The following is a 72,089-nucleotide window of genomic DNA, read 5'->3' as shown; positions in this document are numbered from 1 at the left end:
TAGGTGGCAAAAGTTTGAAAAACAGGTTGACGTAAACAAACAGGATAACGTATGCGCACAGACCTCATACCAACTTCAAAACTTCAACTTTCCAACTCCATCAGTCACTTCGCAACCCAAAAATTGGTCACAAGCCTAACATCTGCAAACCCCCTTCGCGAGAATAAGAAGTCCCACAACTTCTCGTAACATTACACACTTACCGCTTCACATTTTCACATTCACGAACAGCATTCTAAAGAGACTAACGTTTCGCTTGCTACGCCTAAAGGTCATACGTGACTCTAAAGCAATCCTCAAGTTTATTCAGAAGGATTCAAGACCTGAGAAAAGAAGGAAAAATGACAAGGACAGTACTCGTAAGGACTTAAAAGAATGACTGAAATTGTAGGTAAATAAGGATGCACAAGCAATGAAGTTTGCCGGAAAGGAATCAATTGGCATCTTCGAGGATAACTCTTGAATCAAAGAAATTTAATAGGATCAATAAGAAGAATAGCGCATTAGTTTGAAACAGATTCAAGCTGAGTCGGGGAGTATGAAACTTATAGATGAAGAATAACTAAAGTCAATGGTGACGCTTACAAAGTTTAAAAGAATACTCGGAAGCACCTTCTAATACACTGTATATAAAGAATTAAAAATTTAAGGAAAATTATTTCACGTCCCAAAAAAGTGTGCAACAAACATTTTGCAAAAGAATGACAGAGTATACTGTGACATTACTTGATTATAAAATTCAAGTTGAAATTGATTATCCAAAAGTTTGAAGAATGAAAATTAGTTTGAAGAATGAAAATGTTTCCTCAATTATCTTGAAAGATGTTTAGGTGTATAATTAATTAAAACATGTACTAAAACTGCAATATGGTTGGAAAAAGATTAAGTTGCATTACGCCAAACACCTACCAAGTTAAAGATAGAATAGGTGAGGTTTTTTTTTAAATGAAAATGAATTGAGCTAAGGACGAAAAATAACATTCTCGAAATCTCAAAAGACATTTAGACACTTAATCAAATAAAAGATGCGGTAAAATCGTGGCAAGGTTGAAAGGGAATCAAATTTTTTTCAGAAAAGGAAACCTGAGGTAAGATCCCAAAACACGAGTTTTCAAGGTTCGTATAAAGAAGTGCATACAAAACTAAAACAATTCTATCAAAAAGTCAAATAGTTGTGGACATAGTTAGGCAAGATAAGAATTGAGTTGAAATTTCTTCAAAGATAATCCAATACAAGTATTTTAAAAGAAAATCACAAGGGATGATGTGTCGCACCAAAACAAATCCAAAACTTCTTTAAAAATGTTTAAAACAAAACTCAGAGAGGATGCTTGAAATCACAGCCCTATAAAATATCCTAAAGTAATGAGATATGCTAAAAAAGGAAATCAATTCACATCTTGAGAAAGAAACTCGAATTAAAAGAGTTCGTTCAGATAGAATTCATAAGGCATATCAAACCAAATAAATTATCTTATCCAAAAGAATACAAAGCTCATAAGAAAAGAGCAACTCAATCGATAGTGAATTATTAAAGGTTTCAATGATCACTTTGATGCATCAATCAAGTCAAAATTACATCAAAGAGTGCATTATTCAAGAAGAAGAGTTTATACAGATAAGACAGGTATCCCTAGTAACATAAGTAGACCTACGCAGTTAGGATGAAACGAAAATACATATAAATATAGAGATAGGGTTGGAGAATAATCAGAAAACTTTCCAATATAGAGATCTCGAACAGGAATCTCAAAGCAAACCATGAAAGAACAAGATAAGTAACTGAGTAACCTCGAGAATTAATTCCTAACGTTCCCAAAACTCGCGATTTGCATTACCTATAACTCATATATCGTCCATGGTAACCCATTAGTGCTTCCATATACATAATTCTTTAGTGTTAAGCCGGCCAAACTTAATACTAAGAATTATGCAATCCAAGACTGATTGCATTAATCAATAAACCGTCATTTGCATAAAGCTCTAATTCTCGTTATCCAAACAAGACCTACTACATGACAGACACTCAGAGTATGCAATTGAAACATAGTCGGTCCATTCCTCAGGCTCTACAAGAAAGACCGCTCTGATACCATAATGTAACACCCTAACTATCAAAATGTCACGCTTCCGCCTGCGCCACTCTGATAGCTCGGGTATTACGACGACTCTTAAAAATTTAATACTGAAAACCCTCTACTGAAAACCCTTTCGAGGATGATGTTCTCACTCCCTACAGATTCCCTTTTTCAGGATATGGACGCAGAAGTCATGAAGAGTTTACCTAGTTGTTGTTGTTGCGATGTTTTGTATTGCTTTAGTTATTATTTATTATTCCCTCACCTTTACCTTTCACAATTTGTAAGAGGGAGATGATTTGTTTTATGTAAAGCTTGTAAGTTAATACTATGTATATGGTTGTAAGTATGGATTTATGTTTTGTTTTAAATGGTCTTTTGAAAAAATACGGTTTAAGTTTTAAATAGGCTCATATTTTAGTATTAAATATTTTAAGAGTCGTCGTAATACCCGAGCTATCAGAGTGACACAGCCGGAAGCATGACATTTTGATAGTTAGGGTGTTACACTTCCAACGAAAATAATGGGGAAGAAGGGTTGGATTTGAGTTTATATAAGTGGGCTTTGGGCCCGATTTAGGTCCGGTTCAATCAGTTTAGTCCGTTGGCTCAATTTTGGGGCAAAATCTTTAAAATTAGTGTCAAAACTCATATTTTAATTATTTTTATTTCATTAAACTATAAAATTTAATTTTCTAAGTTTTTTAAATAATAATTAATTTATTAGTTAATTATTTATTAACTTCGTAGATTTTACAGCTCCCCGTTTCAGCAATGCACTTTTTTTTTTAATATTATAAAAGATTCTCTCCCTTTAATCTATGCATAATTTTCAGAATTTTATTTCGATGTGTTTGTGCTGATAATTTTTTTGCCCTACTCTATTTGATTTGGATTTTGTTACCTCCTTCACATTTTCTATGTTGTTAGAGTTCATGGCTTCCCATCTCTTTTTTTTTTGTTTAATAAAATGTGCTATCTTTTTTATATATTCTTAATATTAGATTTATCTGTGGTATTTTTTCTTTTATGTATTAATTTTTTTTGCATTATCATGTATGATTTGAGATTTTTAATATTAATGTAATTTAGATGTGTCAATACTTAATTTTGGATGTGTTTATATTTACTTAATTGTGGAAGTGTTTGTGTTTCTGTACATTTTCGTACAAGATTTGTGTGAACAAAGGATGGATTTTTGATGTGTTTTGAAAGCATCATATTTGTTATTTTAGATTTATTTTGAGCACATTTAAGATACTACATTAAATATCTACAACACATCTAAAATAGTATAATTACACATCCAAAACGAAACCATGTTTCAAAACACGTTTTAAATGATATTAGTGTCTCATTGAAAAATAAAAAATAACCTCTTTTTCGAAAACCAAAATGAACAAATGAAAATGAAGTTATTTTTGTGTTTTGGATATGTTTACATTGAGATTTTTTATTATTCTGTTAATTTGTGGTTTGTAATATTAATGTAATTTAAATTTGTTAATGTCTAATTTTAAATGTGTTTGTATTTTTGAATATTTTGGTACAAATTTTTAGATGTTAATTGTGTTCATATTATACCTATACCGCTATACGCAGTGGTGATGATGATAAAAAAACAAAAAAAAAAGAATAAAGATGTCGTAAATTAAAATAAAAAAACACTTTTTAAATAAAGTGAGAAAAATATAATAATTTCTATTACGGCCTAGCCCGGCTGAGCACAACTGTCTCCCCGGCCCACGAGCAAACCGATCTGTGCGATCGGGTCGACGCACATAACTCGCTCGGTCTGCGATCCGGACACGCACCCCCACTACCAGCTGCATGACAGCTGTGGGAAACGAAGCTTTCTGGAAGGAGGCCTTCTCCCGTGGGGCCCGCCCTACTGACAGGGTATATAAGGGGAGGGTCCTACCCCTCCCCCACAGTACGTCATCCTAACTTTTCCTCTTCACCACCTGCACACCTACTGACTTGAGCGTTGGAGTGTCATTGTAGGTGGCACCCCCCTCCACTCACAAGAGCCCGGGAGGTCAGCCACTCACACTCTTCATCCCCAGGATCCAGGTCAAGCCTGGGACCCACCTTCACATCTGACAAGCAACCTCAAACCATCCGGTAACCGACAAACCGTACAATTTCAATTGGTAGAAAAAAAAGTTACATAATGTGTTCCATTTTTCTATGAAGCACGGACACTTTGCTGAGTTGCCGTGTCTGCGTGTCGGACACATTTCGGACACGATACTCACTGACACTCGTCCGACACGCGTGTCTGCTGTGTCCAAACTGTCTCAATAAAAAATAAAAAATTCTTCTCTAGACACACTTGGACACACCTAAATACCATCACGTGTCAGCATGTCCAGTCTTATTCTTAATATATATTCTTAAAATAAATTTAGATATAGTATATATTATTATTTATTAAAACAAAAAATATTTTAAATAATTGATATACTTAAAATAAGACATTAAAAATAATTTAAAAAATTAATTTATATTTTAATATCAATAAAATATTAAAATATCATTACGGTTTATTTAAAAAATACTTTATATTTTATATGTATGTGTGTCCCCGTGTCATGTAAGATTTTAAAATTCGCGTGTCGGCGTGTCCCGTGTCGTGTCATGTCCCGTATCCGTGTCAGTGTCCGTGCATCATAGGTTCTCACAATGGGGAATCGATCTTTTGGGACCCTTCCCGGTCGGGCCAGGGCAGGTCAAGTACCTGATAGTGGCCATTGATTATTATACAAAGTGGATAGAGGCCGAGCCGTTGGCTAGCATATCCTTGGCAAAGTGTCAAAAATTCATATGGAGGCAGGTAATAGCAAGATTCGGTATCCTGGAAGCCGTCATCTCGGATAACGGGACACAGTTCGCTGACAAAAAATTCGGAGAATTCCTTGCCGGTTTGGGCATAAAGCAAAAGTTCTCGTTAGTTGAGCATCCCCAAACCAACGGGCAAGTTGAAGCTGCGAACAAGGTCATCTTGCAGGGCCTCAAGAAGCGACTTGACCAGAAGAAGGGAGCGTGGGCAGACGAACTAGCCTCGGTTCTCTGGTCCCACCGCACAACTCAACAGTCAGCCACTGGGGAAACGCCTTTCCGGCTCACCTATGGGGTAGATGCAATAATACCCGTGGAAATCGGTGAGCCGAGTCCGCGACTACTCTTAGGGGGAGTCAAAGAGGCCATGGAAAAGGACTTAGTGGATGAAGCCAGGGAGATGGCCCATTTATCAGAAACAGCGCTAAAACAAAGAATGGCCCTGTGCTACAATGCCAAGGTGCTCAAGAGAGAGTTCGAACGGGATGACCTGGTCCTAAGGCGCAATGATATCGGGCTCCCGATACCGAGGGAAGGAAAGCTGACGGCAAACTGGGAAGGCCCTTACAGGGTGAAAGAGGTGATTGTTAAGGGCGCCTACAGGTTGGAGCGGTTAGACGGCAAGGAAGTCCCGAGAACGTGGAACACGGGCAATCTGAGAAGATTCTATTCCTAGAATAAACCCACCGGCTTAGTAAGAACGCTTTATGATGGATTATTTGTCCTTGTCATATATTTGCTATCATTTTATGTTTGAACCATTTATTATTACCATTTACATACTACTTGTCATCTCTTTCTTTTTTCACATTCATTGTTATTAAGCCACCACGACGAGTAAACGGTCTCAGATCTATACGGTACCCCGGGACTGATCACCCCGGGCACCACGAAAATAACGAACGCCATAATACGCGGCCATTGAAACGATAAAAGCCACGGCCTGGCTTCGCTAATTACCAACAAGACGGTAAAACGTTCATGAACGAATAATTAATACCAACAAAACGGTAAAGAACATAAAGAAAAGTAAGCACCGACAAGGCAGGAAACAAGTGGTTTGTCACATACCGATTAGGCGGTAAACAAATTCAAACAGTTCAAAAATATTGTAAACATTACAAGTTACAAAAACACACAAGTTACAAGGACGTGAGTCACTTCTTCGGTATGTCGACGATCTTGCCGTCCTTGATAGTCTTGAAAACGCCAACGGCCGAGATGTCGAAGTTGGGAGACAGCAGCTTTACTTGAGCTTTGAGAGCTTCCTCGGTCGTTAGGATGGCATTCTTGCCCTGCTTTACGATCTCTTTATACTTCTTCTTAAATTCAGCAGTCTCAGCCTGAGCTGTCTTGACCGAGGAAAGCGCCTCATCACGCTCCTTCTTCAGTTCAGCCACCCGACCTTGAGAAGAGTTAAGTTGACCCTCCAAGGTAAGCTCCCGCTCAGAAAGGCAGGCCACGGCAGCATCAGAGGTCTTCACTTTCTCCTCCGTGGTCTTCAACTTCTCGTCAGCAACCTTAACCTTCTCTTCAGCTGACTTGGCCTTCTCCTCGGCAGCTGCAAGCTGCTCCCAGAGCAACTTCACCTCCTCTCTGTACCTGGCGTTAGCCTTGACCGAAGATTCAAGCTTCACCTCAAGAGATCGGGTCCCCGTTAAGGCAGATTCAGCCTTTCTAGCTATGGCGGCCCCCCTGAGCAGAGTGTGGTACATCCACCTCGCTTGAGAAGAGAGGTCCCCACCAAAGAAGAAGTCCTCCATGCCGGGAAGCAATTGGGAATCGATAAAGGTCCCGGCATCGAAGTTCTTCTCCATGACGGTAAGAACCCCCTCAGTACTGGAGGATGGCTTCCTCTTCCTTGGGTTGTCAACGACAACCACCTCTTCCTCTAGGTCCGCCTCTTCCCGAGGCTCCAGTTCAACTTCCACCTCAGGATGAGGAGCCGCTCTAGTACCAGTGCCGGCCACCTCCCCTTGGGAGGGCTGAGATTGAACCCCTGGGTTGATGGTATCCTCATGGGATTGAACCTTCGGGTTGACGGTATCCTCAGGAGGCACCTCCTGAGCGGGGGTAGCGGAGTCGTCATCACTACCAGCCAAGAAGGTGTTGAATAAACCCTCAAGTCCAGTCACCTCGGCAGACATTGACATGTAGCCTTTTTTAGACCTCCCCTCTTTGGAAGGATTTGTTAAAGTAAAAAGAAAAAGAAACACTTCGACGGAGACCGGCAACTCCGAATGCTCACACACCATCTCAAAACAGCGGATGGAAGCCCAGCTGTTCGGATGCAGTTGGGACGGCACTACATCACAACGATTAAGTAGCGCCATTTAAAAAGGGGAGAAGGGAAGGCGAACTCCCAGGCGAGTGAACATGGCCTTGTACAACCACATCCAATCGGGAACCTGGGGAGAGTGCAGATTTAATTCATATATTCGTTCGTTGTCGGCAGGAACGAAAGCCGCATAGTTAGACTCCTCATCGGTCCCTCCACAAAGATAATCGGCCCGATGGAACTCGTCAAGTTCCTCCAGGGACATTTGGTTTGGGGTCTCCTTTACATCTGAGGTCACCCATGCATATCGGTCGTATGCAGCTGGCATCACGACCCTCATGACAGGACGCTGAGCCATACCTACAGTGGGGCACCACTCAAAATCAGTCTAGAAGGTAGGGAGGTCGGCAGTACTACCAGAAAACTACAAAATCACTACCAGAAACTAGAATTTGCCTATCCAGTAACTATAATCATCAAAATGAGGCCAGAAAAGCAAAATCCTAGAATGGTAACCCCCTACAGTTTCTACCTAATACTAGAAACGCAAGCGAATACGCAGTTCATATCGAGCAGTTCACATCAACAGTGCAAACACACATGCAAAACCAGGAGAATAAACAAAGAAGATAAACAACACCGCATCAATACCAAGGAAAAAGAATAGGGAGCTTACCAGGATAAGGATGATAATGGAAGAGGATCGAAGAATTGATAAGAATCTGGATGAGGCAGGGGTTTACAGGGGAGATTTTTGAAAGAAAGAGGAGAAAGCAAAGAAGATACGGTGGCAATACAACTGAAGTGAAACCAAATGAAAACTGCAGGGGAAACCAACTCTGAGAAGCGCGAAGGACAGGGGTATAATGGTCTTTTCTCGCGGAGTTTTGAATTACCATTAAGAGCATTAAATGCTCGGCACGAGAAACGAGGCGACAAAGAGCGCACCCCAGCAGTGAATAGATCTACACACGCGTGGAAGGCGCGTCCTCATCACGAGCGACCGACGAAATAACGACTACGCGAAGGAGAAAAAGAACGCGCCATCACGGCGCTCACGGCCGCAGCTAGCACGTTGGGGGCACTGTTACTGCCCAACCCGGCTGAGCACAACTGCCGCCTCGGCCCACGAGCAAACCGATCCGTGCGGTCGGGTCGACGCGCATAACCCGCTTGGTCTGCGACCCGGACACGCACCCACTACCAGCTGCATGACACCTGTGAGAAACGAAGCTTCCTGGAAGGAGGCCTTCCCCCGTGGGGCCCGCCCTACTGACAGGATATATAAGGGGAGGGTCCTACCCGTCCCCCCCATGGTACGTCATCCTAACTTTTCCTCTTCACCACCTGCACACCTACTAACTTGAGCGTTGGAGTGTCATTGTAGGTGGCATCCCCCTCCACTCACGAAGAGCCCGAAAAGTCGGCCGCTCACACTCCTCATCCCCAGGATCCAGGTCAAGGCTGGGACCCACCTTCACATCTGACAAGCAACCCCAAACCGTCCGATAACCGACAAACCATACAATTTCAATTGGTAGAAAAAAAGTTACATAATGTGTTCTATTTTTCTACAAATTTAGAATATATATCTATTAAAATATATTATAATTGATAAACTAAATTTAATGACTAATTAATAGATAATTATTAAAGAATGAATAATATTTCTTTTTATTTTTTACTTAAACAGACTGAAAAACATGCTACTTTAAAGTAACTAACGTGTACCGAGATCTGTGCAGGCATGGAAAGAAATTCTTAGTACATGAATATAATCCAGTAACAAAAATAAAGAAATAACATCGAATAAACTATTAGAATGATACTTGAAAACTTATGTTGAATATTTATTCTAGAAAATAAAATTTATTTTAAATTTTTTATGTATCTTCTAAATATTTATTCAAATATTTATTTAAATATATAAAAATTTAAATTAAATGAATAAGTGATTTGTTAAATATAAAATTTTTTATAACTTAAAAAAAATATTTATCGATTATTTTTATTGTATTTTAAATTATTTAAAAAATATTTTGTCAATAATATATTTTAAAAATCTTTTTGTCAGAAATTAAATTTTTCAAGTACAATCCAATAACATATTATAATATTTGTGTCATGAATAATTAATTAAGTTGATGATGTATGAATAAAACTAAATAGCTACGTACTATTATTAGTTTTGCATAGAAATACAAAATCAATAATATATTAAGAGGATGGTTTATTAGTTGTATAAAAAAAATTAGTACTTCAATAAAAAAGATATTATATCTATAAAACACATAATATAAATTATGTTAATGTATAATCAAAATGAAAATAAAAATATAAAATCTCAAAAAAAATGTATAATAATTATTATATATATATATATATATATATATATATATCTTATTTTATTTAATATTTATTAATTATTATAATAATTAATAAATACTAAATAAAATAAATATAAACTATTTTTTTGTTTTTTTAACATTATGAATTTACAAAATCTATATATATATATATTATCTTATTTAATATTTATTAATTATTATGAATTTAAAAAATCTAATCGATAATTACATCGATTGTTTCATTCATATAGTTATGACCCATTTCTTATAAATAACTTTTATCAAAAGTGAGTCTTATTAAATTCATATATATATATATATATATATATATATATATATATATATATATATATATATATATATATATATATATATATATATATTATCTTATTTAAGATAAGTATTGCTTATTTTTTTTGTTTTTTAAACATTATGGATTGAAAAAATCTAATCGATAATTACATCGATTGTTTCATTCATATAGTTATGACCCATTTCTTATAAATAACTTTTATCAAAAGAGAGTCTTATGAAATTCATTTATATATATCGTTAGTCTTTCCCTTTATCATTTATGTTTTAAAAGATTCAAAGTTTATTATATATGTACTTTAATTAAGAGTTGTTTTTTTCATTGCTTTTCTTTGGAAATGAATTAATTTCAAGATTTAGTCAAAATATAAAAAGCAAAACAAAATCTCAAAGTATATATTTGACTTAAAAGTAATCCTATTGATTTTTTTTTTCATGAGTCCGTTAAAGCTTTTTGAGTAATTACTTAAATTAATGGACTTATTAAAATATATAAAATAGTCTCTAACATTTATTTTCGTTAGATAATATAATTTTTTTTGTTAGTCTCTAACGATAATTGCTAATGTAAAACGTTAACTCGTATATGTATGTTACCATTAAATTGGACAAATCAGTCTCCAAAGTAAAGTGCAAAATAATCTTCGAAAATTTTGAAAAATCTCAAAATAATTCCTAAAAAAATTTTAGAATTTCAAAACAGTCCTTCGAATACTTTTTATCTTTTTCGAAAGTCAATGTCTTATAATATTTTTATTAATCAAAGTAATAAAATATTATTAAAAATATATAAATTAAAAGATAATTTTATTCATTAATACTAAAATAATGTCATAGAAAATAATATTATTTAATCATTAACATACATATGATGCCTACATCAAAGTGATATAAAAACTATAATATAACAACTAAATCTAAGAGGTTATTGTATTATAAAAACCATTATTTATATATATAAATTCTTAAGATATTGGCACCAAATAAACTTAGAAAAATATTTATAAATAAAAAAATATTTTTCTTGATATAACTGTTAATTGTAGTAGTACAAATAACTTTAATTACAAGACTATTTTATGCAACATTACAATCAGTGAATTCCAAAACTTTTCAAAAAACATGAACAAAACACTTGAATTTACTGAGACATTTCTTTTTTAAGTGTCGCAAAGTAGTTTTCACATTGTATTGAAATTTTGTAATGGACTAAAATTTATAAATTTGATTTCATAGATGACTTAGTTCACATCGCATGTAAGTTTCAAAGTGTTACCTTCATAAGCATTTATATAAATATTGTCAATTATGTATGTAAAAAATTTTATGTTAAATAAAAATTCTCCATTAGCTCAACCTTCTTAATCGTTAAAGAATGATAATAGAATATGGTACTTATAAATTAAATTAATATTTTGTATGATAAAAAATAAGTTCATTTAATTATTTTAAATTATTTTTTTGAAAAACTTTAAAATTAATTTGTAATTTAGAATTTGAAAATGCATAAAATTTTCTTGGTATATATGAATAATCAAATTTGAGATAAGTAGATAAAAAATTTTAGAAACTAAATTTATCAATTTAAAAATAATTATACATAAGTCTTCGAAGAGATTATTTTGAATTTTTAAAAAATTTTTAGGGACTGTTTTGAGAATTTTTAAATTTTTGGAGACTGTTTTGTATTTTATTTTTGAAATTGATTTATCCATATCACATACGTAGACATTTAATGGTTATGTGTGTGAGTTAATGTTCTACGTCAGCAATTATCGTGAGTAACTAACGAAAAAAAATTATATTGTCTAACGAAAATAAATGTTCGAAGACTATTTTGTGTATTTTGAAACCTAAAAGATTAAAGTGTTTAGTTTTAAAAACTTTAAGAATATATTTAGGTAATTACTCAAACTTTTTTCTATATGTCAATTCTTTTTGAAGTAATAATTAAAAGTGAATTCCTTTTTTTTCCTTTTTTATATATAGTATATATTATTAACGTGTAAATGATAATTATTATGAAATTAGTCAAGATAACAAGTTTATAATGATTTCATTTCAAATTGTAGGAATGAAAAAGAAAACAATATATATTCAACATGTTTATAAATAGTTTTAGATTTTTTAATTGTTCTTCTAATTATAATTTTAAACATTATGTATTTTAGTTTGAGAAATACTATTTAGTCAATAACTCATTAGTCTTTAATCATTATTTAAATTAAAAATTAATATATTATTTTGAGTAAAATATCGTTTTTGTCCCTAACGTTTAGGATAAGTCCTAAAGTTGTTTCTAACATTTCAATCGTCTTATTTAAGTACCTAACGTTTCAAAAATGACTCAATGTTGTCTTATTATTATGAATCTGTTAACAGAATTGACGGCGGGACAAAATTAAGACGATTTTGAAACATTAGGAACTTAAATAGGACGAAAACGTTAGGGACAAAAATGATACATAAAAATAAATTTTAATTTAATTTTATCTTTCAATAATATTAATTTTTTACTGTACATAGTATTCAATTATTTTTTAATTACATCTAAATAAATTACACTTAATCACATTACTTTCATTTTAAATAAATTTATTTTTTATAATTTTAAATAATTTTGATACATTAGAGACAAAAGGTATAATTTATATTTTATTGTATATATATTATTTTTTTCTTTTCTGCAAGTTTATATACTAGTCATTTTACAAACATTTCATGATAACAAAAAAACTTTAAGAGTAAAATTATAAAAATATTTATTTATTTAAAATGAAAGTAATATGATTAAGTGTAATTTATTTAGATGTGATTAAAAAATAATTGAATACTATGTATAGTAAAAAATTGATATTATTAAAGGATAAAATTAAAATTTATTTCTATGTATCATTTTTGTCCCCAATGTTTTCGTCCTATTTAAGTCCCTAACGTTTTAAAATCGTGTCAAATTTGTCCCACCGTCAATTCTGTTAACGGATCCCTAACGGCAGGACAACATTGAGTCAGTTTTGAAACGATAGGGATTTAAATAGGACGATTAAAACGTTAGAGACAACTTTAGGACTTACCCCAAACGTTGAGGACAAAAATCATACTTTACTCTATTATTTTTTAACAATCATAATACATATACAAAAAAAATCAAATTAGTTTCGTATATAATATATATTAAAGTACAAAATATAGATTAAAAATAAATTAAATAATATATATTTGTATAAAAATATATATTGGTTTATTTTTAGTATGTACATACTATTTTTTATTTGTTTTCTAAATTGTATGGGAGTAACCTCCAGGCTCCAACTCATTCCTAAAATCTTGTTCACTCGCCAAATCACTTAAAATTATCGATATGAATTGTATTCATAATTAATATTTCATATTATCAATATTACTATTATCAATATTATTATTATTGTTATTATTGTTTAACCACGTAATATTTAAAAGTAAAATTTTAAAATAAAAAAATAAGTTCTGCTAGGTAGACAATAAGAGGTACGAACAAAGTGAATAATGAACTGCACTTCAGGCTCATAAAAACAAAAAATATTCCACGCTATTTATCCACCATAATTCTAGCCTCTTACCTTTCTCTCCTTTAACCGCAGCCGCTTCACTCCCCCTTCCCTGTCGCGCCATTACCAACGCACCTCACTGCTGCCACCATCGTCTGAAGAAGCAACGTGCGCACCGCCTGCACCTTCTTCTCCCATGCGTCGCGCCACTCCTATTTTCCCTGCAAACAATGTTGCCACTGTGTGTCTTCTTCTCCTTTCCGAGACGTTGCACTATCACCGAGCTAGAGGTCTTGTTCCACTACTGCTTCAACGCTGCACCTCTGTCCCTTGCTTCCATGCCGCTGCATCGTGTCTTCGCTACTTCCATCGCGTGCCACTTTATTTTGTTCATCCAAATAGTATGACCCAAATAAACATCCATATCTTATAAAAAAGAACCATCTGCTACATAGTAAAATGAACATCCTGCAGAGCATGTGCGTGCAGAATCAAGCAAATCAAGTAAAATACCAATAGTATACCCAAATAAACATCCACATTAGAATGAAAATAACCATCTGCATACATACTAAAATTAACATCCAACTTAATTGATAAGAAACAAGTAACGAGACAGCAGTTGCGAGGGACACTGGGGTCGCGATACAGCAGCGGCGACGACACAAGATTGTGAGAGAGCGGTTGCAGCAAAAATAAAGAAAAAGGATTTAAAATTATGATTAAACATAATTGATTCAAAATTTAACTTTTAAACAGAATTTTGGATTTATGATTTAGTATTTAGAGTTTAGAATTTAAGATTTGTTATTTTTATTCAAACTGTGTTTTGTTATTAATTTAAATATTTCAATTGTTAAGTTTTAGGATTTAATATTTATATTTTGGAATTTAGGGTTTATTATTTTTGTTTAGAGAGTAAAATATTATTTTAGTCGCTAACGTTTGTATTAAGTCTTAATTTTGTCTTTATGTTTGAAACGTTCTATTTTTTTATCTCAACTGTTTTATTTCGTCCTCTTTTAATCCTTTAGTCAAAATTAAAATTTTTCCTTTCAAAAATATCCTTCCTTTCATTATGATTTCTTTTTTTAATAAATAACGACAAAAATCATAATTGTATTGGTTATAGTAGCTATTATAGTGATCTAAGAGCAAAAATGATAGAACTATAAGAAAAAAAAGAGCTAAAAATAGAGATAAAAAGGGTATTTTTGGAAGAAAAAAATTTTAATTTTGACCAAAAGACTAAAATAAAACGAAATAAAATGTTTGAGGATAAAAATAAATGTTAGAGATAAAATTCGGTCTTAGCCCATACATTAGAAAGTAAAACAGTAATTTACTCTTGTTTGAATTATATTTTGTTTTAAATTTAAATACTGAGAGATTGGTTTTGTATTTTAAATGTAAGAGAGAGAAAATATGAGACACTAAATCTAAAGATATATTTTTTACATTTATTTAAATGAACTTTAAATTTTATTGGTTGAATAAAGACTGAATTTTATTGCTTACCTAATTGTATTGTTTCGGTTTTGTAAAGAAATCTCACTTTTTCTTATATTTTTGGTAAAATAAAAAATAAAAAATAACTAATCAAATATACTCCCTTTTTAGAGTGAATTCTTTAAATTTTTTTCTTAATTATTTAATAAAATGTCATTTAATTTTTATCATTTAATATTCTTTTTTAAACATTTTTTTTATTCCACTTAAAGAGTGTAAGATGACAAATTACACTTTATTAAATGATTAAAAGTAAAAGTTGAAAGAATCTATATTCTTTTTTTTTTCTATATAAGAGAAAGATTGAAAATTTAGAAATGTTAATATATTTTCTAAAAAATTATTTCTCACTTAAATTTTGTATTATAGAATTTTTAACCCTTGATTTTATCACCATATATTGGTATCTGGTATCTATGCGCATAATTTTTATTAGAAACTCAAAGATTAAACGATAATAAATTATCTGAGAGAAACAAATAATACAAAAAATAAAATAGAAATTAAATATCCTAAATATTTATTAGTCTATATAAACATAATGAAACATGTTCATCATTACACAATATACTCTATACTACTCACATCACATATACTAAGTCATTACTAATCTCTTGTTTTGAAAATGGAGAATGGTAGTGAAATGATAAAAAAAACTAAAGGGAGACAAAAGATAGAGATAAAGAGGATTGAGAATAAGAAAAATTGTCAAATCGCTTTTACAAAGAGAAAAGACGGCTTGCTGAAAAAGGCAAATGAATTAAAATCTTTATGTGATGCTGGTGTTGATTTGATCATATATTCTTCCAGTGGGAAAGCCTATTACTATGGCGATTCTTCGTTAAAGACAATGAACATGGCTCTCTCAAACGAACAACAACCTCAAGGTAGTAATCAGTTCCTTGGTTACATCATGGAGGGAATGTCTAGGATGGACATGCAAAATCTTATTAAAAAGAACGATTCACTTGTGGATCGATTAAATGCTGAGAAAGAACGAGCCAAAACTTTTTCTAGAATTTTAAAGACAATTAAAAATGACAACATCACCAATTGGTGGGATATGATTGGTCAAAGTTGTGAAAAAGATAAAGAGATAGAAGAAATTCTTGTAGTTCTTCAGCAGACTTTAAAAAATCAAATTTCACTCAAAATTGTTGCAAATCAGGTTGCAGTTACGACTGTAGCTGAGAGTGTGGCATCTATATTTTATGACGGTGGTAAGCTTTCTTTGTCTTTTTTAATTAATGTTCTATTAGCTTTAGATATTTTAAATAATTTGATTTTGGTTTCAACTATCATTTTGAAAAAAATATTTAGAAATAGATACTTGCATCGTATACATAAAGATCTCATGTTTTTTGCTCAAAATTTAAATTTTGGAGAATGATAAAAGGAATTTTTTTTTCTAAAATCTCCATATATTATTTTACACACAATTTTCTTTTAGCTATGAAATAATAGATATAGATTATATAGTAGAGATCTCTTATATTTTTTATTGAAATTTTAACTTTTAGAGTTATAATAATTTTTATTTTTTGTATAGATAAAGGACATAATCGAGTGACTTACACTAAAGAGATCTATATTATTCCTTTAAAATCTTAAATTATTAGTTAAAATATCAAACTTTTATCTTTCTATAAAAAAAAGTCTACATTTGTAGATTCTACAATTAAGCAAAATCTATTGTTAAATAAAGTACAAAAATAAATGAATTTGTATATTCAATAAATTTGATAAATTTTATTATTAAACAAAGTTATTGTTGCTGGCCAATTTAATTTTGTCTTAATAATAAATGTTTAATTTTTCAATGTGACTTGTTTTAATTATTTTTCAAATAGATCAAACCATGGATCAAGTTAATCCTGAAGTTATTGGATCATACCCTACTCATGGAAGTATGAGTACTTTTTCCAACATAGCATTTGCTACTGGTGTCAACCCTTTTGACGCTATGAGAGAATTGGATGACCAAAGTACCCCTTTGGTATCCATCATACCAACACCAACAAGGATATAATGGTCTATTTCTCTACGATGTAAATAACAGGAATGGTGTTGGGAGAAACAGCGGCGACGACGATATTGGAAATCATTTTTACCATTCAAATTCTAACCATAACAATGGTGGAGGCTTTTTTGATTTTCTATACCAAAATAATCCATTTAACAATGGTTATGGTCGTGGAGGATTCTTCTAATGGGATTTTTTGGCAATAATAATAATATAAATGCATTTATATGTTATAAATTTATATGACGTTCTAAATAAAGTTAATATCAATGTGATGATTTTTTATATTATTTGTATTGATCATGGGTTTATGTTATTGGCCTTTTGGTTTAATTAAATTCAATGTTTGTTTTTTAATTGTTGAACCTTGAAAAAATAGATATATATTATGATTTGCTATTATAAATATTTTCCTAAATTAGATATATTAAGTGGTGTCTTTTATATATTCTTACGATATCTTTTATTTTAGTAGGTCAAAAACGAATTTTTTGAAAAATTTAAATTTCTGACACTTGTACTACTAAAAAAATTATTTTTTACGGTAATTTATTTTATTTTTAGCGATAATAAAAATAATCGTTAATATATTTTTCAACCATTAGACATTAATCATCTTATATTTTATTGCTAAAAATTTAACAATAATTACATAATTGCTAATAAAGACCATTTTAATAGTCGTAAAAAATATATAATTGTCATTGTAACATATAGTAATAACGATAAATTTATAATTGTCGCAAAAATATAAATTAAATAAAATATATAGTGGTATTATGTTATATATTGGCACTAAAAATTTATCAACAAAAATAATTTTTATTGTAGCGATTGAATAAACCCAAACGAATCAACCAACCAATCAAAAATAAGAATTGTGTCCTATTATATATTATATGTATGTGATAAAGAGATTAATCCTACATAAAAAATCATGCACTATAATAAAGCCTTAACTTTATTTCATTAAATGGGTACGGTCAACTAGTTACAGTAGGCTATAGAGTTAATAATTAGAACCTGATTTTCAGGGAATCAAAGTAAAAAATTATTCAAAGACAACAATGAGACGTGAATTTAATATATTGTTGTTAAAGTATAATTTTGAATCTTCTAACTATTGTGAGATCTATAAATTTAATTTTTTAAACAAAATAAATAGTCAATTAAAATGTTAACGGGTATATATACTTTGATAATATTAATATTATTTATTTTTAAATTATTTAAATACTTTATCTCCGAAAATATTTATGTTTTTACACTATTATTACATTTTTTTAGTACAAAAAATAAAAGATAAATAAGCACAAAAATTAGGTACTCTACATCCCAAATGTGAAACACCTTAAAAAAACATATCCGAGATAAAACCAAAAAAAAAAATCACCTAGTGTACTTGAGATAAACATATCCATTTTATTTCATCTAATTTTATTCAAATAATTTAAAATATAAAATTTTAACTTTAAAATTTAGATAGATATAATTAAAATTAACGACTTCATTTAATTTAATACAAATAAACGTACTTGCATTATTATACTTGTATGGTCAATTAGAGGTATTGCATGCCTAATTAATTTTTAATTTTTTTAAATATAAATATAATAATACAAATACATTTATTTATATTGAATTAAATTAAATCGTTAATTTTTTTATATACATCTAAATTTTAAATTAAGAAGTTTATAATTTTGTGCTGAATTTCATTTTGGCTTTATCTCGCGTGCACAATAGGTACATATGTACATCTATACAGATGTAACATATTTCGAGTTATGAGTGTTTATGGATTGGATTTGATCGTATATCCAATTCACAAAAAAATATCATTTTTATGTTTTATTTCAACTAATAATTATTATATATGTTGTATTATTTTATTTTATTATTTAAAAAAAGTATGTTTAATAACATTTTAGGAGTAAACATGATTAAAAGAGTAGAAAATTAGATTTTATTGATATTTTTTTAATAAAAATACACCTTTTAAAAATATTTTTATATTTTGCGGATATATTCGATATCTGATTTGATCCGCAAATATCCAAATCAGATCCAAACTTAAAAAAGTGGATATTGGATCCAATCCAACCTGGTAATTTTTGTGTGAGTCGGATTGAGATTTCGGCTATATCTGATCCGTGTTCACTCCTATCACGGGTGCACCTAGATATATATTTTTAAGTTGTTACACATTTTATGTGTATAGTACTGGATCTGTATTTAGTAATGGACCTAAAACAATTTAGCTGTTGGGGCACAAATATATATATATATTGGCTTTCCATGATACCCAACAAGTTAAGGACTAATCTGTCGTGGATCTGAACTCCATTTAAGGATATACAATTAACCAATGAATTGCTTCACATACGAGACGAAATTCAAATTTTCGACATTTGCTTAAGTGGACGAGTAGGTTAATCACTCGACCAACCCAAATTGATTTAGATATATTTAAAATTTTAAATTAGAAGTTTAGAACTACGGACCTGATTTTCTTTATTATCTATTTATATTGAGCCTTTACGTCGATATCACATTTGAGTTTCTAGGAAAATTTCAGAAAATTGTTTTAGTAATTAAAACCACATATCAAAGATCTTCAAATAATAATAATAATCACATAATTATTAATAAATATAGAGGCTATACAGTTAAATTCAATATAAAACTCGAATACAATACCTATCCCTCTAACTAAAATAAAATCCTAATAAATAAAGGGGAGGAAACCTATGAAAACAACTTAACTTATAAATAATTTCAACTATTCGTCCGCGACTTTATACTGAGTCTTCGAATCTGTCACTGAAAGGGTGAAAGATTTTGTGGTGAGAACAAACCACATGTTCTCAATAGGAAATGGAAATGCCGTAAAAGTAATGAATTTAATGCAAATAATTAACTTACTTAGTAAAACTATTTTGTTAAACTTTTGGAAATACTTTTATTTCTTCTTTAGATAAATAATTACTTTTCTTTAAATTTCTAAACTCAAAACAGATTTTAATCACAAAATTAGTCATACTAACCATCTCTCAGCCACATAATCATTTTTCAACCACAACATCTCAACTCAATACATCTGTGAACTAACAGCACAAGTAAGGGATTCAAACCAACATACAAACAAGTCAAACAACACAATCACAGAGAAGTAATACAAGCAAACACAACCAAATACAAATGTGCAAACAACATGATGCATGTCTATTCCTAATGCAGGCCATGAGCTCATGTGTCGGTTGCCTACCCGCTGCCGACATTACCCGGGCACAAGTCCCAGATATGGCTTTCCAGATGCATACAGTGTGACTTTAAGTCGTACGGCTAGGCCGTATACAGTGTGACTTTCCAAATCAATAAGCGTACATCTGAAAAACAGTTCTCAGTGTGTGGGCGTCCCCACTTTACATTTGGCACTAAGGCCCAAACAATGTCACATCTGCTCTCATGTGGCAGACAATCTCTTTAAGTTAATATATCCTTTAAATCCTTGATCTCTGCTCTCCTGTGGCAGAGATTCCTTTTCTTAAAAAACCGAGCTCAAAACAACACTCAAAACAAAATCTCTCCTTACAAAATTGGATTTAAAACATTATGTTTTTCTTAATAAATCGAGTTTAAAAATAGAATACACCTTTTCTCAACTAAATAAATCTCAAATAATTTAATTTTCCAAAACCAAATCTTTTAAAATAACTTTTCAAATAAAACCTCAGATTTTATAAAATTTCGACAGCACTTCCCCTAAAACTCGGGCTTAGCTACCCTTTTCGGGTCCCAACCGAACCATTTTCAACCTCTTTTCAATCATTTCTAATAACTCAAACTAATTCCAATATCAGAAATCATTTTCAAATCTCATTTCAATACCAACAAATCGAACCAATTCCAATGTCAAAATCTTTACCGACCCTCAGAATCATTTTCGATAAATCAATAAAATTCATTCCCAATATCTCAAATTGATTCAAATGCGGATTTATTTTCAATATCAAATTAATCCCAAACAAAGAAAATTCATTTTACATAGTATTTAATCAAATCGAGTTATTGTATTTTTTTCTTTTTGGTTAATTTTTGAAAAAAGATGTTTAATCTTTGTTAAAATTGTGCTGAAAGTTTGCTAAAATTATGATTAGCTGAAAATCTTATTAATCTTTATTGAAATTATGTTGAAATTTTTGTTAAAAGTTTGTTAGAACTTCTATTTGTTCATTATGAGTAGAAGGAGGGGTTTAGAATAGTTCTTCTGTAAGGAGAAATGGATCATTATCTTTTTCTATTGATAACTTCAAATACACGTTCAAGTAGTTGACTTATTGGGAGAGAAGAAAGCCATGAGAATGGATCTTACACAACAAGGATTAAAGGTAGAGAATGCAACGGTTGGGCCTTTAGGGTCTGCAGTTTTTCAGTTTTTAACTCTGATGTTTCCATTTCTTCTGCTCACAATAAGTATGCTTTGTTCCATCGAGCATCGGATGCTACATTTTAAATTTTTAATATTATTGTCTAATAATAATTGATACTTCTACTTTATATCATACTTAGGTCAAATAGCTGGATACTTGAATTCATTGATTTGGGAGGTGAAATGAGGAGAGATGTTTGGCATGCTTTTGATAAGTGAAATTATAGCGTTACACAAGTTCACACATAAATATGGACCTTGATAATGACCAATCTTTTGTTATAGAAAAAATAATTTTTTCATCTTTGTTTTTAACGAAAAAATAGATGAATTGAATTAACTAGATAAATAGATGATTGAATATTTATTATTGGTTTGATTAATTCAATATTTTTTTTGTTTTTTGTGATTATCTTAAATTTCATATAATACTATAAATTTTATATGTATATAAATTTTGACCTTTGATATGTTTTTTAATATTTGACTCATGTATTGTAGTTAAATGTGATTATGAGATTTTAATTGGAATTATACTTTTAATTTGTATATATTTAAGATTTATATCAGAATATTTTATATTTTTGTATATTTATTTAAAATTTGATATATTATTTTATTATAATTCAGTTATTTCGATTGAACCATGGTTGAACCGGTTGAACTTCTAAACCGATGAACCAGTAGCTCAAGCGGTTTGATGACCGGTTCGGTTTTCAGAACCTTGATGAGTTCATACTAGAGACTCCCATTAGTGAATCAATTTGGTACCTTTTTCCTGTTCCGCAATTCCAGAATTATCATCTGTACCCAACCACTACCATACATTGGATTTAGACGCGATGCACGAGGTAACTCCGCATTTGAATATGGGGGCCGACGATTACAATATCAACGAATCTCGGATATTGGTGAGTGTTATAGTATTTTGGTTCATTATCTTCTTTGTCGTTGTAATTTTAGTTAGATTTTAATTCGATTATGTTTAAAATTGTAAGGGAGGTGCGAAAATTCGGAGGACTAATAAATATCAAGAAAGAGAGAAATATGGGCGTGCCATGACGTCCGAGGAATTAATAAATATCAAGAAACCGTGCGAAAAAGAGAGAAATGAGAGTTTAGTGGGTCAGGAGTGGTGTGAACAAGTTTTATTTATAGGCACTTTCTAGCCTTATCTCGTTATAAGTATGGGCATATCTCGTTTACACTGTAAACAAGATAAGGCAAACGTGATACATTGACACGTGTTTGTGCCTTATGAAATAATTATTTGACTCATGTATTGTATTTGACTCATGTATTGTAGTTAAATGTGATTATGAATAACGTGATACATTGACACGTGTATCCGTAATTAAAATAATTATTTTATTTATTTTAAAAAATCCAATATTACTTGCATAATTACATTTTTACAATTTTTACATGCCTCGTTATTTATTTTTATCATTTCTGAAGCTATTATTTATTCACCTTAAAGTTGAACGCTTCTTTCATGTTGCATGTATGAATTATGATAATTAACTCGAATCTTTTATAACTATCTTAAAATAGAAATATAAAACATTATGTATGAAAACAGAAAAAATAAAATAAATTTATGCTGCAACACACTTTTTAGGAGGGGAAAAAATGAAAAACAAGCGCTATGTTTCTTTTTTGAGATAAATATTTGTCTAATTGTTTGTCCAATACAAAGGGAAAAAAACACCGAAAATATAAGGGAAAAAATATATATAAGTTTATTTGGTTTGCATTATCATTTTATACTTTTGTTCACCACCACCTCATTCGGAAGCAACACGTGCACTACTTCATCTAAGATCCATACACATTTTTTTTATTTCTCAAGGTATTCTCTCCCCCAACATATCAAAAATTAATCTATCACAAAGTCGAACTCCATTGAAGGATTTATTACTGATCAATAAATTACATACACAAAACAAAATTCAAATTCCCAACACTTGCATAAAAGAACAAGTGAGCTAACCTTTCAACAAATCCAAGTTACTTAGATCCATACGATATTTAATTCTAGAAATAACTAGAGATGACGGAAAAAAAAATTGTACCCGTGAGTATTACCCGAGAGACTAACGGAAACCGACAAAATTTTGACAGGAACAGAAACCCGCCACTGTGAATAAATGAAAATGGAAGCGGAGATTGAAGTACCCACTCCATGAAAACCCACAAAATTCCCAAAAAAAAATTACTTAAATGCTCTTATATATAATATATAAACCCTTGTATATATTATCTAACCAGTAACCCTAATTCATTTGGTCTGTTATATTAAAAATAGTTATATAGTGAAAAAATGCACTGAAGTTATTAAAAATGAATCCATCCATTCCTCACTTTAAAAAAATCACAAAACATGTCGGTGGCCAACAAGAACCAGGCTATCATTTCTTTCTATACTGCTGCAGGATCATTTAGGACTAAAGAATCAAGAACAGACAAATAATGGGTATTTCTACCTATTGATAGATAATGGATCAAGTGATCAACACACTAGCTGACCTTTATTCATGAGCTCAAATCAACTAAGAGTAGTGATGTAAACCTAGTTAAACAAAATCGAAATGTGATATTGAGAGTTGTAAGATATTCTTAATATAATATATATCAAAGATCTTAACATTCACTAACATACATAGGTAATGTACAACACACACAAAGAAAAGAGAAAAGCTAACCCCTGAAATTCTTCCCTCCCTCTGAACGGAGCTTCTCACTGACACTTTCTACTCAACTCAACCCCAGGCTTCTGAAGATATAAGTTCATACTGCTGCATGATAATCATCTATAGTCTGTTTCATTGCATCCAATTGTGACATAATAAGTTCCACTTTCTTGTAGCAAATCTCATTGGCTATTCTTGACCCATAGTCACACTTCTCGAATGGACGATATTCACATGCACTTTTAATTTCATCACGCAATGCCACTTGGATGTCCTACAAGATTGTAGGAGAGTAGGTTAAAGAGCTTACAAAGATTACATCACTCCAACTCTAAAAGAAAATTAAACACATGAATTGAAGAGTATAGTACTGTTTTTATCCTGATTGGGTTAACTCCTAATTTCATCCCTAACCTTTAAAACATCCTATTTTTTCGTAAATGCTTTATTTCATTCTATTTTTGCCTAGTGCTCAAAAATTGAATCTTTTTCTTTCAAAAAATATCATTTTTCCTCTATTATATCTTCTTATTTCCCTTATTATTCTACCACTTTGACGACCAAATCACTACAACCAACCAATGCAGTCACCAAAATTATGCATGTTGCCACTGCCTAGAAGAATGTGATCATGGATGACGGGTATTTTAAGAAAAAAATTTTAATTTTGACTAGAGAACTAAAATAGGAAGAAATAAAATGTTTTGAGGCAAAAATAGAGAATTTCAAAGGTTAGTGACAAAATTAACACTTAGCCCAAATGATAGGGATTAAAACAATAATTTACCCTAAATTGAAATATTTGAGCACCAAATTAGCAATGATGAACCAGCACAAGAACCAAGAGGCATCAGATTCACAAGGATGAACCAAAACAAGAACTATTGAGACTGTTGATCACAAGTTCACATTATTTATTTGCAGGCATCCAGGGATTAATTCACCATCTATACTATGTTTGAGAATTCAGTCATTTAAATTTTGAATAAGAATATTTTCAATGCATTTGATAATGTTCCTTTAATGTTTCCAACCTTATATCAATTTGGTTCAGGAGTTTGTAGAATGCAAAGGCCTGAGGCAGTGGATTTTCTCATAAATTCACAAACATTTTAATCCACATATGAAAACAGCAAAGGGCTTGACAATTAATAAGTGCCAGAAATAATGTTATGCTTATCCAATGGTTGAAATGAGAAAACTGGAATTAAGTAGTCATATACCACACTAGTTTTGCTAGTGTGTTACACTGCCATTTTTTCCCCCTATAAATGAAGTTGTCAGTGGTCGTACCTTGATTAATTGCATGAATTCAAGGCAGTGATTTTGGACCACATCTTTCCTAGGACCTAGAGGGCTTGCAAGTTCATCCATGACTCCTCCTGCAAGCTCCAAAACCTTGACAATTCTCTAGAAACGGCAAGGGGAAAATATTAATTAAAAAAACTGATGTTCTGTCATCCACAAGATGTTACAGCTAAATGCTTTCAATTTTATATATAACCTTTTCAACATTCTGAAGTCGCTGCAAAGAAGTTGTCTGTCCCTGTGAATCCATGAATGCTACTTCCTTCTCCTCTGTAATTCAAGCTGAAATGATTAATAAAAAATAAATAGTAAGACTTGAATCACAATCACAACTACATTACACATATACATGTTCTTGCACACAGCTGATCAATTATGCATTTCACATAATGAGTACGTAAGCATCACTTCAAGTTACCAAGTTATCAAGTTAAAAACAAGGAGATGTCTTAAATGGACTGTGTTGGAATCTAATCCTTGATGGTCTTTGATGGTCCTTGAAGAATATATAGTTTAACAAACCACGATATTACATTTGTACTCTATCTTTGTTTCGTTTTTTGCCATTTCCGCCATTCACGTCGCGGACTACCATGGTGTTGCCGCAATTGTGGCCATGTGATTTCTGCAACACAGCGACCCCAGATGTCGGTGGGCCCATAATCCGCCATGCCATTTCGACATGGCACCACAATTTCAAAACAAGGCACTAGACCAATTCTTTTCGGTAAAATTTCATACCACTGGTTGCAGCCATTAATGGAACTATGTAACCAAAACATGTTAACATGCCAAAATAAAACAAAATTTTTCAATATCTACAAGCCTATTACTCTAGTCAAAGTATTGTATTTCATAACTTAGTTACTCTTTTCCTAGTGGTCCTCACTCAGTTTCAAATTCAATGAGATGAAATAAAAGTAACAAATAAAGTGATTAATGTAATTTACCACCAAGATAAAAACATACAGATAAGCATATGGATTCAGATTAAGGGAAACAACATGGTTGGTTTCGTATTGAAGAAGCCAATGTTTACATATGTAGCGCAAGTTCAAAAGAGGATAAATTTTCATAAATAATATCTATACGCAATTTTACACGTAAATCATACAGAAGGCCATAGCAACTTCTGCAAGTTCCAAAAACTGCTGCTAATTCAGCCTTGGAAACAATATAGTCATATTGAAAAATGCTTAAAGTTGAATTAAAAAACTCCATTACTTCAGTCTCTTCGAAGAATTAAATGGGGATATGGATGATTATAAGGCAGTCCAGATTACCTGGTTTAGCCAGCATCATCTCCCATTGCCATTACCATTTTCTTGTCTAAATTTTTCCCCATCAATAACCACTTCTATTTATAAGTGCAGATTTTTCTATTGTAATCTATGTCATTAATTGCAACTACTTGCCAGTGCACAAATTATCATTCTCTCGGATCATAATCTATCCCTTAAAGTCAAGCTGGTGATTGTTTCCCAATTTTTTCCACAGAAAACAATCATCAAATCAAACATACTAGTAAAACAATACTTCAAAGAGAATCAATCAACAATCAAAGCAATTCAATATCAAAATCATAGAAGAAAGGGGCTTACCGTTTGGAGGCCTCCACAGCAGAATATGCTCTGTTTGGACGCGGCGCCGAAGGAGAAGACGACAAAGATGCGGTACCGGGGGAGGAGAAGGAAAGGACAGCGGCGCAGGGACACGACGGCGAACGACAGGTGGCGACAACAGAAGAAAGGAACAAGATGGCGGAATCAAGGGTTTGATTTCTTTCAACAAAACGGAGTTCGGGTTTTTTTCTTTTTTTTAAGAAGCATCACTGGATCCGGATTTCAAAAGCCCCCCGTTTTTATGAAAACCGGACGGATTGAACCGGGTTCCACTAGGTTTGATGCGGGGAGTCGGGAACGGTTCAGAGAGTGGCTCAGCTTGGCCTGGTGACCGGGTTAGCAGGTTTCTGGTCCAACCGAACAGGTCAAACTGAGTTTTATAACTAGGCTTTGTAACCAAGTAACAAACACTATTTTGATATTAGTATTTTTTATAATTAATTAGTAATGACTATATTTTTATACGAATTTCAAATGTGTTTAATGTATGAATAATATTTTTTTAATTTTTATCACTTTAAAGGTTTTTGAAAAAATTTAATTCTTGTAAAAATATTTATCAAAAATTTAATTAAAAGTAATTAAAAGATCAAATTATCTGGTCTAATTTTCGAGAACTTCCAAAGTAATAAAAATTTATTATAAACCTAATATTTGATCTAAAATTCTTTAAGAAGTAATTTGATATATACTCTTTTTTAAACCTGCATGACATTGTTTTAATCCTTCTTCTTAAATAATTGAATTGTGGTTCAACCAGAATAATATATAAAATTATAAATAAATATACAAAAACATAAATATATTTTGGCATAAATCTTAAAAATATACAAATTTAGAGAAGAATTATTATTAAGTTTTAAAAATTTTAGCCTAGTGTAACTTAACTATAATCAGAATTATTCTGAAAGATTACTTGAACATTTTGCAACTAGAGCCATTGAACTTCCACAATCTCTTTATCATTGTGGATGGAACAAAATAGTAGACATGTGGTACCATAATTTCAAACAATGCAACCATTTTTCATCATACTTGGTTAAGTTGAGTCAAATGACTTGCAAAGTTGCACGCAGAAAACGAGAAGGCACAATTGCCCATTACTACAACTTGAGCTTACAATAACTTGTGCTTACAAATTGCCCATAACGTTGAAGAATTTGAGCTTGAAAATCCACATTATACCTATTCACCATCCCATTCTTAGCTTTAAAAATCATAATTGTTTTTATTCTTCCTCTCAATTCGAAGAAAATCCGCAAGAAGAAACTAACGTAAACATCAAATAGACAAGTCAGCGCTTAGCGAGCCGGGGAGTTTTCTAGGCTTTGTGACTCTTTGCCATCTCGTCAACATCGAGTTCCACTTCCAACACTGGCAAATCCTTTCGCATGCCGAAATGACTGGAAACGTAGTAAAATACATCAGATCCACTTCATTATTTATTGCACACAATTATGAAAAGAGAAAAGTTAAAAAGTCACCTGTTGTGTACGCGGCCGTGGTCTACGGCACTTCGTAGGCAATATATGACTCGGCCTACAATGTCTGTCATTTGAACTGGACCAAATGTTCGACTATCATTTGCTTCCTGCTATTTAGGTTGGAAGCATTAAACAAGGTTAACTATATCCTCTGTTCTATTTAACCACATATCGCTACATATTTCATCGAAAAATATTATTCATTAAGAGGCTAATTTGGTATTATCAACAGTACAAAGCAATAGAGGTTCTGACGAAAATTTTTATGTGGATTATACATTTCTGGTTGTGTAAGAGTTGTAGCCTGTTTCATTGCTATGACTTGGTGAGAAAAAGAAAGGGAAAAGAAATAACTAAACTCTGATTCACGCCAATGTTGTAATGATTCAAATGTTACATGATATGTTGTACAAGTGTTGGTTTACACCATCAAGCAAACAAAACTAAGCACGGGAAACTTTCTAGCCAATCAAACTTCTGAAATAAACCCAATTATCATTGTTAAATGTATGAAAAATCTAGGAAACTATAACTTCGGTATGTGATAACTTGTGTACCAATAGTAACTCATTGCTTGATCGCAAGATTGTTCAATCAAAATTTTCTATTTTCATCAAGACAACAACTAATGATCGAGGGCATACAAATAATAGTAATGGTAAATTGTAAATGCAAATGCAAATGTAAATACGATGACTAGTTTGTGGGAAAAGAAAGTATTTTATACCTTTGCTTTCAACTTTTCATTGTCAGCCACTACCCAGCACTGATCCTTGTCAAGAACAAAGGGCTCCTCTTTTTCATCAGTAGAAACCATTTCATAACCTTCAACTGCCATTAATCTTCTAACTAGGTAGTTATCTGGCTTCTGAGGATCCTTCATGACCACAACATCTCCTACAAAAACATGCCTGTAAAAGAAACATGTACATCACTAACCAGTAATTGAAATGAGAATACACCGAGTAAAGAGCTCCAGCAAAAAAAAAAATCAATTGCTAAAACCAAACTTGACAATGAAATGGAACTCTACAATATTCATATGATGTCACAAACATACCGTTAAGACATAGTATCCAGAGTTTCAACGACCAAACTGATTAAACTAGCGATCGGTTCAAGTCATAAAAGTAAACATTATTCTCAGCGTGAAAAGATTTTTATTAACTTAACAAAGTCAATTTATAGTGTGTACTTTTTCGTTTCTTTTTTTCTTGGGTATTGTAGTCATGATAGTTATTTGGAGTTATGGAATCTATCCTGATAACTCAATACAGTCAAATTTATGATAACAAACTTATTGTTATAACAAAGAAGACTAATCACAAACTATGTTGGCTCAATTATGACATATGTAAAGAACAATTTCAGACACACTCATCAACAAACAACCGTTATCAAACCCCCAAAGAGACCAGAATCGGCAACATTACTGCCACATCAAGGTTCACCCGTATACATAATATTGACTAAGCAGTAAGTACTAAGAAACAAATACGCAAAACATGATCTTAATGAATTCAGTCCACATCAGCAAGAAATATTATATGACTGCATATCGGAGAAACGAAAGTTAGAACCTAAGAATGCTTTACCCTATTTTTCTTCCTTGGTCGAACATTTGAGAAAAGGTTTTACTTTTATTCATTACTAAAGCCATTGCAAGTCATGTATAACCTGATATTCATTCATCTTTAAAGTAAGATTCAATGTTAATACAAACCAATGGTTCAATAGTAACACCAACTGCCTTTAATTTAAACAAAAAGAGTATACAGATAACATGTGTAAGCATTAGTTCTTGACTGGAATATTCCATATTACTTTAAAAGTCCATTAAGAGAGAGTAAAAACAGCAATATATCAACACACACAATGAAAAGAAAACAAATGGCAGAAAGAAATTCCAAACAATTCTAACTAAAGAATAAGAGTCAACAAACAAAGATTGCATGGTACTCTGAAAGATTGATTAAGACATAATAAACGAGGTATAAGTATTTTATGCCAAGCATCTATATTGTATTTCTAGCATTATACAGCCAATATCAAACAACTTGCAATAGCAATAGCAATAGCAATAAGCACAAAGGATATGCTTGAAGAAGAAAGTGATTACGTTGGGTCAGGATTCGGTAATTTCCGAACAAGAAGTGTCGCTGCTTTTCCAGCAATAGTAGGGGCCATTTCCTCTCCTTTATTCCAGTGAGTGTATGTCAACTTTCCTTGGAAGAAGTTTTTCCAAACAACATCACCGACCTCTCTATCTGTAATATGACCTCCTTTATAGTTCTGAGACACAACACAACAATACACAGCTATTATGTGATAGAAATGCGATATATGGAAGCAGAACTTCATCTGCACGAAAACATATCCTTGAAACGTCTCTGCTAAGTAGACAATTTGATCATTGTTCGTAAATTCTCCATTGATGTTTGATATTACAGCACACAAAAAGGTTGGCCTAGGTTCGCTACCTTACCTTTAAAAGCATTATCTCGTAGTTCGACTTCAAGTGTCCGTCAAATAATTAATAGAAAGAAAGAGAGACATTATAGCCAGTTTTTAGATCCAGACTTGAAGTTTAATATCTTAGTCATTAATCTATTATTGTAAGAAATATTTTTCAAACTAATCAATAAACCTAAGAGTGAGTTCCTTTTCACAAAGCATTCAGAAACAACTAATTTCTTAACCTAAGATAAGAGCTTTGATCTCATTGTGCAAAACACAATAATGTGCTATTAGACCCTAATTATCACATTCTCTCACCATCATTTCACTGTTGAAGAACCTCAAGAACAATAAAAAATTTTCTTATAGCTCCAACCTCAAATCAGAAATGGTTCATTCTCTAATCTTTCTTTACTCTTTTTTCTTCAACTTTTCCCCCTCTTTTTTTTTCCTTAAAGCAGGGTTCGTATAATTTGGAAGAATAAAAAAGATTCAAACTTTACAGCAAAATGCAAGTGATTACCATCAACAACAACCACAGAAACCCAAAAGGTATCAAAATTCCAATAATCAGTAGAAAATAAAAATTGTAATTCAGCGAATTCGCGAGATTATTCAATCAATGATAAATAATGAAATAACAAAAGAATATGAATCAAAAGAAATTGAGGAGTGAAGAAAGAAGAGACCTTCCAGCTGAGAGAGACGGAGTATTCGAGCTTGTGAGCAAAATATCGAACCCAAGTTGATAGCGAAACCATTGGAGGCAGTAAACTGCAGAAACCGAAAGAAAACCCTCTTTCTTCTTCTTCTTCTTCTTCTTCCCTCACCTTAAACCCCAAAACACAAACAAAAATGAATATATTCAGAAATTCATTTTTTCACAAAATAAAATTTCTTCTTTTAAATTAGATTTTTAATGGGGAAAAAAATATATCAGAAGTATTTTTAAATAATAATTTATTAAATAATTTTTTTGTTCTTTTTATAGATTACCATAAAGTACATGTTGTTACGTTAGAGTAGTTTCTATTCATAATAAAAAAAATATATAACTTTTTTATATGAGTTGTATTTTGCATTTGATAAACAGTTCATATATTTTATATGAATTTTTATAAAAATATTTAAATAATTCTTTAAAAAATACATACAAAAACCAAAAGTAAAATTTTATCTAAAAAATTATATTATCAACCAATAAATCAGCTAAAGAAATAATAAAAAGCAAAGAAAATAGGGATAAATTTAAAAAAATATTATTTATACAGTAAAATAATTACTAAATTAGTTATTATATATTTATGTATAAATATATAATATTATTTAATTTATTTTTAACGTATATTTTATAATTTAACATATAATTTATATAAATACTAATTTAATGACTAATGTTTAGTATATATCTAAAAAGAATATTTATATACAATTTGTAATTATATCATTAATAATATATTGACTTCTAAAATTTGTGATACTAAAAATGCACAAAATATGTGAAATTGTTCATTACATGAATACTAACTTAGCTATTTTATAATGACTTCATGAGATAGACGTGATAAAATTGTTGAAATATAACTAGATTTTTCTTACAACCCTTCGATTGCAAATCTGAGTTACACACTTACACTATATATTATTGGGATAAATCATTTTCAGGGGTTTGGAAATTCCGTAAAATTCAATTCATAATTTTAGTGTTTAAAACAAAAATAATTAAATTAATTTTAATGGAATTTAATTTATTTTTTTAATTAATTTCAACTCAAATAAATTTGATATAAAATTTTATTTTATTAAAATTTTATTTAAAATTTAAAATATCTAAAATATCTTTATAATTTGATTATTTCTTTTATTTTTTTATTCACTTTTTTTAAACACTTTCTGTCTTTTTAATACACATTCTTTTTTTTTGTTTTCTCAACACTTTCATTCTCTTTTCTTTATTTTTTATTCAACTAACTTAATATATATATTTTTTTAAAAAAGGCTACTGTGTAGAAGTAAAAAATATAACTAACTTAGTATTTTTTTTTTAAAAGGTCTATTATATAGAACTAAAAAAATATCCACACACAGTATAAATTATCTACAACGTCTAACTATTTTAAATAAAGTTGTGTCAATCATAACGCTAACAAAAAGTGACATAATTTTATTTTTTTAATGACATTAATTAGTTACTAATTTATTATAATTTGTTATTAATATCTATTTTTTTTACTTGCTATATTATTAGACTACTCAACAATTTAGTTTTTGATAGTTTATATTTTTTAATTGTTGAGTTTATTATTGGAATCAACTACGAAAAATCATTTAATTTTTTCAATTAACATTATTTTTAAAATTAATATTTTTAGATTAATCCAATTTTTTTAAGAGACGAACAAATTTTAGTTGAAAAATATAATCTTTTTAATTATTTAATTTATTTTATATAATTTAATAAATAAATATATTTATTATTTAAATATAATATTATTATAAAGTATAAAATTGTTTATTGTGAAACTTTAATTTCTTTTAAAAGAAATATTTCAAATACTTGAATTTAATTCAATGATGTAATTTTACCCATTTATTCAAAATAAAATTCAATTCAATTTCATTAAATTCAATTATATACCATTAAAATCTTCAATCAGGCCGTTAATTATACCTTGAATAAATATTTTTTTTAAGAGGAGCTTGTAATTAAAAAAATGCTATAGGTACAAATCTTTTGTTTGAATTAAATTTAACTAAATTAAATGATAAGATTTAGACGAGTAAAGTAATGAGAATATTTTTTTTTGTTAATATTAGACTAATTTAATTGACAAAAAAAACTTATACATGTAATATTAAAAAAAAATACAAAAAATTTTAAATGTTTACAATATATTCCAAAAATTATAAAAATAGTTGAAAGAAATGTAGTTTGTATAATTAAAATTTTAAAAAGTAAAATATATTTTTTATTTGTAATATTTTTAAAATTTTTTAAAATTATTCTTAATATTTTAATTTTATCCTTAACCTTTAAAATAAATTTAAATTTTATTCTTATGGTTAATTTTTGTAGTAATCAACTAATATTAAATTATTTTTTTAATTTTACCCAAATTTTTATCTTCTACCTCAATTCCATCTCTACTCACTCTAACTCACTCCTAAATTGCACTAATTAATTTGAATATGGAAGGAAAGAACGTGTTAGACTCGCGTATGGGGAGGAGGGGTGCTTCACCTCGTTGTGGGATTAGAAGAAGAAGAACTCGGACCCTGCGAGTTGTGAATTACCAGAACAAGAAAAACGGAGGGTCCGAATTCCATGTTTCAGATTTCAAATTCCATCAGCTGCAAATCGGACCATGCGATTTGTGAAGCAAAATTTCATGACCAAAGAACTCGCATGGTCCGAGTTGTGTACTCTGAGTTTTTTTAATTTTTTTTAACTCCGATTTGTGTACTCTAAATTTTTTTCAACTTTTAAACACAAATCGGAGAGTCCGATTTGTGTACTCCCACAATTTTAAAAAACACCAACAATTCCCATGTTAAATAATATCACTCATTTTACTTCCATATCAACATTTTTTAGCCCCTAAATTGAGTAAATTCTACCTCCATCACTGTGAACAACGACATTTTCTGCACAAAATGCTTTCTCTTTCTCTATTTTTTTTATATTATTGATTCAAGTTCCAAATTCATCAATCATAAAAAAACTTTACCAAAGGGAAATGATTCACCCGTCATTGCCCATCATCTCCGACCAACTATCTTTCTTTCCAGCCACCGTCCTCATCCTCATCGTTGTTCTCACGCCAGAAGACTGGGCAGTCCTTGGCTCTTTGCATACCTCATTTATGCTCATCCTCGTCCAACAACCCCTTGTCGCACTACCGCCAATTCAAGGAGTAGCTTCCTCTCAGGAGACGGCAACCACATGCTCCAGTCTTCAACTGTAACAATTTCCATTGCTACATCCGGCTCATTCATTTCACATGATCCTCGATGTGTTTGGGGAGTAGTCAACTCAGAAAAGAGGAAAAAAATAGAACAACAGTAGAAGATGAAAAGACAAGAACAAAAGATGCAACAAATAAGTTGTTGAATAGACGAGATTATTGAATCGTTGCCATCAATCAAGTTGGAATGGTGGTGGTGAATTGGTGGCGGTGGAGGAAAATAGTAGCAACGATAATGAGGAAGATGGCTAGAGAGTTGAAGAGGATGAAAAGGATTCGGTGAGAACGTCCGTGAGTTTTATTGACAAAAGAATTTGGAGTGCTCAAAATAAATACTAATAAATTAAAATGAAATGCAGATAAATTCTGTTAGAATTGTATAACTAGACAGTTAGTTAGTATTAGTAATGTAGTGAAATTCTATTAGAGGAATTTAATTATTTAATTTTTTATTTTTTTCTTTTTGTAACTATATATAGTGTTCAACATTTCTTATATTGTTATAAATTTAGCTCTTTTCTTTTTTTAATTCTCACTTTCCTTCTCTTAATTTGTTGTTACTCAGTGTAGAACTGCAATTCATTTTTCTTTAGCAATCATATTTTGGTAATGTTTTATATGGTACGAGAGCTTGCTAAATCTATGGGAAACAATCACGACAAAAGCTTGAATCCAAATAGCGAATCTGAAGTCGATGCGGATTTTGAAAGGTTTACGACATTTATGAAGCAATTCTCTCAATTTCAAGCGCAATTCAACAACTCACCTTTAGCGATGCTCATATAAGATCCTTTGAGCCCTTATTTCTTGAATCCAGCAGAAAGTCCAGGAACAGCGCTCATTCCTCTCCAACTCACACCTCAGAATTATTATTAGTGTTTTCATGATATGTGGAGGGCTCTCAAATCTAAGAACAAAGTAAAATTTCTTGATGGATCAATAATCAAACCAGCGGAGCATGAACTGAAGTATGAAGCGTGGGATCGATGCAACAATTTTCTCGTTTATTGGATCAATCTGTCTCTTATTCCAGAAGTTGTAAAAAGTGTCATGTGGATCACTTAAGCTGCGGAACTATGGAAGGACTTCAAGAATCGATACTCTCATGGTGATGTTTTCAGAGTTGCTGCTTTGAAAGAAGAGTTATACGCTGCTAAATAAGATAATCTCTCTATTACTTCCTATTTTGCATAATTAAAGTCAATTTGGAAAGAATTTTAAAGTCTTAGAGTCATTCGTAGCTGTATATCTTGCTCAGATAATTGTACTTGTGGATTGAAAGTTGTTAGAGAATATGCTTCAGAAAAATTTGTTATGAAATTTCTGAGAGGATAAAACGAGCAGTATGCTGGTGTGAGGTCTCAGATCATGTTATTGAGACATCTTCCAAATAAAGATACTATTTTGGTTATGCTAACACGACAGGAATGACAGCTATCTATTGATTTATTGGACAACAAAATTGTAGCAAATGCTTTTGATGTACACCAATCCTCAGGAAGAACTCAGTCTACTTTCTCCAAAGAAAAAGAGAGAGAAAAGTCCAATTCTACCACAGGCAAAGGCAGTCACTCGCAGAAAACCTTTGGAAAAGATTACACATTTAAGCAATGTACCTATTGTAACCAAATTGGACATTTAATTGACAATTGTTACAAGAAAAATGGGTTTTTAGCACACTGGAAACAGAAAACAGCTAATCATATTAACACCAAAAGTGAAATTGAAGGTTCAGGTGTTGATATGGCTGATTCTAGTCATGAGAAAAGGAATAATGAAGTTCAGCTTGCTCTAACTCAAGACCAAAGGGATAACTTAATGGCTTTATTGCAGCAATCATCCATCACAGCTTCAAGTAATGTCAACCATATCACTTCTTCTGCCACTTTAACTACCCTAAAAGGTAGACACATTCTTAGTGCTTCATGTTTTTTTACAAATTCTTGGATTCTTGACAGTGGTACCACTGATCATGCTTGCTTCATCCAAAATTTTTTTAAAACTTTCATGCATATTAAACCAGTTTTAGTAAATCTATCTGATGGGTCGAAAACAACTACAAACATTTGTGGAACTGTGTAGTTGACAGCAAATTTGATTTTTATCAATGTTCTTTTCATACCTCACTTCAAATATAATTTAATTTCTGTTTCAAAACTTACAAAATCATTGCATCATGAAGCCAGATTCACTAATTCTTCCTATGAGATACATGAGCTTCCATCTTTGAGGATGATTGGCCAATCTAAAGTCATTGGTGATCTTTATGTGATTGAAGCAACACCTCAACAATTGTTTTGTGCCTCTGTTAAAGCTTTCTCTACCTCACTCAGTATACAGCAAAATTAGGATTTAGGATCTCTTTGGCATGCCAAATTAGGCCATTTTCCTCATAATAGGATGATTACATTAAAACAATAATTTTCATTCATAGAATGCATTAATTCTCCTCATGTTTGTAATTCTTGCCATTATGCAAGACAAAAGAAGCTTCCATTTGCTATTAGTAATACAAAATTAGAAAACATATTTGATTTATTGTATATGGATATATGGGGACTACTTTCAATCATTTCCAGATCTGGACACAATTATTTTCTTATCATTGTAGAGAATAAAACTAGATTCACATGGACATACTGCATGAAATTAAAATAAAAAACCAGAAAATTGATTCGGGATTTTATTCAATTAGTTCAAACTCAATTCGGTATAAATGTTAAACGAATTCGAAGCGACAATGTCCTTGAATTTAAAATGGATTCTTATTACCTTTCAAAAGGAATCGTTTATGAAACCTCTTGTGTTGAGACTCCACAACAAAATGATTTTGTGAAAAGGAAACATAAACACATATTGAATATAGCATGAGCACTTCTTTTTCACTCAAATGTGCCCAAATATTTTTGGCAATATGTAGTGCAATATTCAGTACATATCATGAACCTAGTGCTGCTCTCAAAAATCAAACTCTTTATGAAGCATTGTTTAGTTCAAAACCAGATTTAATGCATTTAAAGGTGTTTGGTTGTTTAATCTTCGCATGCACACTTACTAATGGAAGACAAAAATTAGATTCAAAGTCTAGAAAGTGTGTTTTCTTGATTTATAAGCCTGGAACCAAAGGGAGTATACTCTTGGATTTAAAAACTAGGGAAATCTTTCTCTCTCGAAATACTGAATTTTATGAATTGGTTCTACCTTTTAAACAATCTTTGTCCACTGAAACTATCATTGATAATCCAACACTTTCACCAATTGAACAAAATACTAATTCTGGTTCTCATTCACATATGGATCTTTTTCTTATTTTTCATGATTTGGACCATTTTGAATTTGTTTTACCTATTGCATCAACTGCAGCTTCTAATGATCAACTTCAAACCTTCACACCTATATCATCATATAAAACTAATTCACCTTTGCATGATTTGAACATCTTAGAGACAGCTGCATCACCATCTCATTTGTATAATTATCATGATTCTGACCCTGTGGATTTACCTAATGCATCTCATCTTAGTTCTGCTATTGAAGTTCCAAATCCTGCCAATGTTTTTGAGTTGAAAAGATCAACACGGACAAGAAACCAACCCTCGTATTTGCGAGACTATCACTGCTTTGTAGTAAATTCGCATAGAAATTCCAAGCACGCTGCTATTGCATCCTCAACATGTAAGTATCCTATATCCCATCCTTTTCTCTTAAACACCTGGCCTATACTCTTGCACTCATGAATTACCCTGACCTGAGATATTATTCTGAGACTATCATGCATGATTGTTGGAGGAAGGATATTAATGCAGAACTGGAAGCTCTTGAATTAAACACGACCTGGATCATTACAGCATTGCCTCCTGGCAAGAATGCAGTTGGCTGCAAATGGATTTTTTGTACTAAATTCAATCATGATGGCACTATTGAGAGACACAAAGCCAGGCTATTTGCACAAGAATTCACACAAATTACAGGTGTGGATTACATTTATGCCTTTAGCCTGGTAGTGAAGATGAGCACTGTGAGAGTACTTCTCGCAGTGGCTGCTGCCAAAGGTTGGTATCTACACCAACTTGATGTAAATACAGCCTTTCTTCATGGGATCTACATGAAGAGGTTTATATGAAGCTGCCTAAGGGATTAAAGTATTCAGACCCAAGTTTGGTATACAAGCTTAATAAGTCATTGTATGGCTTGAAGCAAGCAAGCCGCCAATGGAATATTAAACTATCTGCTACTCTCACAGAATTGGAATTTTATCAATCAGATAATGATCATTCTTTATTCACCAAGTCTGTTCTAATAAAATTCACAGCTATCCTTGTCTATGTTGATGATCTTGTTCTGGCTGGGAATGACTTGGATGAAATCAATTCTGTTAAAAGCTTCTTGGACAGCAGGTTTAAAATCAAGGATCTTGGGATTTTAAATTCTTTATTGGGATGGAGGTAGCAAGGAGCAAAGATGGAATTGCTCTCTATCAAAGGAAGTATGCGCTGGATCCAATCAATGATTGTGGTCTGTTGGGTGCAAAACCGGCAGCAACACCCATGGAATACACTACCTCATTGTCTAGGGATCAAGAGACACCTCTATTTGATGCATCAGTATATCGTAGACTGGTTTGAAGGCTGCTTTACTTGACAAATACCAGACCTGATCTGAGTTATTCAGTTGGGTGCCTATCTCGGTTCATGAATTTTCTGATTGATGTGCACTTGAAGGCTGCTCATTGTGTGATTTGGTATCTCAAGCCATCTCAAGCTGCTGGACTTTTTTTCTCTTCTCAGAATTCTTTCACCCTCTCAGGATTTAATGATTTAGATTGGGAAGCTTGTAAAGACACAAGAAAATCTATAACTGGTTATTGTTTCTTCCTTGATTCCACATTGATATATTGGAAGAGCAAGAAACAAGTTACAGTCTCTCAATCATCCTCTGAAGCAGAATATCGTGCCTTGGCCAATGGCACTTGTGAGCTTCTTTGGCTATTGAAATTGCTGCATGAATTACATATTCATCCTCCTTTTTCTGTGGACATTTACTGTGACAATAAATCTACCTTGTACATTACATCGAACCCAGTTTTTCATGAGAGAACCAAGCATGTAGAAATAGATTGTCATGTTGCTCGAAACAAATTTAAAGAGGGTGTTACAAATTTGAAACACATTGCTTCTTTTGATCAACCTGCTAACATTTTCACTAAATCCCTAGCCCCAGGACCTTTCACTTACCTTTTGTCCAAGCTACAATTACTTCATCTACATAAACCAAGTACTTCCAGCTTGTGGGCAATGAAATAAATACTAATACTGATAAATTAAAATAAAATACAGATGAATTCTATTAGAATTGTATAGTTAGCAGAAAAATTGGTTAGCATTAGTAGTGTAGTGGAATTCTATTAGAGAAAGAGTAGTAAAATTCTGTTAGAAGAATTAATTATTTAATTTTTTATTTTCTTCTTTTTTAACTATATATAGTGTACAACATTCCTTATATTGCTATGAATGTTCATTCAATTCAATTATTGAATATTCATCCTTCTCTCTCCTTCCTTACTCAATTCTCAATCTCCTTCTCTTAATTTGCTATTACCAGCAGAGCTGCAATTCATTTTTTTAGTATCATATTCTGGTACTGTTTTACCGTGCTTGCAGACAGTGAGTGAATCAAGAATTAAACTAATAAATGCCAATAAACTAAAAACAAAAATTAAAGAGATTAAAGGAAATTATATGAAAAAGCTAAAAAAAAGAGAAAATGTAGGTTCAGAATTGATGGTGGTGGAAGCAGTAGTGAGTAAAAAATAGAGATTGAATTAAGATTGAAGATATAAACAAAGATAAATTTAAAAAAAATTTAGTTATTAGTTGAATGTCAAAATAACCATAAGAATAAAATTAAAATTTATTTTAAATATTAAAAATAATTTTAAAATTTTTTTAAAAATATTAAGAATAAAAAAATATACTTTACTCATTTTTAAATTATACTAATCTTTTCTTAAAATGTTTATATCCTATTCTTATATTTATTTTATTTATGATTTCTACAATGTATTTAGTTTCATTTTTTAAGTTAAGAATGAGACTCGAACCTGAGATCTTTAGATGAGTATGGAAAGACTATGTCATTTGAACTATAGCTCGGTTGGCATATTTAGTTTCATTGTATTTTATAATAATTACATTTGTTATTATTATTATTATTATTATAACAAGGTGAATTATATGGTAAAAATGTAAGTTTACAGATCTTTTCTTTTATTGGATGAAAAATAGATTAAAAAAACTAGGACCCACATGTTGAACATCAATAAAATAATAAAAAATAACTATAAAAAGAATTTATACTCTCTCTACAACTTCAATCTGTATAGCAGAGTACCCCATATAACAATATATAACAATATAATGAATATATAATGTTAATCCAGTAATACATGGAGTTTGGTGTCCAATTTTTTATTTCCTATTTGAACCTTACTCACATACTTCAAAACTATTTTGCAGTTACTTTTTTGACTGACAGTTACAAAAACTTTACACATAACTTCTGTTCAATTTTTTACTCCCACAATCTCCTTTTTTTTTTCACATTTGTCGGATTTTCCTTATTTATCTTTTGAACGCTTTTCCGTACGAAATAATTATTTAAATAAGTTTTTATGACGTCTTAAACTAGATAACGACTATGCCAAAAGATTGATTTTAAGTGTCATATATGAAATGAGAAAAAGAATAATTAGAAGCCAACAAGTATTTAATCAGTGGTAATAAATAATTTTTTTATGGGTCTTATTTGTTTAGTTTTATGTTAATTTTCGTGTTGTTCTGAGTATGTCTGTGAATACAACAATACTGTATTCTAATGGTTTGACCAACAGTTAGCCTCATTCTAATTATTTATTTTTTTATTTTTTATTTTTTATAATTTCATCCATTCTTGCTGCTTCTCTTTTGACAGCTTGATGCACTTTGTTGTATTTTTCTTGCTGCCATTCTTTTTTACCTTCAACACCTTCGATTACATCGCCCTCATCGTTAAAAAATTCATCTAGTTTTATAATAACTTTTCAAATTACGCGCTCCTTCTCCTTCTCTATTTCCTTCTCCTCATCCTTGTCTTTCTTCTTTTTCTTCTTCTTCTAAATTCGCACAGGTTCTTCTTCTTCTGCGTGCGCGAAGAAGAAGAACCTCCGTGCGAGAATTTGAAAGAAGAAGAAGGACGACGATGAGGAGGAGAAAATGGAGAAATAGAAGGAGAAGACGAAGAAGAAGAAGTTGCGTTATTGAAATGCGTGTGTGATACATGGTGTGATGAAAGTGGTTTTTATTGAGTTTGGGCCAACTTGGTTACTAAAAACACTTGGATGTGTAGCTGGACTGTAACCCAATATTGTTTCAACCTTCATGATTACTTTTTTTTATCTTTCTTCTTCTATTTCATGAGTCATGTAATATTATTTTTCTGATATATTTTTTATTTTTTAAATTATTTTATTTTATTAGGATTTTTAGTTTATTTTATTGAATTTTTTTACCTTGTAAACTTTAGGATTTAAAATTTTTTAGTTTATACAATTCCAACCATGTGATTAAAGAGTGGTTTAAGAAATAGATTTGAATTTGGATAACTTATTGAGTGCAAATGAAATAAACATATTGAAATATAATAAACAGAATCGTTATAGTTAACTCATCTCTAATTTTTTTGTGTGGGATTACGTACTCCTCATCTAGCGCCCGACGCTCTGTTAGGGTTTCACTGCGCCGCCTCCATGGTTACACCTTTCTTTGTCTTTTCTTCGTCAAACTCTTTTCCATCTTCTTCTACTTTCTTTTCTTAATTTCTTTTCCACTTAGCTCCCTAATTTTCGTTTTCTCTCCCAATTCATTCCTCTTTTAATTCATTCTATTTTCTAATTCACTCATTCCATATATCTTATGTCTCTTTGGAATCATTGAATACCAATTCTGATTTTCTCTACACCATGAGCAACAAATCAGAGACTCAGAATCCTCATATAATTGCTATGACGGTGGAGGGTGCCAGCCTTCAAGTGGCACCCAAAGAAATATGAAACTGCTCTCGTAGAATTGTCGGGGTTTGGGGAGACCCCTGACAATCCATAATCTTAAAGGGATTTGCAAATCCTACTCCCCCGAGGTTGGTTTTATTTGTGAAACAAAAAATCAATCTCGACAAGTTGAAGAAAAATTAAGATCTTGTGGTTTCAAGGAATGGTTTATTGTAGATCCGGATGGATTATCAGGGGGTTTGGCAATGGCATGGAGGGATGGTTGCACTGTTCAGATTTTACAGCATGGTAGATTTTTCATTGCGGCATCAGTTCTGACAGCTGGTTCTAATGATCCCTATGGTGTTCTAGGTGTTTATCTCAGTTCAAATGATCAACATAGAATGACTCAATTTGTTGAATTAACTTCAGTCACCCAATAGTTCGATGGTAAGGTTGTGTTAATGGGGGATTTTAATGCCAATTTCTAATCAATTGGAGAAAGAAGGTGGGGGTGCTAAATCTCCTTCTTCTATTGAAACCTTTAATAGTTTTATTGATGATAATTGCCTGATTGATATTGGTATGGTCGGAAGACCATTCACTTGGTCAAATAGACGGAGGGGGTGATGAGTTGATACAGGAAAGACAGGACCGATTCCTGGTAGGAGTTGATTGGCAGCAACTCTATCCCAATGCAACGATTCTTAGACTGTCAGAATTAGGCTCGGATCATGCCCCTCTTCTCCTAGACTCTAATCCGAGAACTGAGAGATCTAAACGTCGATTCAAATTCCAAGAAAGATGGTGTTCCAACGATGAAATAAGGCATATTGTTAGAGAGGTTTGGCATGAACAGATTGATGGTTCAGCCATGTATATCCTAGCTCAAAAAATAAAGCGTTGTCGGCATAAGATTGTCAGATGGCAGCAAGAACACAGATCTAATTCGAAGGTGGAGATTGATTTACTACAGTCGGAATTAGAGGAACTTCGTTTAGCAGAAATTCATGGAGGTGACATCATTTCAGAAATAGAGGACAAACTTGAAAAAGCATTGCAAAATGAGAAATCTTATTGGAAAGATAAGTCTAGAGTCAAATGGCTCAAATCTGGTGATCAGAATACAGCTTTCTTCCATCAAAAATTTAGAAACCGAACCCGAAGGAATAGAATTTGGCAACTAACTAGCAATGATGGTGAAGTGGCTACTTCAAATGCTGGTATTGCTTCTGTGGCTGAATCTTATTTCAAGGACATCTTTTCCTCCACTTGTCATGAGAACCCTGAACCTCTGTTTATTAATTTTGAACCTAAGGTTACAGCTCACATGAATCGTAGGCTTCAAAGACCAGTGACTATGGAGGAAGTGAAACGCGCAACATTTAGCATTCATCCTCAAAGTGCTCCAGGAGATGATGGTATGACAGCAAAATTTTTTCAAAGCTTCTGGAACATACTTAGTGGTGATGTGTTTCGAGCAGTTAAGAGCTTTTTTTCTGGGGGCAGAATCTTGAAGGGTTTTAACCACACTCAGATCTGTCTTATTCCCAAGATTTCTGATGCTAAAGATATGACTCAGGTAAGACCAATAAGCCTATCTTCAGTCTTTTACAAGATTATCTCCAAAGTATTTGTACATAGGCTTTAGGGTATGATGAATAGACTAATTAGTCCTATGCAGAGTGCTTTTATTAAAGGCAGATTAATCTATGATAATATCTTAATTGCTCACGAGTGTATGCATTACTTGAAGAACAAAAAAAGGGGTCTCGAAAATGAAATGGCGCTAAAATTAGATATGAGTAAGGCATATGATAGGGTGGAATGGCACTTTCTTTGGTTTATATTGGAGAAGTTTGGTTTTGACTCCCGATGGATCATGTGGATTCGAGAATTAGTGACAACTGTTTCTTATTCTGTTATTGTGGAAGGACAACCTTATGGTTTCTTCAAACCAAATAGAGGTATTCGACAAGGAGATCCTCTATCCCCCTATCTTTTTCTTTTTTGTGCAGAAGGTCTCTCCTTCTTGCTACACAAGGCAGAACAAAACAGACTAATTCAGGGTCTTCAGATACATAGGCGATGTCCCAAGGTCAACCACCTCCTGTTTGCTGATGATTCCATTTTATTCTGTAAGGCTAATCCTGAAGCATGTTCAAATATCCTGCATTTATTGAATTCTTATGAAAGCATCAGTGGCCAGAGGGTAAATCTTAATAAATCTGCTGTATTCTTTAGCCACAACACTCCGTCCACTACTCGTACACTACTGGCTAACTCTATGAATATTAATCATATTGGGGCTCAGGATAAATACCTTGGTTTGCCTTCTACAGTCTCTAAATCGAAAAAGGCTTCTTTTAGTATGATCAAAGAAAAGGTTCGGAAAAGAATCCAAGGGTGGAAGCGCAATCTTCTTTCGTCAGGTGGTAGACACGTATTGCTTAAGGCAGTGGGAGAAGCTATTCCTATTTATACATTGTCTTGCTTCAAGTTGCCTGATGGTTTAATTTTGGAAATTCACTCTCTACTTTCTCAGTTCTGGTGGGGACAAAAAGGTTCTGAAAGGAGGATGGCTTGGATTAGCTGGGACACTATGACTCGCCCACGAAAAAAAGGAGGCCTTGGATTTAAAGATCTCAGAATCCAAAATCTGGCGCTTTTAGGCAAACAGTTTTGGCGACTTGTTAACACAGCCTACTTCCTTATTATCCAAAATCTTAAGCGGTAAATACTTTAGCAATGGTAATGCTATAACGGCAGAAATTGGAGTCTTACTTTCTTGGGGATGGAGGAGCATACTGGAAGGCCGAAAGATTGTTGAAAAAGGTCTTAATTAGGCTGTGGGTACTGGTGAGAATATCTGAACCTTTGAGGATCCTTGGCTGCCTCCTCCGTATCCTTTAATGATTTCTGACATGCCAAATAGACAGGCTATTTCTGAGTTGGTTCCAAGAGTTAAAGATCTAATTACTGAAGATAGAAATTGGAATCAGAATCTCATTCAAGAATTATTTCCCCAAGACGTTGCAAACAGGATTTTGTCAGTTAAAATTCAGCAGAGTAGGGACAAATTGCAATGGGATTTGAACAAATCCAAGCAATATGATACAGCTTCAGGTTACAGAATTGGCTATTTATTTTACCATCCACCTCTGGAGCTTTGCCCTAATTATATGCAGAAGAAAAAACCGTGGATTGATTTATGGAAGTTGAACTTGCCTCACAAAATTAAGCTATTTATCTGGAAAGCTCTCCATGGCCGACTTCCGGTGCTTGCTCAGATTCATCACTGCATCCCATCTATATCACCAATATGCCCTTGCTGTCATGAAGCAACGGAAACAGTCACTCATTATTTGATCGATTGCTCTAGAATTAAAGACGTATGGTCTCAGAGTTATCTTCGTGACTGTCTTCCCCCTCAGAGTTCTAACGACTTTTGGACATGGTGGACTGCATCAACAGAGATACTTAACCCGTTGAAGAATGCTGACCGTAATCCTCAATTGCTTGCCATCATTTGCTGGAACTGCTGGAAAGCTCGCAACCAGTTGATTTTTGAAGGTTCTACTTCTATGCCGTCTGCCATTCTAGCAAGCTCTGTCAAGTTGCTTCGTGAAATCCAAAGAACTCCCAGTTTAGGTCGTCATCTCCATGAGACAAGCTCTTAGTTGCATTCAATTTGATTTATCATTATTTCTTCTTTAAGATTTTTCTTCGTTTTTCGACCACGCACCGTTGGATGAATACCTTCAGTGTAGTGTTTTTGGGAAATCCCCACCTTTTATTATGTTGTTCTGCTTTTGGACATCTTTGTATTTCATTTTTTAATAATTAATGAAATATAACCTATTATCTTTAGAAAAAAAAATAATAAACAGAATCGTTAATTCAACATTTATTAATGAATAACTATTATAAGAAAAAATAAATAACAAAAGAGGATATAAAATTCTATCTTTATTCTGTAGTACAAAGATAATATACAATATAAAAAATCATAATGTTCTTGTTCATAACAACAGGTTTTTTCTAAGATCTTTATGTGTATTGTGTTTTATTTTAAGGGTTAAGTACGATTTAAATCCCTAAGGTATAGATAAAAAAAAATTTTTCGTTCCTAACTTTTTTTTTTGCATACAAAATTGTCCCTAAGATTTAACTTGGTTTTAAAATCGTTCTTACCTTAGGGACCAAAATCGTACGAAAATGGCAGCCAAAGCGGAGGCAGAGGTGGATTGAGGATAGCTTCTTTTTCTTCTTCCATTTCCCTTTCTTCTTCCCTTCTCCTTTCATAGGAGCAGAAACACTCTATTTCTCTTTTTTTATTTTATAATTATTTTTAAGAGTAATTTAGTAAAAAATTTTAATATTTAAGTAAAAATGACGATTTTATATGCAAAAAAAGATTGGGGATGAAAAAATTTTTTGGCCTATACCTTAGAGACCAAAATCGTACTTAACCCTTATTTTAATTTTTTTAAAAGAACATCATTTAACTTTACTTTTTAACTTTTATGATAAATAAAAAGATGTGACCTTTTATGCATTAGTTAATTTAAAAATACTTATTATAGAAAAAATAATATTATTTAACTTAATTTTTAATTTTTAGAATAAATAAAAAAATGTGATTTTTTATACATTAGATAATTTAAAAAATATTATTTTAAAGAAAGTTAAAATATTCAAATTTTAAAAAAAATTAATAATAAAATTGAGTTTTTTAAAATGAGAGAGAGAAGAAAGAGATATTAAACTAATCACAAAGAATCACCACTATCAACTATTAAATTTGAATAATATCAAGTGGGGATTAAAAAGCAAACCAGAATTATGAATTTAAAATTTTTTTATCTCTCTTTATATAATGTTTCACTTTAAATAACCATTTTTTTGGAGAGTATTCAAATGACAAACAAAATAGTAAGAAGATTCACATTAGATTATAAAAACTAATGCCATCCTTATAGTATAATTGCATAATTTTAAAATATGTAAAATAAAATAATAAAGTATAATTTAATTAATATACACAATAAAACAAACTTAAAATATTTATATAGTAACAATCTAATATGAAAATAATAATAGCCTTCTGTTCTAAGATACTATATTAAATTATGACTTAGATATTTTTTATCCATTAAAATTATGCATAAAAATAAAAAAATAATTTGAATATAAATTTTTAGTCATGCTTCAATTAAATAATATTGAAAAATAAATAAATAATATATATAATATTTAATTTATAACTTTGTAAATATTTATCTTGATTTTGTTACAAATAATTTTTTTAATATCTTATTTAATTTAAATTTATAAATTTTATACGTAAAAGTTAAATAATTTATAAATTTTTTATATTTATTATTAAATATTTTTTATTCTTATTAAATTATTTCATTAAATTTATAACTTTAAAATAAAATATAAAAATTTTTCCGAGGATTACCTGAAATCGGATTGCTTTGAGCTTGAACATGAGATCCAAATGCCTTTGACTGATTTGTCTGACGTCTTTTCCAATGAATTCGTCCGAGTTGTTTGTGAGCAGAGGTGGCGGGTGGTACCTGCAAGAAACTTTGATGCTTAAGTTAGCAAGGATTTTAGGCAACTTTTTAGTAGATTGGGTTCGAAAAATACCTGAGAGTGTCAAGGCATTTATAAGTGTAAATGTAGAGTTAATAAACACTTTTTAGGATTTGTTTCACCTTTGATGGTGGGTTGTCGTTTCTTTTTATCTAGGGAGGTTGTTGAGATCCCTTTCTAGATTAATAGAAAATATTGAGAGAGTAGTTAATTACTTATTTAGATAAGTAGAGTTAAGTTCACGTCATCGTGTTTGACCTCTATTAAAGTCGGACGGATGTTGGTTTGGACGGATATTGATCTGTCATTTCCTTTTATTATTATTATTATTATTATTATTATTATTATTATTATTATTATTATTATATAAGAGAAAAATCTAGATAAAAACTATTTATGTGTAGCTATATTCCTTCTATGAAGTCACCCAAAAAAATATCCCTTCTATAAGGTGGTCAAAAGCTAAGGAAATAAATTTGGACCATAAAAAAATATATGATTGGTAATTTAACAATTCCGCTAGGAAATCAATAGGGGTATAGCCAATAACAAGCCAACAAACATGTTTAAACCACATTTTATATTAATTAATTGTTATTAATGATTGATTATTTAAATTTTATTTTTTTTAAAATATAAAATTAATGATTATTAATTACTTTTTCTTACTCTAATTCACCTTTTACCATTTATAACGTAAACAATAATTTCTCTTTAAAAAAAGGTCTAAACTCTAAAAAAAAAACAAAACATAAGATAAAGAATTATCCAAATTCTAAGAAAAAAAACATAGAAAACATAGGGAAAAATTTATCCAAAACAAATAAAAAGAATCATCCGAAATTTAGGAAAAAGAAACATGAAAAACTAGTTAAAAGAATCATTCAAAACCAAATAGGAGGAAGAGAAGAAGAAGAGTCATAGGATGACCGGTGACGACATCTTAGACTGCATTACGAGGAGGAAGCCACGGAGGCCGCGCATCGCGAGTGGAGGAGTCATCATGGATCGGAGTAGTTGATTGCGCGTCACGAATGGAGGCCCGATAATGGCTGTGTCGCAACGGACAGGGGCCGCGGTGGTGCAAATGCATCGAAACGGTGGGCGGCGGCGTCGACGAAAGAAGGACGATGACCGGACGCGAGGTAGAGGCCGCACAACGCGACGAAAGACGCGATGGTGATTAGAGGGCGGCGGCGAAAACTGCGTGGAGACGGCGGGTTTGTGGAGGGAGAGATTTGACTGTTTCTAAGTGAATAGAAAAGGATTAAGTTTTTTATGGATTGTTTTTATTGTGTATTATAAATGTGATTAGGATAAATGTAGAAAGAATCTTTTTTGAATTTTGAATTTTGATTTTTAAATTTTTATTTATTTATAAAATTTAAATTATAATAGAGTTAGCTTATATTGATTTGTAAGGGAGTTGTTTTCCTATACATTTCCGTAATTTAATTTGCTCAATATTTTGTTTAAGTAAAGCCAGAATTCAAATGTATATAGCAACTTATTAAACGACAAATAAATTCTTAAATGTAGTTTCAAAGTCTGTCTTTTTTCTCATTCATTTCTTCGTCCTGTTTCTTTGAACCTATTCCACCTTGATAATGAAAAGAATTCTGCTAAGGAACCAAGAGTGGGATCAGCCAGCTTTTGACAACATCCTTTGGACGGGACCCCAAAGTCCAATTTACCAAAAATCATCCCTTAAATTACTTGGTTGTAAACCCTAATTTTTCAAATTTCACCGTTTCACCCCAACACCTTCTACTCCCACCGGTTCTCACCCTCCACCTCAAAGCCATCGTACATCTTGTCCCACGGTGGCGCATCAGCAAGCATGAACACCATCCTCTACGGCGGTGCATCCCCAGCGACGGCACACCCTCCCAACGACGACGGTGCATTCTCAGCGGCTCTCTTCCAGAGGTTTCAGTTGCGTCTCCGCCATGCATGCAACAACAACTATCTGCGTCAACCAATTCTCCATTGTCTGATACGCTCAACGCCGCCACATGAAGGCCATCCCTGCTTGCTGGAGGCGTGGACAGGTCTCCTTCAGTTCAGTTGCCGGCTTCAGTTCTACAAGCATTCTCAAACGGGTGTAATAGGTAAGTGGATGGTTCTTACTTGATTTTGTGAATGTACATGTTTAACTAGGTGTGTTCTACGGCAAATTAAATTTTGATGAATTGCTGAATGTTGTTCTCTAAATTGCTTAATTTTAGTGAGTTGATGCAATTGGAACTTGGATGTTGCTAAAAGTAGGGATTGGAAGTTGCAATTGTTAGAGTTTCAAAGTTCCTATTTGTAATTGTTAGAGATTGGAAGTTGCTTTATCTTTAGGAGTTGGATTTTGCTGAGTTGCATGTGTGTGGAGATTCGATTGTGTAGTTTTTTTAAATTGGACTGTTTTTTTTACTACAAAATTCCGTTTGTTTCCCATTAACAAGGTTGGATGTTGTTTATTTTAAATGTTGGTGTCTTCGATGGTGTTCAAATTTAGGCGATTAATTACTACTTAGTTTACTCTACATGTACATGCTCAAATGTAATGTATTCGATATGCGTGGTTTGCAATTTAAATAGAAAAACACAAAGGGTTTAGTTATCTATACATGGTGAAACAGAGCCATTTTATATACAAATTTTCTATTTATATATTGCTGATCATATTAAACAGATGTTCATTTTAGCGTGTATGTGGATGGTTCTTGATTGATTTTGTAAATGTACATCATCAATTAGGGTGTGTTATACGGAGGATTAAATTTTGATGAATTGCTTTATCTTGTTCTTAAAATTGATTTATTTTGGTGAGTCGATGCAATTGGAACTTAGATGTTGCTGAAATTAAGGAAAAGAAAGTTGCAATTATTAGAGTTTCGATATTGCTGTTTGCAATTGGTAGGAATTGAAAGCTGCTTTACTTTTGGCGTTAGACGACCATCCTGTACGCCGCAACCAGCCCTGAAAGAAACTTAAGGAAGTGAGAAACCCCCTTCACAGCACCGATCACAAAGACCATGTTGTAGCGTGCGGGGTTACTTACGAAAAATACCTAGAAATATCATGATTTTGTATCCGTTTGAGACACTTGTGATATTAAAGTATTTACTTTTTTAGGCCATACACAACATGTTTTTGTGCAGATAGCTGCTTGGTTTTGGCAACATCCACGTGGATGTTGCTCCTATTATGCAGCAGGATGTTCCTTTACCCGACTAAAAGGATGTTTCTGAATATATGTTCCTTTACCCTTCTAAATGGATGTTTCTGAATATATGTTCCGAGTTTATATGTGTTAATTAGCAGAGGATGCCTCTATTTCTTTAGGTAGTGAATGTATTTTCTGTTTTTCAATATTCCTCGGCAGGTTTCTTGGTGTTTGTACATTGTTTTTTTGCCAAGATATAAGTGAATTTTTGTTTGGTTAATCAGGAGCATCTTTCATCTTCAAACTAAATGAAGTTTCTTTATATATTTTACTAGTTTTCTTGTGTTGCAGTTGTGGATATATCTAGTTCTTTAAGCATTGTATGACCTATTATGTAATCAACTTGACAGGTTTCTTTGTGTAGATACCAGTTTGTTAATGCCAATATCTACATGGATGTTGCTTTTGCTAGGAATCAGGATGTTCTTTTACCTTACTTAATAGATGTTTCTACATATATGTTCCGAGTTTATTTGTGTTAAATAGTAGGGATGCCTCTATTTTCTTTAGGAAGTGAATGTCTTTTTTGTTCTCCAATATTTCTCGGCAGGTTTCTTAGTGTTTGTACCTTGTTTTTTTAGCCAAGATATAAGTAGTTTTTTATTCTGTTAAGCAGCAGCATCTTTCATTTTCAGACTAAATGGATGTTTCTTCATATATTATCCTAGTTTTCTTGTGTTGCAGTTGTGGATGACTGTATTTGTTTAAGAATTGCATGACCTTTTTTTTAAAATCCTACTCGACATGTTTCTCTGTGTAGATATCTGATTGTTTTTGAAAAGATCTAAGTGGATGTTATTTCTATCAAGCATCCAGATATTTTTTTCATACTAAATTGATGTTACTTTAACAGAAACCATGTGAATGACAAATAAAAAAAGTTTATCCTACATAAGTAACGATAAATTTGTCATCATGCTAAGATGAAATGAAAGGAATCATAATATTCATTCAACTTATTCATACAATTTGCAACACTGTAGAATCAGGAATTCATCATGACAAAAAATAAAACAAGAACCCTATATTTTGTAAGAGGGGTGAGGCTACATCGTTTAGAAAATTGTTATATCATTACTATACAACTAGCTAAACAAAGAACAATTTTCTATCTGCTACACTTGAATCACGTCTTTTTCACTTCATCCGGTTCATCAACTACTTCAAATTCCTTGTCTATCAATTCAAATTCATCAATCATCTTAAAGTAGACTTTCTATTTTTTAATGTAATCTTGCAGCTCAGAATCCTTGAGCGTATCTTTTGATGATGTGATACATTGCTTCTACAAAAAGCAAAAATGAAGAATAAATGGAGCTGTTGTGATTTCTTAACAACTCAGCTTCTTTAATTTTTTGATCTTCCTCTTATTAAATTAAAAAACATAAGCATAGTTTGAATGTAATTAACCAAGTTGCCTACTTACTATAACACATGCAAGGCACCATACCTCAGGGGAACCAAGAGCAATACCCATCAAAATCAATCATTTTTCTAGAGGGACACATCAATAATGAATGAGTTAATTGTTTGCCAAATTTGTTCTTTCAAACATCTTCATAGGTTTAGAATCCCCTACAAGATACATATATCACAGACCAACAAACTATTTAATAATTTCCATACAAGCTACAAGCACCTCAACCAAAATGCATAATATGGAGAACATAATTGAATTAGTAGAAAATTCATGTAGAATAAAAAGAAATATCTAGATAAAAAGCAAATGAAACATCCACCAAAACAAAAATAACCCATAAATTAAAACACATAACAACTAGAACAAATCTTTAGGAACTTGGTTTTGTCTTTGTGCTTATGTCACAATGTAAGAGCAGAGTATAATTCTTATGCTCCGCATATGTCCTCAACTAGTGAAAAGCTATGGTGCTCTCAAATTCTAACTCTTTGGATTCTCATAAAGGAAAATATATAATGATAACTAGACACCAACCAGAAACTAGTAAACAAAGGTAAATATATAAGTAGCCAAAATATGAATACGTAAATCTTCATAATTTTATTTCATAGAGGCAATTCAAGTGAATTTAAGGAGTATATGAACCATAACAAGAATAAGAAGCCACATAAGTTTTCCTTCCTTTTTTTTCTTACACCTTTAATTTTTTTTAATGGAATAGAACAAGATCATAGTATGCAGAAAAATAAAACTTAGAAGCAGTAGCTTAATAATTTTTCAGCCACATGTACATATAAAAATAACATAAAAAAAATATACAAAAAAACAAGCTTGAACAAATAACTCAATTAACACACTGCTAACATTAGATTTTAATGAAAATAAGGATGTCAATGTTTTAATTATAATCATCCAAATGCTTAAGAATTTTCTATGCAATAGCTTTCTTTAAACAAGGAACTATCTTATTACATTGTATAGTAAGTTGATAATTAATTTAAACTAAGAAAGACTGATACCACCGTATAATTTCTAACCAAAACATTACTTTCCTTGTTATCCTACTTAATTTCAAGTATCAAAGCCCAACAATGTATCTAGCATGAATCAATACAATAGAAGTTTCCAATAATATCCAAGGAAGAATTTACCATCCCTTCTAGGATGACCAAATCTGCATCACTGGCAAGGTAAGAAAGATCTTGTGACACTCTTGTAAGATCAATGACCTGCAATCCATTGATTGAAGGAAGAGACAACAACAAAATCATTACAAAAATTTGATGATCTGATATCATATATCCAATCAAAGTAATATAATTTTCAAAACTAAATAGCATTGTTTATTTTCTTACAAGTAAATCATTGTTGGAGTTAGCAATTAAAAGATTTAAAATTTTAGGTACTACATGGTGTTGATGTGTGGAATTTTCAAGAATGATGGCATGCCTAAATCTTCATCAGTAACAACATAACACAAAAATATCAAAATTAACAATAAAAAAGCAATTGAATTTTAAATTAAATTGCAGGAGAAATATGGAAATCAGAAAAAAAAAACTAAGAATATAAAGTGGTTCACCGAAAAGAAAGTAGAAAGGATTAAGAAGGTGGAAACGAAAGGGAGATGAAGGGCGCTGCAGTGATCGGCGTCGCTTTGAATCGCGGGGGGAGAGGGGCTACGGTGGTCAGGCGACGCTGCTACGACTTGCGAGGGAGATCAGAGGTCGATGGGGTGGTCGGTGGCGCTGCTGCCAACGCGAGAGAGAGGGGCTGTGGTGGTCGTCTTTATTGTTGTGAATCGTGGAGTTGAGGGGCTACGATGTTCACGCGAGAGCTCCCTCCAACGGCGACATGCGTGGCGCAATCTGGTAGTGGCGAGGCGACGTTCTGGGTGACAGAGACGAAAAGAGGGGTGGTTACTGAGAATGTGTTTAGACTTCTAGGGAAATTACTTTTTCTAACCCTAATTACCCAAAACTTAATTAATGCTAATTATTTAAATTTTGGTTTTTTAAAAATTTAAAAATTAATTATTAAATAATGTTGTTTAAGTTGGCTGGTTCAAATCTTGGTTCCATATACTTTTCCTAATGAAAATTGTTCTATTTAATAGAGTAATGCTAAACAATAGTGTATAATGTAGAGATAGCACAAAATAAATGTCATTCTCATGATAAGCTAGTGGAGTACACCTGCTTATCAATTATGCACTTATCACTCAACCTTCTTCTGTATGCCTGGTGTAATTAATTTCATTCTCAAAATCCATTTTAGTTTCTTCTAAATCAAATCCTTAACATCTCTCATTTACATTTATATCTATTAAAATACAATTTCTGTCTAGTAGATTAACATCCGAAAACACTACCACATTAACCCGAGTGAAGATCAAACCTTTTTCCCCAATTTCATTCGAACCATAAGCCCACAACCGAGAAGAACGAAAAGACACAGAGAGGAGAAAACCCAGTAGCTTTGTCATCGGAGCATCACATAGCCTTGTCTCCTACTTTTATAAGTATGTTATCTAGTTTCATGTTTCGATTAATTGGCATATTAGGCCTTCATTATCAGTTGTTGCATGTGGCTGGATTTGATGTAAACGATGAAAGTTTTAGTCTTTATTTCACGTTCATGGGTTTGGGAAAAGGGAACAGCTTGCAAAGATGGCGTTTTGGGGGTGGAGATGAAGGGAAGGCTTCAAAAAAGGGGAGATTTTTCATTTTTATAATCAGCTATGATTTTTATGGGGTGTTACAGTTTACCTGTTTTTTAATCTGTTCAACCGTTGTTTGATTTGCTATTTTGCTTTGCTATGTGTGGTGCTTTGTTTCAAGAGATTAATAACGTGTCCATTGTAAAGTAGCAATTTTGCTATTTTGCTTTCATTCAAGTTGCCTCCATAATTGGAAGGACTCCACTAGAAAAGCCCGCGTTTGTGTCTCAAGAGGATAAAGCTGAGGCAAAGTAGCAGAGCAAGAATGAAAGCGCTTTCATTCTAGCCTCGCTTGGTTTTGGTCTTGTCATTCTTGTTGACGGCATCTCTCTTGCTGCTTCCGGTACCTTTCCTCTTTTTTTTTTCTCTTTGTCGGTTCTACTATGAGAAAGGAAAAATAAAGAATATGAATAAAGTATTTTTTTCTGTCTATCACATAGATTATTTATTTTTTATTAATTGAATGATAATGGTAATTAATTATAGTAGAAGTACATAAGGAGTACCTAAGATTAGTCACAAAGTATTTTTTTTAGTTTTCTGTTTTTATTCATTTAACCAAAAAAACTCTACTAATTACGAATGCAATAGAGATGTTATGCCTTCATATTCTTTTAGTGTGAATACTTTATCTTTATAAAAGGTTGAGTTTAAATTTCGTATAGACTAGTACACATTCCTACACAATTGGTGTCTGCTAAGAACTGAAAATACATACATATATGACTTGTTAGATAATGGTATATAGTTAAACAAATTAATTCACACAATTTTGGTTAGTTACTTGAGTGAAATGATTATGGGAATGATAGATACATAGTAAATAATCATGATTTTGGTATTGAAATAACCTAATTAATGTGGTTATCACAACAATCCCAGTAGGAATAGAGAATGGGATATGAAGGAGGACCATAATTTTATATTCAATTTCTTAATATTATACTTTTGTTCAAATTTATTTGCAAGCAAAGTTGTTAGTTCAAGTGAATATCAGATTTAAAATTTTCTAGAGATTAATAGTAAACTCTCAAAAATCTGGACATGTAAATGGTAGTGTGGGGGGCTATTGTGATCTTGTAATGATAGAGTAAGAAACGTTTCAATCATAGATGTTATATTAAGAAAAGATGTTATTGTAGCTATGCTATTAATAAACATGTTGGGATGTTATGTTTAATTTAAGTGGGTTATTTAAGTATATATCGCAGTTGCTCATGAACAGGTGTTCAAAAAACAAGAAGTAGGCATGACTCGTACCAGAAGCAAAAAAGAGACACATAAGAGTAACACTCCCGAAAGAGGACGGCAAAAAAAAAACCTAGTGGAACAAAAAAGGTACGTTGAATGATTAGCGGTGAATTAACTAGAAACTCGAATTGTTGTGTTTTAATAGTAAATGTTAAAACTGACATTCTCCTTTGTTGTCACTGTGTGATGATTATGATTTTTTGTGTAGAAAACACTGGTATCTAGGTGCTCACCATGTTGTGTGGCTTCAGTTATGAAACAATTAAGTTCAGAAGCGGGCAGAGAGAAAATGATGCAGGTGGAAAACATGGGATTTGGCTAGCTGCAATATGTGCCTGAATGGGCTGTCAACCAAGATATGATGGTAGCATTAGCATCATTATATAGTCAGGATGAGAAGTCTTTGATCGTCGGAACAAGAAAAATTCCCATAATAGTTCAGTCCATTGCACGGTGGTTTGGACTACCGAACTATGGTAAGCAATCTCCCAAATAAAATAGGGAGAAATGAAAAAAAATTATTCACAATAATCTTGTTGAGTATATGTTTTCGGTAAAATTAGCCATTAAAGATTTGGACTGTATTGACTCATTTTGTGTTTGGCAAGGAATAGTTTCAAAAATCCAGAAATACCAGCAGAGCACTGACTTTTTAACAGCTTCACAGAAAAGACACAAGCAGATTTGTAAAAGGATGTTATCATATGCTCGATGCAATCCAATGGCGATAGAATCAACTTCCGGAGACAGTTCATCATGTTGATAGCGAAGTGTTTGTTCTTTCCCTCGCCGAAGGCCACCATTTCAGGCATACATATACGGGCTACCATTGATGTATCGAACCCAAGGAAGATATATTGGACGAGGTACATTTATGATTTTCTAATTGAGGGAGTTCTGAGGTTTCAGGATGTAGGGAAGAAGACGGTGGATGGATGTATGTTCGTATTGCTGGTGAGCCATATATCCCTAACCTTTGATTTGTTGTTTGTTAGTCTATAGTATACCTTGTTTATTGCAATTACTATAACTTTCAGATTATATATATATATATATATATATATATATATATATATATCCATGCTAACAAGAATGGAGATTTAGAAAGATATAATGGGAGAGAATCGTGGATCAGAGACTGGATGCTTGCTAATCTAAAGACGATGGATGAAGAAGAAAGTACATCTCATTCGGTGAGGCATATGATAGATATATAATCTTTTAATAGTGATAAGTGTGTAAGATATGTTAATCGAATCACTTCTTTTAAGCTCTAATGAAAATAAAACTTATACTTTATCTACTGTAGGGTCTTCTAAATTTAATTGGGAAGATGTCTAGGCTACCGAAAAAGCACAACCATGTATTAAAGAGATGATGCATTAGGAAAAAAACAAAGTCTAATAGAAAAACTCGTAAAGAAGCTCCCATTGTAGATGAGACTGAGACCGACATACCGGCTGGACATGCATCAGCTGCGAAATTTGATGAACATCCTTCCGAAAAAAGGCAAGTCAATGATTTTTCAGTTATAGTATAAAATTTTATTACTCTAACCTGCCTCTTTTTAATATTATGCTAGTATAAACGTTTTTTAGTTTTTGCATCTGTGTTAAATTAATTAATTAGTACATTTGTAAATAAAGTTTTACCATCAATAGAGTAATTAATTATTTATCTAATTTTAAAAGTGTGATATTGATGCTCCAACTTGTAGATCCATCTTTAAAAAACTATTGGAGCTACTTATGTTGAGCATGGCAATTGACCTTACATATTTAGATACATCTTTTTATGTTTTATCATTCATTTCATAAAATAATAACTTTGAAAACTATGTGAGTATCGACAGATTAATATGTATAACATCATTTCTACTCTCCCTTATATGCATAGTGAAAAACCTTGTTAATAAGCTGCTTTGGTTTTAATGTGCAACATTTATGATAGTTTGATAAGCGTTATTCCAATTAAATAATGATCTAACTAATGCTAATACTAGTTACCTTAAATAGGAGTTCGAATAGCTAATATTTGTCTTCTTAGTTCAGATGTTATGTATGCCTGACACCTGATGTTATCCGTGTGGCCTTATGGATGTTAACTGATTGGAATTGCAGATGTTATTGTCTATTCTTTACTTTACTTTGCACCAAGCAGCCTTGGTTAAACTTTCGAATTAAACTCATTTATATATTTTAGCGTACTAGATTTACTTGATCGGATTATATTTGTGTTAGGTGACTTTTTTATTATCACTTATAGTTGTTCAACCTCCAATTTATTTAAACAGAAAGTGCAGTCAAGAGTCACAAAACGGATGCATTGGGAGGGATAAAGTGTATATGAACAAGATATGTACGGAAACGCCCATAGGGGATGAGACAATAGCCGACACGCCAATTGGAAATGCAACAGATGATAATATTGATGAAGGGCCTCCAGAGAAAAGGCAAGTTAACAATTTTTCAGTTATAGTATAAAATTTTAATGATCTAACCTACCTCTTTTTAATAGTATACTAGTATAAATTTTTTTTAATTTGGGCATCTGCATTAACATAATTAATTATTACATTTGTATATAAAATTTTATCATCTATAGAGTAATTTTAATATACATTACCTACATATAATATTTAGCTTAGTTGAGAAGGATAGCAGTTGTAATTAATTTTTTGTCTAATTTTAAAAGTGTGATATTAATGTTGTAACTTGTATATTTATCTTGAATAGGAGTTCGAATAGCTAATATTTGTCATTTTAATTCGGATATTATGAATGCCTGACACCTGATGTTATCTATGCGGCATTATAGTTGCTAATTGGTTGGAATTGCGGATGTTACTATCCATTCTTTGCTTTATTCTGCACGAAGAAGCTTCGGATAAACTTTCGAATTAAAATCATTTATACATTTAAGCGTACTAGATTTACTTGATCAAATTAGATTTGTGTAAGGTACCTTTTGTTATTATCACCTATAGCTGTTCAACCTCCAATTTATTTAAACAGAAACTACAATCAAGAGTCCCAAAACGGGTGCATTGGGGGGGGGGGGAATACTGTGTGTATGAATAAGACATGTGCTGAAACGCCTACAGAGGATGAGACAATACCTGACACTCCTATTGGAAATGGAACAGATGATAATGTTGATGAAGGACCTTCAGAGAAAAGGCAAGTTAGTTGAATTTAACCATAATACGAAGTATTGATAATTATAGTAGGTGCATGACTTTTTATTTCTGACTCAGATGCACATACCAGACTCATCGCCCGGATCTCCGGTAACAAACAAGCCAAATGCGACTCCGTAACCTGAAGCACCAGAAAATAAAAGAAAATCAGAAGATGTGGTGAACACACCAATGCCAACTGGGGGGTGCTGTAAGGCCTATAGGTGATGACATGAACATGTTATACAAGTGGGCGACAGATCGTAGGGCTACACAGAATGCCACGCTCGCATGGATTCGCAATGGTGAACAAATTGCAACAAAAAGCTCTTATTGTTTAAATATTTATCGAAAACTGCATGCATGCTCTCACTATGCTGTGTGCTCCTCATACTAGTCCAAAATTCGTCCTTGAAAAATACTGGCACCCACATATGTCGATCAGCAAACATATCTGCCAATGAATAAAGAAAACAAAAAATGCAAAAAAAAAAAATAGCACAAGTTAACCCATAAATGCAACATCCATATTGACTATAAAATAACATCTATAAAGAAGCCAAACACAGGCAGTAATAAACTAGGAGATTATACTATCGTTTAGCCACCTAGAATTGTGGAGGTCATACTCTTCAATAAAATCATGCCAATCTCTCTCAAATGAGTCCTTAGATTTGGATTCAAACACAATCCTCTTCATGCATGTGTTGAGCTGATCGAAACGACGGTAACCTACCAGCTTGTGTGATATCTTCTTTAAGATATGCCATATGCACCATCTATGGTGTGTGTTTGGTAATGTGGTCTCTAACGTAGAACGCATCTGCAGGCATTGATCTGTTATAACACATACGAGGTCCTTTCCCATGCACTTCATCCAAGTCCGAAAAAGCCATTGGAATGTACGAGTCTCTTCATTCCGCAATAATGCGCACCCAAAAAGCATAGACATCCCATAGTGGTTAACACCTATGAAAGATCCAAACGGCATGTCGTACCTAAACAATGAAAATATAAAAACATGTAACATAGGTGTACAATCCAAATGCCTTAACTGAAAAAAATCTAATTAAGTCGAACAAAAAAATAATAATTTGGTACCTATTAGTCTTGTAAGTAGTGTCAAACGTCACGACATCACTGAAATATTCCCATGCAGCTCTACACCAAGCATCGGCCCAAAACACATTTCTAAGGCTATGGTTTTCATCCACATCTATTTCAAAGAAAAAGTTCGGATTGAGCTCCTTCATCCGTGAGAAGTACTGAAGTAACTCTTTTGGATCCGTCTCATCCCCAAAAATGCGTAAGTAACGACTAATGTAATTTCTAACATCCTTCTCCGTAAAGGTGAGGTTGGCAGGGCCACCGGTGGCATTGGCTAGTGCCTGGTATGTCTTACTCGGTCTAATGCCAGCTTGGTTGTGTTGTTGTATCAGGTCCTTCACATGCATACTTAGCTGACAGTTTGCTGAGTACATTCCAGATAGTTTCGGATTAAGGGAGTGTGAGTGGGATACCTCTACTCGAGAAATCCTCCACTGCCCTGTCATCTTATCTAATGCTAAATAGCAACGGGCTTTGCAGTTTGTTGAGGCCACTATTTTCCTTCTCTTGGGTGCCTTTACATGGGATGTGTGGTATCCATCTCTGTTACAATGCAAAGCATGATTAACAACCACCTTCTGACCGTTTTTAGTCTCCCAGCCAGTGGTTCTTATTTTGACGACAAAACCAGTCCTTACCGTATATCAGTAATAATATGCACGTGCATATTCTAATGTGCCGAAGCACATTCCCTCCTCGGGATCTAGCTCCTCGTCACCAATAGATTGGTTTATGACCTGAAAAAAAAAAAAACAAATGAAACTCAACCTAATAGTTAACTATACAAAAGTGGCTAATTTCACTATCGAGTATAACAAATAAAACACACTACTGTAATTTTAGGTGCTAATTTCGTGCCATTATAGATGTTAACGTGGATGTTAACTTCGTGTAATATTATTCATATGAATTTATTGATTGCATAAAGCATGAACTTTACGAATGTTATGCATATAACTAAAGTGCTAAAATTGGCAGTTCACTAAATAGTACAGTATAAGTATAAATGCACATAAAAAATACAACAAAATAAACCGGGTTATAACCATACCTCATTAGAGCTAGTGTAGTTTTCCATGTTATCGGAAATTGTTTGACTGACAACAACTTCGTCGGGTGAGTCCATCTATTGTTCAAATTCTTCAGCACCTTCTGCCATAGGTACCGTATTAAGGTCGAATTCAAATGCCATACTATTTGCAATGATAAAGGCGACTTCTTGTAAAATTTCTTGGCTTATAGACTAATGTGCTTGCAATGGTATTATTCTTGTGATTTCTGAATGAACATAATTGAATTAACGAAAGATATATATTAGGGTAGTTTTCATGATTCATATCTCCATTAAGTCATGATAAATACCTTAACGGACAAAGAATCAATTACAATTATTGAATGTAATTGATATTATCATTACCATTCTTTATTATTATTATTATTATTATTATTATTATTATTATTATTGTATTCTTAAATATAAAAATCAAATTATAAAAGGGAATATTAAGTATTGATTACAAGAATGCCTAATAGTAAGGGATATGATATTATAATTAATATCATTAATAAGTGGAGTTGATAAGAATATGATAAGTGAAATGATAAGAGAGTGGGATAAAAAATAAAAATATTATTAAGTGATATAAATGAAATAAATTACAGAAAATTTTAGCTAATTATAGCTGAAAATTTTTTGTTACCAAACTTTTTCCTATTTAATAATACAACTAATAAGTTTTTTATCGGCTGATAAACTCACATGACAAACTATTCAACATTGACGCATTTTGCCTAAGATAGAGAGCCTTGGTATGGAAGGAAGATCACTTTGATCTGTCGAAGATTCCATTACAGTTCATCACTAATTAGGCTAACTACTAATCCAAAACCTTCAGAACTTGACAACTCTAAGATCATACACTTTTAACATGATTTCATTGTCAACTACTTTCAAGAATAAACTGATTAGATGCACTTACTTTTTTCCATGAAATGTGGAATAAGATTGATCAACATTTCACTCAATTAGTTCAGTGATGCTTCTTAGTTAAGGGTTGAAAGCCTCAAATCACAACTACGATCTATCAGAAAAGCATGTGCAGCTTCTATCTTGCAATAATTCGCAAATTGGTAGCCTTTATTTGCAATTGAATATGAGGTTCCTGAAGATGACCATTTACAAGCAATTCTCGAAGAAGAAGAATATATAAAATACTTTAATTAGGTATCCTTTAAAGTATTTTTATACTCAGTTTTTTATCACATTAATTTAAAAAATTAAAACAAACATATCTAAATAGATTTAATATTTTTAAAATTTTAATACAAATTTAAAAAACAATTTAAGTAAAACTAAAATTTAAAATTTTAATTTTAAATCTCCAAATCAGTTTTAAATCTTCTAAACACTAACACATCTCACATAAAACCCTAAATATTCCAAATCAGGTTACAAATAGAAAAATCCTTAAAATTTAGAGCTGCACCACACATTCCTCATATATCATCGCGCTCGTCCTTCGCGCCTAGCTCGTCCTTTGTCATGCTCATCATCCTAGTTGTTCCTTCCTCCTTCGCGCCACGTTCATCATCCTCGCCATTGCTTCGTCCTCCGAATCGCTTCGTCCTTCGTGCCATCTTCCTCTTCGTCGCCACTTTTTCTTCCACGTCGCCTTCCTCCTCGTCGCCGCTTTCTCCTCCATGCCACACTCATTCTTGTTGTCGCGCTCTTCCTCTACGTCAAAAACGTGTCTAAGTTATTTGGATGTGTCTATGTTGATAAATTTTTTCATTATTCTGTTTGATTTGATTCTAGATTTGTTACCTTCTACACATTCTTTGGATTATTATAGTGCTTGGTCTCCCCTTTTTTCTTTTACTTTTTTGTTTAATAAAAAGTTCTATCTTTTCAATCTATATGCATAATATTGAATGTGTCTATGTTTTTTTTGTAATGTGTATTTGTTAATATTTTTTTCACGTCTATATTTGATTTGAAATTTGTAATGTTAATATAATTTGGATGTAGAAATACTTAATTTTTTATGTGTTTATGTTGGTCATTTAATTTTGGATGTATTTATAGTAAAAAATATTATTTTTTAACCTTATGATGTGAACACTGAACTTTGTCATTTTGCATGAGTTTTGGATGTGCTGATAAAATATTTAGTGTATATTCTTATAATTTTGGATGTGTATTTGAATCTAGTTTTATCATGTATCCAATATGCAGTTTAGAACCACAATGCCAATAAAAAAACATACTTGTGCTAGTCTAAAGAAAGGAAAAACAACAACTAATAAGGTTTCTATGGACAAATTTGATGAATCTAATGATAAAAATGTCAAAAAAAAAACTTTGGAAGACCGAAGAAACCAAAGGGTCCTAAAACGTAAGATGGTTTATTTTAGGGATAAGTACTTTTTTCATCCCCAAGGTCTGGGGTCAAAATCAAAATCGTCCCCGACCTTTTTTTCTTATTAAAATCATCCTCAACATTACAAAATGTTATAAAATAATCCTTTTGTCCAAAAGTAACATTTTTTGGACAATTTTACCCTTAAATAAAAATTAAAAAAAAAAGTGAAAAATGGGCATTGCTTCCCAGCTGTTCGCATTCTCTCTCTTCCTATACATAGCCTTTCTCTACTTCATTACCAAGTCCAAGACTTCCCCTAACCTTACCCTCTTCGGCTTCTACTTCTTGCTCGCCTCCATCGGAGCCAGTGGTTAGTTTCCCTTCCTTTCACATCTCTTCTTTTATGCTTCTGATTTTAATTATTTAACCACCTCAATTCCATTCTGCAGTACCAGCTGGGATTTACGGTAAGTTTTATTTCACTTCCTAAACATAGATATATACATACATTAAGCTCTCAATTGCAGGTTTTCTGATGATTTTTCTGACAGCAAAGGTGCGTATAGGACTTCACTCTCCAAGGTGGATTGGTTGCATGGCAGGGCTGCTGAATTTGTTATTGTGAATTTGCTGAATTTGTTGTTTGTTGAATTTGATTGTTGTTGTTGCTGAAGAAGAGAAGAAGAATTGGGGTTTTTTGAGTGGGGGAGGGGGAGGAAAGGGGAATTCGAAGAGAGTAGGAGGAAGGGGATGGGAAAGGAAGAGGGAAGAGAGATCGGGAATGAGGGTGGGGTACTGGGGTGTGGGTTTGAGTCATCGGCGCCAATCACCGCTGTGCGGAGCTCTTGTGGAGCCTCAACACGAAGCGGAGACCCGACCGGAGAAGTTATAACGGTTCGGATCTGTCCACAAGAACTGAACCGAAATGGAACTGAAAACGGAAGGGAGGGGAGGAAGCTTTCGCTGGTGACGGTGGAGGTTCTGGCGAGGACGAGTTAGGTAGTCACAGTGGGTTTGGGTTGTTTTTTTCAAATGTTCTAGGTTTTTCTTTTGGCCCTCTTTGTGGACTTGATGAATCCTGGATTTTGATTGTAAAGTTTGAAGCTTTTCTGAGTTTAAACTTGGGATTGTGCATTGATACCTCACAACAAGGGCAATTCAACAACTGTGCCATTCTCAATGCATTTGGTTCTTTATGTGCTGTACTAGTTTTGGTACATTTGCCATGGTCATTTGGAGCTTGGGGTCAAATATTCAAGTTTCTCTTATTTTTACCATTTTTAAGAATCTGTATCTAGCTTAACCACTGTTTTTTAATTACGTTGCTTGTGATTTTAAAGCAGTTTTTGTACAAAATTTATCTTTAATGTAGTTTTTATTTTGCCAATTTTGGAGATTGAAATTATTTTGGGAATTTGTCAATGGAGGGTTTGGGTAGGTTTTTTTTAATATTTTTTATTTTTGTTTAAGGGTAAAATTGTCCAAAAAATATTATTTATGGACAAAAGGACGATTTTATAACGTTTTGTAACGTTGAGGATGATTTTAATAAGAAAAAAAAGGTCGGGGACGATTTTGATTTTGACCCCAGACCTTGGGGACGAAAAAAGTACTTATCCCTTTATTTTACAATTTACGAACTCTTGGGGTTATCACTACATGCACAATATAGCATAAACTAACTAGTGTGTCGATTTTTTAGAAAATACTTGATACCCGATGCTCTCCAATTTCCATCGCGAATATGATGAGTATCTAATACATAAAGGTCTGATCAAATACTAAGAGGTTGAAAATATGGGTTTTGGATGCTTGAAGCACATCCCAAGGTAGTCGATGAACCAAGATTTGATAGTTTTCTTGGCGCGATCATATAATAAGGATTGAATGCATATGAAAGTTCAGACCAAAGACATATGGATTAATGCATGTTTGATTAGTCGAGCATCGGGACTCCCTACAAAAGGTAATATCTAATATAATTAATATAAAATGCATATATATTTTCTTCTATGGTGTATAGTAAGGCTACTGCTAGTTGTTTCTTTTCTTGATTAGTCGAGCATTGAGACTCCCTACAAAAGGTAATACCTAATATAATTAATATAAAATGAGTATATATTTTCTTCTACAGTGTATATAGTAAGGCTACTGCTAGTTGTTTCTTTTCTCTGGTAATACGTGCTTCTATTTTACAGATGATAGCTTTTCAAAGTTAGATCCAAAAAAGAATCATCAACTCATAGAGACCTTTGAAGGTAGAACCCAAAAAGAAGTTAAGAATTATGTAATTAAATACTCAGTTGCAACCGATGTAAAAAAGAGGAATTTTGACGCTACTTTATAATATTTTTCATGAAAGCCTTCCTGTTTGCTACCATTAATAAGTACATTACGATATCATTCATCGTGGGCGTGATAGATGTGTGTAATCCAATGCAAATTTTTTAGGACAGACACATCTATGATTGTGTTAAGGAGGGGATAAGAAAATATACGGAAGATGACATGACATAAAGTGTAACAACTCTAATTTTTGCACTAACGCGAATTTTTCTTAAAATAATATTTTAAAGCGATTAGTTTTATTTTAACGAGTCAACTTTGAACCCCGAAGTAAAATAAATGATAGTATAATTTAATTATTATGTTATTTATTTATTTTACTTGCTCTAATTATTATGGAGCCTAGATAATAATGTTATTATTATTATTATCAAATTCGACTTTTGTCGATATAAGTAATTATCGGTATTTTTTTATGAGCTTAGAGTTGCTAAAATTTTATCAAATATCTTTTAATTTTAAAGTTACTAATGTCATTTATATTAGTAACTCATATACATTCAACCTTATATATTATTATTATTATTATTCATTGACCGATTTCCCTAAAAAACAAAGAAAACCAAGAATATATATATATATATATATATATCAAAAGAACCATAAGAAAGAAAAGAAACGTGGGTCATATTAAAGCAAGCCACATAATCATTTTCATTACATTACTCATCACATATAGCTTTAGTTGATTGCATGCTCGGTGAGGAAGAGAGAAAGAGTGACCCAGAGAGAATCGTAACCTCCACCGAACTTCTGGTTTTGATTTCTTGAGATCTGTAAATCTAATAAAAAATCTAATCTGGTAAAAGTATTTGTATTCTCCTTCTCTATGTGTTGCCATCACTTTTGATCGGTGAAAGTCGACAGTGATGTAACTCTCCTACCCCTTGAGTTCGGCCAACTTGAGTTCTAGGAGGCACAGACGATTCCGGACGTTTTCTTCTTCGACGGCTCGGACATAAGGTTTTTCCGGAGCTTCGAGTATTTTGATTTCGTACGAAGGTAGGATTTTGGTAAATTCTCACCGGTTCAATTGGTATTGGACAAGTGAATTGATGTCGTGATTACTTGTTGATTGAATTTGATTAAATTTATATTGAATTTTGTGATATATTGATATTTGTGATAAGTTTGAGGTTCAGAGGGTTTTAGTGTAGCCAGAAACTGAATTATTGTGATGAATTTGATTTCTGAATTACGATAGGATAATTTGAAGATGTTGGAATTTGTCTGGTTTGATTTTTTGGAAATGATTTGACAATAGTATGGAAAATGATTTGGATGGAACCCAAGAAGGATGGCAGAGTCCAGGTTTTAGAGGAACTGCCACCGAAATTTTGTTATAAACCTTAAGAATTTATTTGAAATTTTATTTAAAAGAAAAAGATTGGATTTGAGAAATTGTATTATTTGATTTTCGATTTATTCAGAAAATAGTTATGTGTCAGATTTAATTCGTTTAAGACAAGTATATATTCTGAGTTCGATTTATTTAGAAAAGAATTATTTTACGATTTTAAATTATTTAAGAAAAATATTATGTTTAAGTTTGATTTAAAAATGAAAAGAGCTTATGTTTTGAATTTGACTCAAGGATTTTATTTGGAGGAGTTTTAGTGAACCTTAAAAATAATTGAATTTTTATTGAATGATTTCTTTTTGTAATATCTTGGAAAAAAGTTAATGAATTAGTTTTAAGGATGAAAGGGGAATTGGTTTTGGTTTTAAAAGAAAAAGAGAAGATAAATCGGCACGTGTGATTATGAAATGATTAAAAGGTCACGAGAGGGTGACAGAAAGTAAATAGTTACAGTGTTGATGCGAACATGTTAAGCCGTGGGTTTTATATCTGAATGATTGTACGGGATGCTTGTGTATATTGAATGGCTTCCAAGAGAAAGGGGCACATGCTTCAGCTGGAGAATCAGCGCCTGCAAGAAGTAGTAACTTGCAGGGGTTATGTCACTGGAATGACTTATCTGACTTGCGAGCCGGATTGCGTTGGGTGCGGGTCAAAACCGATAAATGAGCTCGTTACCTGCAATAGGGCTAGACATGCATCATCCTTGTTGTGCATTTGCATTTTACTTGATACGATGAATTTTTTTGTGATTTTCATCTTGTGTAGATGCATTCCTTAATGTTATTCTGAGTTGTGGTGATTAGATACTTCTCTGTGACACTTGTATATTTCGTTGTGAATTACTTGAACTATGATAATCCTGACTTGACTAACTACCCTTGACCCTACTAAGAACCCCCTCCAGTTCTTACCCCTATTCTTCCTCCCCTTCAGATGGACACCAGAGTCTTGTTTTACGAGATGGACCCTCCCTATATATATGAGAATATTGTACAGCATAGGTTTTATGTAGTAGGTGTGGAGATTAGGACTCATATGTACATTCTGTGCGATCACCCCTTCGGTCATCCAATTAACATGTAAGAACCGCAAATAATTAACCGCCTAATTAGGTAATTAATATTGTCCAAATTAGGTTCCAAAAATTTAGGGTGAGAATTTGAGGATGTAAATATGATTTTTTGACTCAGTGGCATTTTCTGAGTTAGAAAATGTGTTTTCTGCGAAAAACTGTGAACCGGCAATTGAACCGGTTAAACCGGTTCAAGTCTGCCCGGTACTGCGTGAGAAAAAGTAAAAATAGTCAAAAACCTTAGAAAAATGATAGAAGTCGAAAATCGAGTGTTAATTTTAAAGGTTTGGCCGGAAGTTGGGCCAAACGGGTTAAAAACGCTAACGGGAACATATATAAACACTTAAGTGAGCCCAATTTTAGCACAACACTCACTTAAACACATACACTCAGCAGAAAAGAAAAGAGTGAAGAGGAAGAAGAAAACACTATTCACTCTCAACTTCACAAGCTCATATCTTGAGCTATAGAGCTCCGATCGCCGCACCGTTTGTGGCCACGCGTTCCTTGCGAAGAGATCTACAAAAATCACCAAAGAAACTGGTAAGGAAAGCTCGAAATTCTCTCAGTTTTTCTCTTCAAAATTTCGAGTTTAGGGCTTTTGATTAAGTAAGGTTTTGTGATTTTTGGGTGTTTAGGTTCACTCTAATCCTTGCTTAGAATTGGATTTTGGCTTTCAAAGCTGTTGGAAAATGTAAGAGGTCTTGAACCTTTGTGAAATTTCATTTATAATGAGCCCTAGGTTGATTTGTGATGATTTATGTGTATATAGTTTGATTATTGTGAGTTTGGAGCTTGTTGGTGCTTGTTGGAGTTATATTGGAGGCTTGCTTGTGGTTGGAAGCCTAGATTGTGCTCAAATTTGGGTTAAGGGCATATTGGGAATCGGCCAAGGTATGGTTTCGGTTTCCTCTATGTAGTATATAATATTCATGGATACTTAGGCTAGTGACCTATAGGATAGGGTTGAATTGATATGGTTGTTGATGTTGTGAATGTTGTTAAATAATGATGTTGGAATGTGATGTATGATGAACTTATATAAATGTGCATTTTTTATTATTAATATGGAGCATGAATGAGTTGATGATGAAGATTGATATTGATGAAATGAGGATTGTTGAATGTGTTGGTGGGAAATTATTTGATATGTTGTATATGTGATAATTGAGGTTGAGAATGAGGAAGTGTGATGGAAAAATTAATATGAATGGTAAATTATGACTCAAAAGGGTAGATTGAGCTGTAAATGAAAGTTTGGTATTGGTTTAGTTGGATGTATCTTGAGAATTTGGAAAAATTGAGTAATTGTGCACTTTGGCAAAAAGGAAATTTTGGTGAACTTTATCTGATCATAACTTATGCCTCAGTCCTCAAAATTGGTTGAAATTTGTTTAGATATAAAATTTATTGAAAACTCTTCAAATCGATATAAAGTTTGCAAAATTTGGATTTTTGTAGAGAAAGTTATGATCATTCAAAAATTGGTGTTGAAATCTGAAATTCTGCAAAGTTACAGAATTTTATTATTTCTGGTATGTGCGCACGTACAGCCTTGTGCGCATGCAAAACCCTGCAAAATTCTAAACATGTGCGCATGCACAGACCTGTGCGTATGCACAGGCAGGGAAAGGCTTTCTGTTTGAAGCGTTAGCACAGCTTGTGCGTGTGCATAACCAATGAGGATATGCAACCTGTGCATAGGCACGGCCCTGTGCGCACGCGCACGTTGGGAAGGTCAGTCTGTTGAGGGCACTAGCACAGGTTGTGCGAGCGCACAGATATTGTGAATTTTGGCACCTGTGCGTACGCACACCTCTATGCGTACGCACACGTTTTAAAACTTCTCTAGGGCGTGCGCGCGCACACCCTTGTGCATACGCACACGCACTGTTTCTCAAATTTAAACTTTGTTTTCAACTATTTCACCTTCCCAACAAGATTGTAAGCTTCTATGACGCCATTTTGAGACTCTTGGGCCTAGTTTTGGGCATTTAAAGCATGGGAAAGAATTTAAGAGGTTTAATTTGTTAATGTTATGAAAAATTAGAAAACGAAGGCTTAGGTTTTGGGTGTATTGAGGATGTGTTTGATGGTATGTGAAGAATGATTAGTATGTGAATTGAGAACTGATGAACTGTTGAGTTCGGAACTGAAATGTGGATTGACAGTAGTTGAGATGAGTCGAGGACTCAGAATGGAAATGTTGATTTACAGTGGTTGAGATGAGTCGAGGACTCGAATGTGCAATGATGAATCATTGATGTATTGAAAATGTTTTCTGAAAGACCACTGAACTATTGTTTTAAATTGAGATTATGAGACGCTATGCACCCGGCAGTGACGGTGGTTGGATCCCCCCTGTCGAGGTAGCGGCAACGGCGTAAGGGCGGTGTGGTTCATCCCGCTTGTGGTGAGATGTGAGGTCTGAGGCAAGAGTATCACGCTCGCATCCCTTCGAATCAATAGAGTGTGCATACACAAAACCCTGGACAGTGATCCGAGCACTATATCTCTGGGGTTCCCAATGATGATTCCAAAGGGTGACGT

General features: G+C 32.5%; 2 protein-coding genes across 4 annotated transcripts; both read right to left on the bottom strand.

The window, feature by feature from the left end:
- Nucleotides 1-23,947: 23,947 nt before the first annotated feature.
- LOC112727059 (mediator of RNA polymerase II transcription subunit 11) lies at nt 23,948-27,188 on the bottom strand. Of its 2 annotated transcripts, none has more exons than XM_025776660.2 (4): nt 26,951-27,188; nt 25,546-25,631; nt 25,335-25,451; nt 23,948-24,315 (listed from the first exon to the last, which is right to left on the bottom strand). In XM_025776660.2, exons 2-4 carry the CDS (start codon nt 25,597-25,599, stop codon nt 24,139-24,141), a joined length of 348 nt encoding a protein of 115 aa, XP_025632445.1. In that variant the 5' UTR covers nt 25,600-25,631; nt 26,951-27,188; the 3' UTR covers nt 23,948-24,138. The 2 variants fall into 2 exon arrangements, with proteins under 2 accessions (XP_025632445.1, XP_025632446.1); XM_025776661.3 differs by having other exon boundaries at nt 25,546-25,619; nt 26,951-27,182.
- A 787-nt stretch (nt 27,189-27,975) lies between these two features.
- Nucleotides 27,976-31,969, bottom strand: LOC112727058 (mitochondrial ATP-independent inner membrane protease subunit 2). 2 transcript variants are annotated; one of them, XM_025776658.2, is made up of 5 exons: nt 31,602-31,969; nt 30,575-30,747; nt 29,183-29,366; nt 28,456-28,565; nt 27,976-28,374 (listed from the first exon to the last, which is right to left on the bottom strand). In XM_025776658.2, the coding sequence occupies exons 1-5, from the start codon at nt 31,671-31,673 to the stop codon at nt 28,293-28,295; spliced, it is 621 nt and encodes a 206-aa protein (XP_025632443.1). In that variant the 5' UTR covers nt 31,674-31,969; the 3' UTR covers nt 27,976-28,292. The 2 variants fall into 2 exon arrangements, with proteins under 2 accessions (XP_025632443.1, XP_025632444.1); XM_025776659.2 differs by having other exon boundaries at nt 28,456-28,562; nt 31,602-31,918.
- Between the last annotated feature and the right edge of the window lie 40,120 nt (nt 31,970-72,089).

The sequence above is a fragment of the Arachis hypogaea genome, chromosome 12, assembly GCF_003086295.3.
Source record: "Arachis hypogaea cultivar Tifrunner chromosome 12, arahy.Tifrunner.gnm2.J5K5, whole genome shotgun sequence".
Classification (NCBI taxonomy): domain Eukaryota; kingdom Viridiplantae; phylum Streptophyta; class Magnoliopsida; order Fabales; family Fabaceae; genus Arachis; species Arachis hypogaea.
Note: the sequence above shows the minus strand (reverse complement) of the source record. Positions and strands in the feature narration are given on the sequence as shown.

What these genes read in the sequence shown, in the direction of transcription:
- LOC112727059 (XM_025776660.2), bottom strand. Translation starts at nt 25,599, where the DNA reads ATGGATTCACAGGGACAGACAACTTCTTTGCAGCGACTTCAGAATGTT. An exon ending in GACTTCAGAATGTTGAAAAG is followed by an intron (nt 25,452 to 25,545) that starts GTTATATATAAA and finishes TGCCGTTTCTAG; the next exon opens with AGAATTGTCAAGGTTTTGGA. An exon ending in AATTCATGCAATTAATCAAG is followed by an intron (nt 24,316 to 25,334) that starts GTACGACCACTG and finishes ACAATCTTGTAG; the next exon opens with GACATCCAAGTGGCATTGCG.
- LOC112727058 (XM_025776658.2), bottom strand. Translation starts at nt 31,673, where the DNA reads ATGGTTTCGCTATCAACTTGGGTTCGATATTTTGCTCACAAGCTCGAA. An exon ending in CCGTCTCTCTCAGCTGGAAG is followed by an intron (nt 30,748 to 31,601) that starts GTCTCTTCTTTC and finishes GTTGTGTCTCAG; the next exon opens with AACTATAAAGGAGGTCATAT. An exon ending in CACGGCCGCGTACACAACAG is followed by an intron (nt 28,375 to 28,455) that starts GTGACTTTTTAA and finishes CTACGTTTCCAG; the next exon opens with TCATTTCGGCATGCGAAAGG.